This window comes from Tachypleus tridentatus, chromosome 2 (genome assembly GCF_004210375.1).
Source record: "Tachypleus tridentatus isolate NWPU-2018 chromosome 2, ASM421037v1, whole genome shotgun sequence".
NCBI classification, from domain to species: domain Eukaryota; kingdom Metazoa; phylum Arthropoda; class Merostomata; order Xiphosura; family Limulidae; genus Tachypleus; species Tachypleus tridentatus.
The window spans coordinates 116,633,759-116,694,706 of NC_134826.1; the positions used below are offsets into that span (position 1 = coordinate 116,633,759).

Here is a 60,948-nt window from a genome sequence, read left to right on the forward strand (position 1 = left end):
TGCCGTACGCTTCATAGTAACATCACCGTAAGCCGTGTTAAGCATAGCAAAAGTTTCAGTCGCAGATTTTCCAAGTTTAACACAAAATTTCATAGCAAGTCGTTGCTTCTTCAGGTCATTCATTCTGAAATCCGCCAAACGAAAAAAACGCACTTCACTTAAAACCGCGTAGCTAATACACAAATGAAGATATCTGCAATCGGGAAATGGCGTCGTAATCAGCTGATTTGTGCAAACCTAGCGACACCAAGCGGATTCCCCTGGAACCAACTGGAGCCGCGCAATTCAAATAGTCCGCGTATTTTTTGAACAGACCTCGTATATTTTACAATAATGCATATTTGGACAATAACTAGGGGTATTAATATTAGAGAGCTATTATAAAAAATCGTTTTCATATGTTCCAGCAATTATAGAAAGTTAGATTCTGAAAATATATTTTGTAAATGTCAAGGGAGTTCTAAGTTGGCTATTTATATTTTGTTTTGTTTGTTTGTTTTTGAATTTCGCACAAAGCTACTTGAGGGCTATCTGTGCTAGCCGTCCCTAATTTAGCAGTGTAAGACTAGAGGGAAGGCAGCTAGTCATCACCACTCACCGCCAACTCTTGGGCTACTCTTTTATTAACGAATAATGAGATTGACCGTCAACTTTATAACGCCCCCACGGCTGAAAGGGCGAGCATGTTTGGTGCGACGGAGATGCGAACCCGCGATCCTCAGAGTACGAGTCGCACGCCTTAACACGCTTGGCCATGCCGGGCCCTATTTATGTTAAATTATTAACAAAAAATTTTCCGGGATTAATCAGGTATTTCAACATTTTGCAAAACACACAATACAAAGATTTATTTAACTATACTAGAAAGACGAAAGAAATCTGTACAGTATGTTAAGTGAACTTATAGAGACGCATAGTAAATGTAAATTTACAAACTCAAAATGATTCTGTAAAAAACACATAAATTACATCATACTTTTAAATATCAAATTTTGTTTGCGTACATAAAATAAACTTCATGCTTAAATTCTTAAAATTACCTCTGCTTTAATGCACTTCAAATGCCAAACTCTCCAATAAAAAGACATCTTTGAAAGGATTAAATATTTCTTTACATAAGATCAAAGAACTTTTTTTTTACTTTTCTTTGTTGTTTATCTGTATTACATTCACTTACTTTGCACCAGAAAAACGCAATTTGATGACGTAATAGTCTAGCTTATTGAATGATGATCCTTCTTTTTGTTCGAGAACAGTAAGACTCTCGCTACGATAATCTTACTTCCATTATTCACTATCAAAAAGTAACTTAGAACTCTTGATAATTTAGCAGTACCTACAGACTATTCATCATCCAATGACCTATGAAGTGAAGGTCATCTTCATCTTGTTCATCTGTCCATTATTGTTGAATACAATATTGTCTTAAATCGTGATATACATGAAGATAATATATATTTCTTGTTCTATTCATGGTTTTCAAGTGTACGTTATACGCTGAAATTTTCAAAACTGAAAAGTTCGTTGATTATCCTCTCCGTTCCAATCACATTGACAAATGTACGCTAAATTTTCTATAATAACTGGTTATATTTCCGAAAACGTGTGATTAAATGTATTAATATTTCGCAGTAGATATTAATACTCTAAATTAAACCCTAATCAATAAATAATATAACACGGAAATATGACATTTTGATCTTTTTTTAATAAATGAATATAAAAGGAAATGAAAATTTTTCTTTATTTGCCACCCAAACATCTTAACCGTTCAATTTTTCACTTTTTTGTACTTAATTTAATTATGATCGCATTAAAAAATTAAGAGACTTGTCATAACCTATTGGTTAAAATATTAAAATTATTAATCTGAGCGCTTGTTTATTGCAAGACGTAGGTGTGATATAAGTGTTACAGTCAAATCCTCTATGTGGTAAGATAAAATTTCAATAGTTGAAGGTATACGATTTGTCTTGATGCTTTCCCTATAGCCTATCAGCTGAAAATTCAGGACGTTTGTGGGTAAGTAACTCTTTGTGTGCTTTTGCATGAACATTCTGAAAGAAAGAACATACATTTGAAAAATTATATTTATTTATAACATTTTATTCTTAATACGAAGAGTAAACTAAGGTAAACAAAAACATGTCTTAAATGTTTCCCTAATCCTGTGAGTTTCCATTCCATTGATATTATAATTAAAGAAAAGTATTGTTTAAAAAAAATCAAACAAACATACTTTCATTAGTGTGTGTGTGGGTGTTTTCTTATAGCAAAGCCATCTTGGGCTATCTGCTGAGTCACCGATACTTTCGTTAGAGAAATATACCAAATATAAATAACAAATACACTAATAAAAACATCTCTGTGAGCACTATAGTTAAACCATTAACCTTATAACTGTTACGTATTGTAATTTATTACAGACAAGTCTTATATGTATTACGTTACCTAGGTTACGTATTACGATTTCAAATAGCCGGAAATTTGTATCAGTATGTATCAAATTTTAATATCCCCAACAAGACTTATAGGCACAATTATCTTTCTTAACAAAAATATATTTTAAGATACAAACTACAATACAATTTATAATAATGATTATTACAAACAATTGCTGCAAATAATATATACAGAAGTTTTATAAACTTACAAACATTATTTAATCTTCTATCTGATCGGAATTGAATCTAATGACGGTTCACCGAGAGCGAATTAATTCTATCTTGATACACCGGTACACTTCTCTTGAGGGTTAGCTAGCTAGCTGCTTCACTGAACACATGTAAATCTTAACCAACGACAATATATAATGTTGTCATAGAAATACTAACGTCCGAAGTTAATTTACTGAAGTTAAACAGCTTATAATGTTCAAAATGCATGAACGTTCTCAGTGAAATATGAGTAGTTTTCCAATTAATTAATAAGCATTAATCAAAGTTGTAGCTTCCGAGTGTTGGTTTCCTTTTAAAATGTTTACTAGATATTTCAGCTAAGGCAACAGTACTGGTATTTTACATACACAGATCATACACTGTTGGTCCTGACCCAAAGAATCTTCTACAAATTTAGAGAATATATGGGACTTTCACAATACACGTTTAACAATATAAGTTGTATACATTTCCAAATACATATTTAACTAAACAAACAATAGTAAATCCGTTACAGAATATATTAATCATAAAATCTATTGCAAAGCAAATGAATAATAACATACTATGACACAACAACCAGGAGCGTAAAGAACACAGTATTAAACTTCTCAGTGAACCCAACAACCTCTTACGCCCGAGAGGATACAGCAATAGAAAGTGCTTGACTGAGAAAATCAGTATCTCACAATAAAAAGAACATAATAATACACAAAACGAAGATACAAAATCAAATATTCCATGTTCTACATGTGCTATGTGCTAGAATTCTAAACGTCATTTAATGCGAAATAATTTCAAAAACTCAGCGATTTTTACATCTTAAATATCAAGACAAAGCTGAAAACTCTAGACCGTATGAAAGTACACAAACCAACAATGTTTTAGAATATGTAAAGTACGGGATATTCACAAACCTTCTAGCTATAGAACTACAATCTCAGAATTGTATTTGGCTCGCACTATCTCATTCAAGTTTTAGAGAACACTTATATGCAGCAACCTAGAAATCACACATTAATTAATATCAAACATGTTATCCAACACGGAAATATTAAATATTCCAAAGAGCACAACATTACACAACGTTATGAATAATGATAAGATATTTAAATATCCAAGTAATGACACAATACTCAGTGTTTTTCTGAATGGTTCAAACTAAACATATTAACACACACCACATAAAAATCGGGAAAATCAGCAATAACCAAACTTTCAGACATAATGAATATCCTTTCTACCCTTAAAGAAAAATAGTTTGAAGCAATATCTAACCATTATGTGATTGAATATTAACGTTGCAACATCTCCGTGATAAAAGCAATATATATATATATATATATTCTAGAAAAACATTAACATTATAAAAGTATTAACCATGCAATATAATATAGTTAGTATGAATACGTAACGTTTCAGTCTACATATCCTATATTATAATTATACTCAGTATACTAGTGAATATATAAATGCTTGCTGTGTTGGTTCAAATCGATAACTAACACTTTTAACAACATGGAAAAGACAATTTTCTAGGAGAAAACATCAAACACTATAGACTTAATGCGCTAATAAATCAGAAAACTCCACAATACGATATTCCTTCATATATCTGTAAACACTACAATTTTAACATCCACGAGAATGTCAAATAAAAATTTTATATATATTTAAAAACAACTCTGAGAGCGAAAGATCCAAAACTTTGGAAAGAATTGAAATTTTAACTCTTAATTTTAAATTCTGGAATCTAAGTCTTGCAATTTACGATTAACATTAGCAACAGCATATCTAACTTAGAACTAGAAATAAATTATCAATCTAATTTCATAATTATACTGATATTAGGCATAGTTTTAAAGTAAACAGTTATTTATTAATACACCTGTTTTTACATCATAAAAATTTAAAGCTAGTAAGACTCAGTTGCGCAACTTTACTCTTACCTGAAATTTTGCAGCGGAAGATTTAGGCCTATTGTCTGTATCAGAAAAATTTGTTCTGGTATTCATTATTCATATTAATAACTACTTCGTGTTGTTGTCAAAAGCTGTACTTTTCTGTATAATTTATCTGACAAACCACTCGAAACTTTCTCATAGCGAAAGTAAAAGTATCCATGTATTAAATTTACAATTCACTCACACACATATAACAAAAATTCCACAATAACGATTGGTGTTCTGCAATTTAAATGTTAAAATTATTTTAAGCCTACGATATACTTATTTATGCTTTTAACATTTCGAAAGCTTCTTCCTTAATCACAAAACGCAGCGCTAGGTGATCCAGTGGTATATTTTAAAGAAAGTATATATAAAATATCGATAAAATAGAAAGACAGCGATGATCTCAAATTTATATAAAAATGGTATATATATATATATACATTTCCTTATAAATGTTCTATTTCAGTATGTTTATGATAACAGATAATAACTTGCAATACTGTTATTTTAAATATGTAAAATACATGTGATAAAACAATACTTGACTTTATTTGTTTTAATATAACATAATGTGTAAAGAAAACAGGGGATCTGTTGGTCCATCTCGGCTGTCCCATCCTCTAAACGAAATTACTATATATGAAAAAAAATATATTAAAGTCAGCCCTTATCATTCGTGTAGTTATCAAGTTTTCTCTTAAAACTCACTTACATTTACTGTATGCCTCCACAACTTCTAAAGGCAACCCATTTCTGAGGCCAACCATTCTCTTAGAAAAATAATACTGTATTAGCTGAAGACGACGCCTACTTTTCCAAAATTTATATTTCTGTTCTTTAGTCCTAATATTATCGCCTGGAGAAAAGATACACAAATATTATCAACCCCCTTACAATCTTAAACATCTCAGTCAGATCCCCTACAACTACTTTTTTCACGATAAAACAGTTTCAGAAATCTTAAACTGTCTCCATATAACACACCCTCCATCAAAGGAACCATTCCAATAACCCTCCTCCGAATCCTTTTCAACAGTTCAGTGTCCTTCCTAAGATAAGGAGTCCAAGACTGAACACAGTACTAAAAAGTAACCAGTGGCCATATAATAAAATTATAACCTCTTTAGACTTATATTCAATATTTCTGTAGATACAACCTAAAATACTATTTGTCTTACCATTAGCAACAACACATTGCTTTGATAGTTTAAGAGACTGACCAATCGCTACACCAAGATCCCTTTAATTTTTAACACTGGTGAGGTTATTGCCATCCCAGTTATACTTTTAGTTCAAATTATGATAACTCACATGAATTATCTTGCATTTATTATTATTAAAGCCCATCTACTATTTATTTGCTCAACTCACTAAATGATCTAAATCTTTTTGTAAAACAACAGCATCCAGTTCACAGTTACCAATACTTAAGACCTCAATATCATCAGCAAATGTGAGTAATTTATTGACCATTTCTTCATCTACGTCATTGATATAAATCAAAAACAGCAGGTCGAAACGTTGTTCGCTCTTCTATGTAAAATATTTTCTCAACCCAAACGAGCCGTTTTTGCATATAAAAAACAGCAAAGGCCCTAAGACTGAGCCCTGAGTTACGCCACTTATGACATTAATTCAGTTTGACTGAACTCCATATGTAACAATCTTCTGACTTCTTCCATCCGGCCACTTTTTATCCTATTAGTTAACTTATCTCCCACACTTTTAAAGATACGTTTTAACGAGCTTTTCATGCGGCATATTGTCAAAGGCTTTTGAAAATCTAAATACGCAAAACTTATACCCTTACTCTCATCTACATAAGCAGTAACCTTTTCAAAGAATGTCAATGTATTTCTAAAGCAAGATTTTCCCTTAGTGAATCTATGTTAACTATCCAATGAAGTTGTAGCTTTGGTAAATGACTTTGTAAAGCAGCTTTTATCAGACTTTTCAATTTTTTTTCTCACAACTGATGTAGGACTGATAGGCCTGTAATTATTGAGACAATTTTTATTACCTTCTGTGAAAAGAGAAGTGACATTAGTTAACTTCCAGTCCTTTGGTGCCTGCACATTATTCAAGGGCTTACAAAAATAGAAAGTGGCTCACATATCTAATCATTAACCTCTTTCAAAACCCTTAGGGAAATGCTATCTGGCCCAAAGACCTTATCATTTTTTAATTTTTTTTTTCTTAACAAGCTCAGAATTGATGGAGTCATATTGTCGGATCTTATTTCCATCTATCAACTGTTCAGGATGAGGAATGTTGCTCAAATCTTCATTAGTAAACACGGAAGAAAAAGCAGAATGTAATAATCCAACTATCTCATAATCATCAAATACAATCTTTTCTTTATCCTTCAATGGTCATACCCCATATCTCATATATTGTTTACCCTTAATGTACTTAAAGAAATCTTTACTGTTAATCCTTACATATTCAGTCCAAAATGGTGATATCCTAATTTTCTGTTTGATCAACTTTTTTATGTTTTATAACTTTTTAAATTTCTCCTCACACCAGTTAATCTAACATTTTGAATTTGTGATGCTTTTCTTTGATTTTATCTCTTGCACATTTTGTGAGTCAACCTGGTTTTTTACTTGCATACACCCTTTTCGTTTCCATAAGGAATATGTTTATCTGGAATATTTAAAATTTAACTGTAAAAAGTTTCCATATTTAGTCAAAGCCATATTGAACTAACTGTTGTGTCCACTGCGGGGTATAGAGCCCGGGATTTTTGAGTTGTAAGTAGGAGATCATACTTGAATAATTAGTTGCAATATGACGCAACAATATTCAAATGTATAAACATTATATGTTGGTATTGGGCAAGATACGTTTTTGGTGTTTGGTCAAGATAACATTTATAGTTGTAATAAAAAGGTATGTTTAATTTCAATCCAAAAACATGACTGGTTTTAAAATAGATAATGATTGACTAGACCTTTAACTTATAAAATATTGTTTGTATTCATCATTAATTTAAAATTTTAACATTTTTCTAATTCTTCAAATATACTTGTATTTGTATTGTTGCAGTTCGAAACTTTTGTGATACTTTACACATAAAAAGATATTCTCTAGTTAAAAAAACATTCTCACATACGTTCTGTGTTTAATTAATGTTTTCTGATAAGTCGGACATATGAATATTGTGAACATGCCCTAATTTGTTTCTTAAAGCAAAGCTTACATACTTCAACGGCAGCAGGCTATGTGTGTGTGTTTCCCAACTTCTTGCAGTAGGGAAACCAAGTTACCTGATATGAAATGATTTCCTTTGAATACATTATTTGAAATGGTCATTGATTGAGGTAATCTAAGGCTTTTGGAGTACCATACTCAAGCCTCAGACATGTAAATTGGAAATTTCCATGATACGCTCTTTCACATAAGCTTTTTGTTTTGAATCCATCTTGGTATGGTGTCAAAACTTTCCACTCCAACACTCAGTTGCAGTTTTACTGTAAATATAAAGTTTACCTGCAAATGAAGAGGTTTCACTCTTTGTGTAAATAAATATTTTACTTTATTTATTCAGTTGTGTATTGGTGTTTTCTATATTTTTCATTTGGAGAAATGTTTGAATAAATTTAAATTAGCAAAACCAAGCTTTTCCATAAGGTAAAATTTCTTCCTTCAAAAGTGAATTGGAAATCAACTGTAAAGTTATTATTATGTGCTATTCAGGAATTTTAGGCATTTTTACCCCTTTATGTACCATAAAACTTACTATTAGTCTAAATAATTTGTCTGTGGTGCTTATAAAGTATATAACAATATTTTGCACAGGTGGGTCGAGTGATATCCTGAGAATACAACTTCCTTTCATTTTCAATTAGAATGGCAAACAGTTACATAGATAAAGTATATACTGACATAATTTCTCACTCTGAAACTAATTTTCCTTTGGAAATAAATAGACACTTATTTACATAATATAGTTTTTCTTTGTAGGAAAAATAATATATTCAGTCAATAAGCTCACTTTGATTGTTTGTGAACTAAAGAATACTTTTCATTATGTTTTACATTGTATCTAGTCTCCTTTTTCATTTTTGCATTGGTAACATTCGTCAAAGAACTATTCTAATTCCTAGTAAGATTGCTTATCTCCAAATGAGAGGTCAGTACTTGGTAACATAAGTTCTCGGATACTCATCTAGCACTCAGCTCAATTTTCGTTTACATATATATATCAGATTTTTAAAAAATAACTTAAATTCACTTCTGCAAAACATTTTCTTTCGAGCCTGTTGTTATTATGCAGAGTTTAATGAAATAAACTTATCTCAAAAGTCCACAGAGTAAGTGGGAAGGAAAACATTTTGGTTCCATGACCATAGGATTCTTTTTTATATAGATCTTTCTATTTTAGTAATATTAGTAAACAATTAAGCACTTATATATATATGAAATTATAATTTCTGTTTTTAATTAATGTCTATATTTTTCTTACATATTTTTGCCTAATTACCACCAGAAATTGAAATATAAAAAGCTGCCAAGGGATGAATAGACAGGAATGTTTATGATGGAAGGAATCCAGGCATGTGATATAACAACGAAGATTATGCAAGAAACACAGAAATCTATCCAGATCAGACCACGAATAAAGGCAGAAAATGTAAGGAAAGGAAATCAGTGAAAAGGAGAAATTATTCTCTCTAGCTGCCAAAGTGTTTGAAAATAAAGATTGAGTGGGGTAAAGGAGAAAACAGAAGGAATGATACACAGTACGTTAAATGTTAATGGCATAAAAATCTGACCAATGATGTCCACAGGCTAAAAGGAGGAAGAAAGACACTTTAAGAGATAAATGAAACAAGGTATAAAATGACAAAGATTGAAATGAAGGTAACTTAGAGCAATGAGGTACTACATAGACATCTCATTCTTGAAGAGCTGCACACTGTATACAGCAACTAACCCAAAAAGAACGTAACAGGAGAGACAAGGTATGGGAAGGAAAAACTTTACAGCACAGAAAAAATGAGAGAATTTGGATAAGACCACTCTATAATTCATGATCAGGGAGACAGAATACTCTGGATCAAATAACTAAGCGAGGAAATCCATAATAATAGGAAACAGAATGATCAGGGGAGAACCTCTGGCCCAAAGACCAATGACAAAAGACATTCCACTTACATTGATAAACCTTTATGAAACAAGGTCAAATACAACGTGTCAGCAATAAAACTACTCACCACGATAAACCAGATTTCCTCGCCAAGGATCAGATAAACATTAGGCACGAAGACGATGAGCAAGAATGGAGAGATAAACTTCCCAGGACTGAGGCTGCCAAAGGAGGGACGGAGTGATGGGAAAATACATTGTTGGAGCAAATTGGATCTGGAAACCATGGTTAGGCAGCCAACATGGGGCAATCAGAAGGACCTGACATGCAGTGGATACTAGAAATCACCTGGAAAGGAGTTGGATAGGAGGATGAACATAAAAGAATTTGTCTTTCCAATCCTGACTGAGTGCACTTACAGGCAGAGCAAGCGAATGGTGTGCCAGAGACCGCAACTGGGTTAACTTGTTATTTAGGATAACGTGAAAAGCATGAAGGTGCATGCTGCCCACCTAAGTGCACAACCATTGGAAAACCTGAAGATCGAAAGTTAGATAATTTTGTTTAAGTTGAAATAATATCTGCTACCAGATTGAAAGCACACAGAACATGACACACAAGGAGATTAATACATTACTTTTCGGCTCAAAACAAGAGATACAACATTCGTGGCCAAAAACAAAAAAGAAGAACAAATGTCCCATGGTACTTGGTATATAATTCAATTGTAGAATTGTCTATATATATCATAACCAGACGATTGTCGGCAAGAAGAAGAAATATAACCCAAAACCTGCTGGATAGCAAGCAGCTCCAGGATGTTGTAGATCACAGACCCAAATGGACAAGTTATTAGATAAGAACCATCACTGGACCATAACCCATCGTAGAGTCTCTGATACTGTTGACAATGTGACACTTGTCGTTGAAGAAAATTCTCCTGTGGAAGGAACAGGAAAGGAATGAAAAGAAGAAAGACAGGAAACAGACATAAAGGATTATCATGGCTCCTTGTGAGGTAACCGATCAATCAATGATGAAAGTGTCGATTATTGTCTCACAGATTCCAGAGACGACAGAAGACCCCCAGAGATCAACTGATGATGAAAAGATGCAAGGCGTAAGTCCCGAAGAAAAGAAAGTGGAAAACAAAGGTGGCACAAAAACAACGTCTCTCCCCAAAATATCACAACAGAGGAATTACGTCTGTAAAGAAACAGCTGAAGTCGACAGAAGTGTCAACAAGAAGGTAATTAAGGCTAAATATCCCCGAGAAATCCTAAGAATCACAATGGATCACCTCAGAGTGAAGATCAACGGACGGTGGACAAATACCGTAGGATAGACTTAGGGGCAAAATAAAGGCGAGAAAACTGTACATGGAATATGCCCTCCCAAAACATATAAAAATGATTCCAAGTGTTGGAAATCCAGGAGAGAAAATCGATTTAATGGTAGACCAAAACAAACTAGTTCACAGCCCACAGTGAGAAAAGCATGTTCACGCCATCACGTAACTAATGAATCTCAATATCAGGAGAGGGTGGAAGTATAAATGACTGGGAGAAAGGACCATATGCAACAAGGAAAGTAGAATGTTCTAAGATATAGGGTAAAACAGAATATACCTGTAAAATCATTTCCAAAAAAGTTGTATTAGACCTATTGGAAACCACAGGAGTAAATAGAGAAGACAAACAATTTCAAGTGGAGAAAAAAAAAGACTGTTAAAACAGTCGTCGTCCCGAATAAGTTCGGCTTGTTCAGAAGACTGTGCAACATCAGGAGAAAAAGCTTAGTTCAAATAACGACCAATCTCTCGAGAATAATTGCCGATAATCCTAATATCGAGTTACTTTCACCTGAAGCCTGAGTAACTGTTCTAGTAAAAAATACAACCTCTGACGTTGTAACATTTATTTCGGAATTCATAATATAAACCAAACACAACTGTGTTGGTACAGAAATACAAATACGGACAATTAATTATTTTTTAACTTGGTTTCGAAAGTGAAATAATACCACTATGAAATATTAAAATGGAAATCATAGATTGCAAATCAGGAATAAATGCTATAAAAATTAAAATTCGAGTAGAGAGTTTGTTTTTGAATTTCGCACGAAGCTACTCGAGGGCTATCTGTGCTAGCCGTCCCTAATTTAACAGTGTAATGTAAGACTAGAGGGAAGGCAGCTAGTCATCACCACCCACCGCCAACTCTTGGGCTACTCTTTTACCAACGAATAGTGGGATTGACCGTACATTACAACGCTCCCACGGCTGAAAGGGCGAGCATGTTTGGCGCGACGGGGATGCGAACCTGGAACCCTCAGATTACGAGTCGCACGCCTTAACACGCTTGGCCATGCCGGACCCAACTAGAGAGAGCATTAAAGAAAAATTCTTAACACAAGCACTATCAAAAGAAGTGATAATTAGGTAGAATAGCATAGAGGAAGTCACATGTATGTGTGTGAGGTATGGATATTAAGTTTGTCACATGATAATTCGCATACATAAATTAGTTAAACAGTGTGAATTGAGAAAGTATACAGGAATCAAAGGAATTTGGCATGCATAAAATATTTTGCAAATTGTTTATTATTTGCATAAAACCACACAAAGTGATATTTATGCACTGCCAACCACGGGTATGAAAACCCTGTTTATAGCAGTATAAGTCTCCAGATATACCAATGTACTACCGGGGGGCTTTGCAAATAGAGGAAGGTTTGTTTTTTTTAATTTCGCGCAAAGCTACACGAGGGCTATCTGCACCACCCGTCCATAATTTAGCAGTGTAAGACTAGAGTCATCACAACCCATCGCCAACTCTTGGGCTACTCATTTACCAACGAGTAAATGTGATTGACTATCACATTATAACACCCCCACTGTTGAAAGGGTGTGCATGTTTGGTCCGATGGGGATTTGAACCCACGACCCTCAGATTACAAGTCTAACGCTTTAACCCTCCTGGCCATGCCAAGCTATAGAATAAAGTATTGAACAAGAATAATTATGTACGTAAGTGGAAGAAAGGTATCTTGTTATTAATATAATTTTTTCTCTTATGTCATTCTTTAACTTTTGGTTAGATAATCCAAGGGCTAACCACCCTCTGCAGATCCCCATATTCAGCACTATTGTGCTTTTCTGTTATATTATCATTATGATGATAATTTTGTTAAAGGGTGTAGTTTTCTTTTTGTTCTGTAAAACAGTAATTTGGCTTGTATTAACTCTTGAACCCAAACACATGCAAACTGCACCTGGCTAAATATCTAGATTTCCCCATTCAATGGTGATGACTGATAACATTTATGTTTCTTTGACTGAATGTGTTTTCGATAGGTACTTACCTCATCTAACCTAAAGCTATATTGATCATGGTCTCCCATATAAGCTCTGGCAAAGATATTTTGTTACAGTGCATAAGTCTTTATATTCCTTCAGTTTTGTGCCATTTCAGAACATGTGGTGATCATGTGACTACCCTTCATCATACTGTACTGCCCCATCCATGTTAGTGAATCTATTTCCATTTAGTATTCTGGCACAATCCTCATTTTCGAGAATTGCGGGTACAAACCAGAAGCTCCAGTATATCAGTGGGGAGGAAGTGACTAAGAAGAGGTAAGAACCTATCAGAAATACATTTTCAGTGTAAGAAAATGTTAAATACTGAAACATTCTAACCTCCTTTAACCTGAAGCTAGAATCCCACATTGCAAAGATAGAAGGGTTGGTGAAGGCACATCAATATTCAATCAAGCAGAAAGTGACAGCACTGAAAAAACAGGTGTGCAAGTATATAAAAGGAAAGCACACCTGTGGGGTATGGCACTGTGTCTGCAACTGATATCATCTTTTTCTAGTAATCAACACAGTAACACAAACAGGACAGAACTGAATTAGCAGGCACCAGTGCATTCACTAAAGAGACATATAACACAGAATCAGTGGAGAGATGCTCCATAAGCATGACCAGAAACAGCAATGTTGACAAATACTGGAATTCTAGTGTGTAAGTGACATTAAACCCATATAAGTATATGCCAATGGTTGCGACTTGGATTACATTGGGGTATGTCAAGTGCAGTCCATCTGGACAAAATACCCAGTGAAAATGCCTTGTATAAGATATTATGAAAAAATTAAAGGTGTGGGTGTGATCATAAGTTTTCACATCCACTCTATCATCAACATATATATGTTGTCCAAGTCTGAAGCAAGACATAGTACCAAATATAGTTATAGTGAATCATAGAATGGTGCCTGAGAAAAATGAAACAATTACATGTGGCTAGGGCTGAAAATCATGAATTGAATATGAATAGGCCAAGTGTGGTCCTCTGGGCAAGAAACATCCAGGAAAAGTGCCTTAGAATATATCAGGTTATGTCAAGTGTAGTCCATCTGGGTAAAAACTCCAGTGGAAGTGCCTTGGTTAAGAAATATTTGACCAACCAGTGCAGTCTGCCCAGCCAAAAACACCTGGCATAAGTGCTTTGGATACTGAATATGATTATACAGGTCATTGTTTTGGAATTTGATTATTATAACAACTATAGCCTTATTCTTGTTGAGTGAGTATAATGGGCTAGAAAGTTTTATTAGGTTTTTCAAAATCAACTCTAAGGGAAACCACCATGGTCCACTACTCTGGTGACTGGGAATCTGAAGTGGTGAGGACTCCTGTGCTCTATCAGAATGGGGGGATACATGTTAGGAATTTGAGGAAATTGTACAACAGAGAGAGTGCAATAGGCATCTGCAATTCCATATTCTGAAAAGCAGATAAATGTCTATAGTATAAATCAGAGGTCTGCAGAGATTGTCAAAAATCCCCATCTGCATTACTCATGAAGTCCATCAATCACAGTTATTTATAAACGTTCATTTGCATTGAGTTTTGTGCAAAACTACACTGATGCTATCTGCACTATTCATCCCTATTTAGCATTGTAACATTAGAAGAAAGGCAACTATTCATTACTACTCACTGTCAGCTCTTTTATCAAGGAATAGTAGGATTGACTATAACATTAGAACACCCCCGTGACTGATATTGTGAGCATGTTTAGTGAGACGAAGATTCGAACTCGCAACCCTCATATGACAGGCATATTCTGATTTGTCTATGGAAGATTGCTATCTACACAATGTTTCTTTGCATCTTAACCACCTCACCATGCCAGGACCCTTTATAAATGAAACTAGTAACTTTTTGTAAAAAAAATAGACATACCACCAGAGTAGCTGCAGTGATTTTACAGAAACACCCCATCTCATCAGTGAGCATTATAAAATTATTCATAGCTAGTGCAAATGTCATATGAAGCATACCTGACCAGGCAACATGTACCACCTGGTTGGATCAAATATGATATTTATCAACTAAAAATATGTATGAAAAGTAATGTGTCAACTTACCACAGTCAAAGGTGAATAGATACATGTAGAATTGTCACATGAGGAAGATAGCCATATCAACAAGAGCATGTGAGACAAATGTATCAAGAGTTGTCCATATCCTAGCCTGAACAACCTCCTTCAAAGGCTTGCAAAAGTGAGCAGATAGACATATTTCGATGACGAAGTGGATGGATGCAAAGAAACATTGTGTAGATAGCAATCTTCCATAGACAAATCAAAATATGCGTGTCATATGAGTTGATGAACCCAACCAATGGAGCAATAGCAACCAAACTGGAGAGAATGCTTGGAAGAAATCAATAGGAATGACAACATGAAAAGAGGCAGTACCAGCCACATATCTCAAAGAAATGGAAGGTTAAAATAGGAGAGAAGGCCAAACATCTGCCCAGGATGCAGAAGTTTAGGTATGGAAGGATAACATATGAAGAATGGTAAAGGATGTGGGAAACATCAGTGACATAAATACTGGAAGGACAATTATTGCAATCAAAGAGCAGGAGAAAGAGGAATCTGTAGCAATGGGTTAAAATGAATAACTTGACAGGACATAAAGGACAAAGTGAGATACAGTATCTCAAAGGGATGCAGAGAATGGACAAAATGAAAGTAACAGAAAATAAGGGAAATAATAGATAAGGAGAAAACTTTTGAGAAAAGGAGAAATTTGAATGTGTTTGACAAGACAACCCTATAACTAGAAACACTTGATCTGAACAAACCTTTAACTAACAACCAGGCAAAGAACAGGAAAAGATGAAGCATAGAAATGTGGGAATGGTTGAAGCCATGACAAACAGATCAAGGTCTGATGGTAAACCACCACCTCTAATAGACAAACAAGAAGGAAGGTTGAATGAAAAGGGCAGATGCCACCTGAGCTGAGGCAAGGGACCAGACAAAAGTCCTGCATGAAGATTGAATTTAGTGACATCAGAGTGAATGAATGAACACTGTTCAAATGCAGTTGTTAGAGGAGAAACTAGGGCAGAGGTAAAGGCAGACCAGAGGAAATGACATTTGAGCAGACCAATATGGAGTAATGAGCAGGACATGACAAGGTGTGGTTTTGATAAGGGAAGAGACTCTGGAGAAAAGTCTGGAGAGCAAGCACATAGATGAAGATCACTTTAAACCTGATTTAATCCATCTACTCCAACAGCTGAAGAGTGCAGAGTGAAAAACCAAAAGGAAGAAATTTCGAAATTACAGTTTTCAAAGTTAAGAATACATTCACTGAAATACCCATGGAGAAGTGAAGCATTGTGTGGAGAAAACCAGGTTGGGTTGAGATAAGTGATCAGCCACCAGATTCATAATGCCAGAAACATGTTATGCCAATATCTTCATGTAGTGGTTGTGGGCCTAAGTTAAGGAAATCCAGAGTCTGCAAACACAGAGATGTGGATCTGTTTTCCCCTTGCTTGTTGATATAGTCGATGCCAGAGGAATAGTTGGAATGAACCATAATAACTCATTCCCTCAAGAGTGGAAGGATATGATACATAGATAGCTCAATGTACTGCCAAAAGTTCCAGAATGTTTAAAATGGAAAGTAACCTCCTCAATGAATCATTGACTAGAAATCTCCTGGTAATCAAGAAAAGCTCTCAACCCACAAGGAAGCATCAGCAAACAGATTTGATTCCAAAAGGTGAAGGAACAGGAATGCCTACTGTTATCAAACCACAAAAGCAAGGCCAGCCTTAATTCCAGAGGGATGGTCCAATGTATCATGGGAGATGTTCCATAGGTCAAAAAGTATCCACTGAAGGGAAAACATGTGAGCTGAACCAAAAGGAATGACGTCTTCAAAGTAAGCCTACATCCTCAAAATAGAAAACCCCTTGCTCAGTGAGATAAGAAGAAAGTAGGGTCACTCAAATTGCCTACCTCATATCCCTGAGTTAAACTGAAGAAGACTGGGCCAGACAAAGATGGAAACTGAAGAAAACCTTCCAATGAAATAAGATACTGAGTGGGGTTAAAATAGACCTGTCCAAATGGATCAGAAAACCCCACCTAGTTAGTTTCCCAAAGAAAGAAGTAGACATGATTGACTTACTTGGCATATGAAGATGTTAGCAGGAATCAGTTGTCCATGAATAAATACCCAACAAGAGGAAATGATTGACAAAAGACCATTACCTTTGACAAAACATAAGGACCTGAAGAAGCAAATGAAACTGGAAGACATGGTGGATGAATAGAATGAACTGATGTGATAATGGAGCATCTGACATATGAAAATAGGCATCTATCATGACAATTTGCTCATCCAGAAAATTGGGGAAAAAAACTCAAGGTGAGAGGTAGGATTCCATGGTGAAGCAAGGTGGCTCCAGTTAAGAGTTCACCTAGGACAGACCTATGACAAGTCTCAAATTTACTGTATTTCGAGAACAACAATTAAATAATAATAACTCTGATGTAAAAACTATTGAGAATTTCGTTATAAAAGGTTTTTAAGAGTTTGTGCTTTCATCTATGTTAAATGGTTTTTCTTTGCTAAAGGGTTGCAATTTCTGTGTTCCATGCAAGAGTCTAAGGGAGTGACAGAAGGTTACTATATTACTTAACTCTTGTGTATGTATATAGTTTTGGTTTTAGAATTAAAATTAACTGCCAGCTTGAAGACAATCTTGAAGTGAGAGAGAGAAAAAAAGTGTGGTATATAAACATTCCATACATTTTGTAATTTCCTGTGTTAATACAGTATTATTCTAGCTATCAGATTCTATGTATGTACTGTTTTTTGTTTCACACATAGTCAAGAAAAGTAAGTAGTTTTCATTCTGGCAATTTTTGTTCCTTTATCCATCTGTTGAGACCACACCTGTTCTGCTACAGATGGAGAGATGTAATGCTACATGTTATGCATGAATACAAACAGCAGTCTTCTAATGGCAAGTCAGATGATATTTCAAGGTTAGGCCTACCCTCTGCTTGAAATACAATGATCAGTTATGTCGATAAACATAAGACAGTTTGAATCCTGTATAAGTAATAATAGTCCATTATACAAATTAAAAGCACACATTTTTGTCATTGCTTAGGCTATACTTAATAATAAAGATTTACATAGAAGGAAATTAAAAAAAGTTCTCAAACTTAAAATATATCTTTGATTTTCCTTTTCATTCATTATGTATTTTCTCCTAAAATAAACTGTCAGTTTTAACATAAATTTTTATACAATTAGTGAGTTTTACTACTGTTGGAGATAAATTACCATTTCAAAGTTGTTAGATTGTACATGATGTTTTACTTCAACTTTTGTTTTTGTCTTAAAAGTTGATTGATAAGTCACAACAAGGCTTTATATTGTTATTTAGTAAAGGTTGTATGTTCAGAAACTATGTTATGACAACCTGGATTTCATCTTTTTAAACATGTTTCAAGAAGACTTTCTGAATGTTGTGGTGGTCATAAAAACAATGAGACCTATCAAAATGTACAAATACTATATTTTACACATCACACTAATAAATGTATGTTGATAGAAGTGAAAAAAATTAAGTGTTTATCAAAGGTATAATAATCTTTTAGTAGTTAGATGAATCAAAGACACTGAAGATGTAGTAAATATCAAATTTTAATAAAAAATAAAAAGAAAACAAAATAAGTTTATAAATAAATATCACTACAAAATTGAGAATAAAGTTAAAAACAATCTTCTAAGACTTATAAGGATAAAACTACATATATCTAGTTTAGTCCCATATAAAACAAAAACGATTAAAATACTAAATGATACAAAGACAGAGGTTTCTAAAATTTCTCAGCCAGGTTGGCATGTGTAAAAAAATTGATCTACAGAACCTCAGAAATATAGAAATCATTGCAGTTAATAAATAATACGGAACTGTCTTGTAAGCAGACAAAAGCACAACACAGGATTTACTTTAACCTAAGCAGATTTGGAATGTAGAAAAGATCTGAACAGAATGTAAAAAATTAGAAATTATGTATTATTAGATATAATGAAATCCTAGAGATATGATATGTTCTTTGTAGAGAATGTAGAAATTTGGAATATCTGTAGATGACTGTGCAGAGGAATTTAGAAAGATGGTGGTTTGAAGTAACTTGGGCAGCTTTATGATGGTTGATGGAAGCTCTCCACATGCAAGTACCATCAAATACTATTAAAATACATAAATGAGAAAATTCAAACTGGAAATTAAATTTCTCTGATATTAAGGTAAGAAACCCATTTGAGATATATTCAGATCTTGTTACACTTATAACAATCACATGAAAATTGTAAGAGTTCGATAAAACAAAGTAAAATCTACAGACATCTTACCATATGTTATTTGAAGGTTTATCTGCATGGTGCAAACTTTCAGCTCCAGTGCAGAATTCCTCATTATGCACAAGTTGGTTAGTGAAGAACTAACTAGGCCTTATGCTAACCAAAAAGTGCCTGATAAAGTCTCCAACTCTGGAGTTAAAATCTTATACCAAATACAACTTCACATATGTGTGAAAATATTCTGTACATTTTATTTTTTATAATCTCATGTTCATTGAAAGTTTACAAAAAGTATTTGTCAGAGATTAAATTTGATAAATATTTACATTAAAAACATAAAATTACAACACAAAGCAACTGCAAGAATGTGAGTTGTCTAACATTTTTTTTTCTAGTAGGCATGTCCAAAGAAACAAAGTTCATATGACAAATAATTTAATAACAGTTATTCTTAGTCATTCTAAGATCTTCTACCTTAACATTATATACTTTATCACTGACATACTGTGTTGAAAAATATCATTTTTAATACATGATTATTAATACCAGAAATAACTTATGCATCCATAACACTTTCTGCTCAAGGTTATTTTTTATTATTCATAAACTATTGCTGTATAAATATTTTATACATGTTTCTTAAAAATAAATAGTAAATAGCACTGAAATTAAACTACTTGTTTTCTGTTTCACAATGACAAAGTAGGTTCCATAATACACATCTTGGAAGGAAAATAAAAATGTTAATTTTTGTCCAATATCAATGTTTTAGGTTGGTGTTTACATTTCTTTTTCATACCACGTATTAAAAACTTAAAATTTTATTATAAAATAATTATTTATGATACAATTGATTAAAGCTGGGACCCAAACATTTTCATAAAGTATTATGAAAATGTTTAAGTATTACTTCTTAATAATTAAACAGATCTCTGTTTTTTTAAAATGATGGTTCATCTAAATTTGTTAATGATATTGATTTAACTACATCTGTTATTATACACATTTGATTAATAAATGAACTTAAAAAAGTGGATTCAAGCAGCTGATTGTTTTTCAATGACAAAATTCAAAACAAATGTAATAATATGCTGTAAAAAGTTCTTTATATCCAATACAAACATGTAATTAAAGAGTAAAGTTTATTTTAAATTTATCAACTAGAAAACTTTAATATTAAATACAGAAATTAACAATAAATTTCAATAACTCTTTCTATACACAAAGGTTTATTTTAATAATCTGATTGGTGCATTCCTTCTTCAATATTGGGAAAAACACCATTACAAAATAACAAAATGAGCTGCAGGTCATGTATTTAACAATGTTTGTGATACAATGGGTAGAAAAGGCACTTCTTACTTGCATGTACCCCTACTTTTTAATTAAAAAAGCATTTGTGCTTAGAGATCCAAATAATTTGAAAAACTATATCTTTGGAAGTTTGGGTGCTCTTACTGGAGGATTACTTTGTTGTATTAAACGACGTCCTTCCGTTTTATAGTCGAATGTACAATGGTGAAGTTCTGCATAGCGATGAGTTGCACAAAAGTTTTTACCACACCTGTTAGAATATTTTGCAAAATACATTATTGAAGTTATGAAATAAATGTAAAACAGTGTTCAAATAGTTTAACTTAAACAAGACAGAAATTGTCAACTAAATGCTTTTACATGTATATATTTACTCTAAACACGGAAAGAAATCTACAATTAATGTTTGGTCTGTAAAAAGTTATGTTTTCAGTTTTAAGCTAAAATGGATAATAATTTTCTTATTAGTGCAGTATTAAGGAAAAAAGGTAGGAGAAACTTTTCCTGTAATTTAAACTCCAAGTCTTATTATTCAGTCAGAAGTTACAAAATAATATTATTATCTGGCTCTATGACAATTTCAATTGGAAACAATCCACAATAAGCTTCTCTCCTTAATTTCCTTCTTCCTGATAATAAAATGCAATGTAACCTATCAGCTGGTTCAAATAAGCTTCTCAAGGAACAATAAAAACAACTTTTAGGTATTACAGCACATCATATATATATTCTGGAAAAAATATCACAATTTCTTATTCCTTAGAGTAAGTAATCCTATTATCTTTATTAGCTGCTATTTAAGAATGATTACAGAAATCTATAAATCATTTCTTTGTTAATACTTCAAGATTAATTTTAATGTTTGTACTCTTCATAAAGAACCATACACATTTTGTAAAAATGTTTCTTTACATGTATACTTAACATATTTGATGCAAAAATAATGTTTTGATCTTAAAAATTTATTTGAAGAAGATAAAATTATCTCAACTATATTCTATAAAAAATTGCTAAATTATTCCTACAAATCAATAATTTTCCTAATTACTAAAACTAATCACTAATGTTCCATACAAACTGCTCTCCTCGAAAACTAAAATTTTGTGGCTATTTTTTTTAAATTAACATGTTACTTAGACCAATATAAACATTTTAATGGATTATATAATTGATCAAAGCCAATATTTATAAACTTACCTTTTAATTATCTAAATCTACAATCCATAAAACAAAGCCTTAACTACTGTTACAAATCATTAATCATGCATCTGATGAGCCATAATGTGATTTGAAATGCACACAGATAGTCCATCAGTCTATGTTATAGCAGTTGTTTCACATTCTTGTCTCAACTGGCACTATAAAGTAGATCACAAGATTTAAAAATTAAATATTTATGAACAATGGGATCCAAATAAGATATACGACTTTTTACTTTAGCAAAAAGCTACTGGATTAGTGGAAGCTAGTTAACCATAGAACTGGCTACAAGTGTTTCAAAGTGACACTATCATCGAATCAATGGCACTGATGCACAAATATATGGGACCAAATAGACTATCTTCTACAACACAAGATGATGGCTGTTATTTAACAATTTTGACTCTTCAAAAGTATCTGGTAACTATTCCAAAACTGAATCATATGTTCACAGATTTTACAATGTTTGTCTGTATGGCAAATCACAGAGTTTCATTCTACTCACAGTAAGTCACAAAACAGCCTGCCTTCCACTTGCCAAGAACACATCCAGTAGATCAATGTAATGTGGAGCAATATTTATTATACAGATAAGTTGCATTTCACTATGCAGCCAGAGTACACTCGCTTTAAGAAAAATCTGAAATTAGATCTCAACCAACTCTCATCCAAGAATATAATACTTTGTGACAGTGATGGAAGTGTGGGTGAGCAGTAAAATATATTAGTAAACATACCAACCTCTAATCTGAGGATTAATATCAATTATATTATAGATTACAGAAAGAACATTGTGTGATTGTTTATGCTTGTGCTTAACCGATTAACATAAGAAATAAGAACTGATAGAATGAAGTGGACTGCATGCTCACTAAGCTTTAAGTTCATCAAGCATGTATAGAATGCTGGATGAGACATGTCACATCTTGTCAATGACTTTAGAGACTAAAAATGACCCAGCTGTAAACAGCTCTTTCTGAGGAGCAATTGAACATACATTAGGACTTTTAAAACCTTAAAACCACTAATTTTAAGTATGCCAGTACAGTATTATAGTGTCTTTGCTATTAATGGTAACCATGTCACGAACTGACAAATACGAAACCACAGCTATAAAATGTTGATTTAGAAGGTAGAATAAGCTGAATGACTAATGTTTGTTTATTTCAGACCACATGAGTGATCATTAGAAGTGTGAAGTGCAAAACAAACTGAGAGCAGTGACAAGCTTTACTTTACAAAAGTACTTTTGTTTGTCATGGCTTAAACATTATGAATTCCATTTATTCTTTAACTGACTTCTGAAGTGTAGGTTAATAAAATTATTTTACGTAGCAAGTCATTTTTTATAATATTACTTAAAAATGAGTATAAACCTAGTAATTATACATTTATGGAACTAGAGTTTTAACATAATTATTTTTTATTTTGAACATGAAGTTATAATTTTCCTATACTAAAAATTTATTTCTGAAAGGTACTTACTTCCAATCAAATAAATAAATATCCTTAATCAGTGCTGCCCTCTATATGAAAATAGTTTTTGCATGCCACAAGGCTTGAGCTCCCATGATCAATATGGTTCAATTGCATCTCACATGTAAATCATCATGTGACAAAAACCCTTCATCAATAAGAGTGTGTGCGATTCCCTCTATTCAATTTTGCCAAGCTATCACTTCGAGTTTTAGCAGAAAATGGAAGCACTGGTTTTCAGTAGGGAGGAAGGATGGGAAACATGAGAGGAGGTAAGAACCTATTGAAAATACATTTTCAGTACAATACATTACCTCTTCTCACATAAATACCTAGAATCCTGCACTGAATAAGTGGAAAGACCAGTGAAAGGGAAATAAAGAAGCATCCTTCAAAAACATTTGAAGTACACCCTAAAAAGGTGGATTCTTGCAGTAGAGGATCATACATGGAAGATCACACTACCTCTGTACTAGGTATACACTAAGCCCAGTGAAACAATTGGTATTTTTAAATAGTTTTATATAATTGCTTGGGTGTTAAGAAAAACTAAAGAAAATCTAGGTTTCTAGGTGCAGTATGCATACATGAAGAAATGGCATAAAAAATTATGCCTGTTGCAAAACTAGGTCAAACAATAGGCAAAGCATAGTCAGCTAGTTAATTAGCATTGGGAATCACACTTTAATGAGATACATAAAATAGAACCAATGCCTAGCACCTCCATAAACACACTGAGAGAAAAATATTAGTCATGAGTTCAACAGTTATAAGTTACTTACACTGATCTAGTAGTACAGAAAAGGCTACTAAAAAGTTTATGACAGCACCAAAAATTGGCACATTGATATAAAATTAATTACTACAGACTGCAGTAAAAGGCAATTGACTCACTTGCCATCACAGTAACCAATTACTTTGGAGTTTTTGTTTTGGGAAAGCCTAAAGAGTTGCATAAATTAACCAATGAAGTGTGAGAACTACTTGCAGGTTGTTATGCACAATACTTTGAAACTCATAATAATGTAAGGAATCCATCATATAAACAATCCTGTCTGGAGCTAGAAAGTTAGTTAATAATTAATTAATCAGCAGTTCTCCAAAGTCTTTACATTCTTTTTTTAAAGTTGCAACAGGTGCACTGATTCTTCTTCAGAGCAAGCCAACAGTTCTAAAATGATGAAGATATCTAACCTACGATGGAACACCCCCTCAACTTTGATGTTAAGTAAGACTGCTATTTCTCTTGTTCAGTCAATGTTGTTCAGAATAGAACAGCAAAGTAACTATACAAAATAAGTTGGTATCCATAATATGGTTGAGTATCTTATATGTGAAAAATATTGTAAGTAACAGTTAACTTGAAGTTTTGATTATGAAAGAAGTTAATGTTAATGAAAGAGTGTATGTCATTGTAAGAACTTAAATAAAATTGAGGTACTTTGTGGAATCTCAGTCTCAGAATCCTTTCCCTTGGTCCAACCATAAATAACCTTAAGTTAATAACTAATGAGCTCTACTCATCACTGCATTCATCAATTAAATAAAGTTGTTGTAATTGGAAGTACAGTTGAACCTCCAATGATTAACCTAAGAGTCTGCCCATTACCCCAATGTGAAAGAGAACGTGAAAACCTAATTTTGAAAAGACAGTGGCTCATAATTAATTCAATTTAAGGAATGGGAAGCTATCACCATTCTGCTTTGCCCATGAATTCCTTATGTTGGTACAGTACAGAACAGTTATACAGATGAAGCAAATATATCGTGAGAAAAACTACAAACAATCTTGTGGAACATTCAATCTCAACAGTGCATTTAGTGATCCATTTAAATTATAACTGTTAATTCATCATGGCCTAACAGTGTAGATTTGACAAGTTTAAGTATACTTGGACAGGCACCACTCTCCACAAAGTGGGATCCATAAAGTAAAAAAAGGGGACATGCCTCTGAAAAGTAAGAGGTACATATACAAAAAGGTAACTTAACAAGTCACAGTCTCACTCAAGAGTGAATGTCGGTGAAAGGTGGAAGAAAGCACCCCAGTAAGGAAAAAAAAGAAAGAAAAAAGAGATAACAGATACACATAATAAGATATAAATCTCCGAGTTATTGTTCCAGTGCTCAACAGTAGAAGTATCTCCAACATACAATAAGTGTGAGATGCAGATAAAAAGGAAGGTGTCTGAAGAAAGTGAAAACATCAGGAAATGATTACAGGAAAAAAAGAGACAAGGAAGAAAAAACTTATCCAATCAAAAACTAAAGAACAATAAAGTATTGGAAAAATTATAAATGAAAGGGAACAAAGAAAAAGAAGCCTTGAAGGCAAAGAATTAACCCACAGCAGGTACTGGACATAGAAGGCAATCTAATGTGACTGGAAATAAAGGTGTTAGATGGAAGGAAAACAAAAATGAAGAAAAGGAAGAACATGCCACATAAGCCACCAAAATGGAGGGTAGGAAAGATCTATCTAGAACAAAAAATATATTGAGCTGCAGCAGCTGAGAAAATCAGATCCATGTCAGCCAGGAAGGAGCAATCAATAATGTCTAACACAGAATGGCAAGGATGAATGAAATGAATGGGATCAATGGGAGGAGAAAGTAAAAGTATAAACAGGTTCCAGTCCAGTCTGAGTGCATTGACAACCAATGTAAGTGGATGAGGAACCATAGACAAAAACAAACAGATTCAAAATAAGCTTAAAAGGCAAGGCAGAAACTGGTACCCAATTCAGTGGTGAATAAACCTAAGAAAGCAACATGAGAGATAAAAAATAAGAACATGGGCATAATAATATAAATTATCCTAGAGAAATGACCTGCCAAAGTGTATAAAGGACAATATAATAAAAAGAGAAGGAACTAATAACTGATTGAGGTGGAACAGATTGATCATAGAACTCTAATCTGTATTGAGAACATAGCAATGGTCACAGGGACAAACAAGTTATCAAACAAGAAAATAATCAAATGTAGCAACACAAATGCAACCCCACATGATATTAAAGTAACAGGAGTACCCCCTTCCCCCATCTAAAGAAAAATGAATAGGTTGATGAAAAGAGCCACCCTTGAGTCCCATTTAGAAGTGGAAGAAAAACTAATTTGACACAGACAACGTCCCACCCTAAAATATCTCAAAAGCAAAAAAGCCATTTGTGAAGGGAAAGAGCTGTAGATTGTAATATAGAGGTAATGAGGTGGAAGATATACCAGAAAAATACTCAAGTAGGTGAAATACTTTGGAAAGGTGTATAGATCAGTAGAATCAAATAAAGGAAGTGACATGCATCAGGAGGGTGTGTCACATTCTATTGGTGGAGGGTTGTCACATGATTATTCACATGTAAGACACTGTTGAACCACATTGACCACAGGGTATGTGTGAGTTCATGTCTTCCCTCTTGTCTTGGCACGCAAAAACAAATAACTTTGCACACTGAGTGCAGCACTAAACAAGAACAGTTATTTGTGTGAGTAGAGGTAATGTACTGTATTGAAAGCAAATCTTAAACAAAAATAACTTATATTTTACTTGCATTAGACTTTTGGTACTTACATATATATTTAAATTATACACAACTATATGAAAATTACCTGCAAGTATAACTTGTTGCAATTCCAGTTTTTTTATTGCACCATGCACACTTTTTGCCTGTTTTCTTCTTGGTTTTTAATGTTGGTAATTTCTGTTCTGAATTGCCTTTTGTTTTTGCTCTTCCAGAATTTGTTTTATTGCTGGATTTTGAAGATGTCTGTGAAAAAATAAAATACACAGTATGTATGAACAAACAGTTGTTTTTAAAGCACTGATCAAATATTCACAAATGAACACTACTCAGATTTTAATTTTTCATTTTTTTAAAATAAAAATATATAGGCACATGTACATGGGTTAAGTTGATACTATTGAAAACTTAAAATTAAGACTCAAAACATACCCACTCTACAGATAATGTAAATAATGAAAAATGCACACTTTGTGGGTAATTCCAAGCACTGAAATATACTAAGAATAAAGCAGTATGTTGATATATAAATGGAGGTTTTTGTATCTTGCATTGTTGACTATTCATATATATACTTTAAATATAAATTGTTCCCTCATGGTCTTAAAAGCTGATGTGCATATTAAATGGCAAGGGAAAGTCACTTAACAAATATTTTACCTTAGTAATTTGTTAATTATTTTTTAGAGGATATTATTTAGATGATAGGAATAGTGTGTGGATTTTGTGTTTTTATATTTTCAAAAAGCTTTCATAAGATGCCAATAACGATTACCTAAGAAAATCACATTTTTAGGGTCTGGGGGGAGAATCTAATTAACTTAACTGTAAGATGCCTGGGACTTTGTTCATTCTTAATTAAATGAACAATACTGAAAGGGCATTTGGGTAAACTTTGTTAATGAAATTGCCTCATTCATAGCTCTATATACATTGAGGATATTGGAAAACTATAGTATGACTTGGGATCAACTATTAAGTTGGACAAACATTATCATTTTCCTATACTGGAAATGTAGTTCTGAAAGGTACTTCCTTCCTCTCATAGCATTAGCTTTTCCTCTATTGGGTTGCCCTCTACATGCAAACGTTTTTTAAATTACATGCTAAAATCTCTTCACACATCCTTAGAAACTGATGTTGGTGGGAACTACGTGTGAGAGTACTTCCAATAGGGAAGTACCTATCAGAAATACATTTTCAGTAGAGAATATTATAACTTCCAATGCAGTACTTTCTTCCCCTTAAAAGATTAGGTAGAATCTCACATTGGAAAGGTGGAGAGGACCAGTGTGAGGGAAGAACAGACATACCCATAATAAGAAAAATAGATCAGATGATCAGAGGAGGGGTGCCACATCACTTCTAAATCAGGTTTCTTCTCATGGTGAACAGCTTGGAATAAACGTGGCAGAAGAAAAACTAGCCCACTCAAGTGTGAGAGGATAAGTCAGGAAAATAATCCCAAATGGTTGAAATATAGAAACTCAATCTCACAGAAGTAAAGTTGGTAATGGAGGATGTGTCCTATGTTGTAGAGTGGCTAGGATGCAACTGACTGTAGTTAGTAAGTAAACTACATCTAAAGCCTCCTCACTGAGTACTAACATCCATGCAAGGGAAGGATGAGAATCATACCAGCTTCAACCAAAGTGTGGATGTGAAGAAAACACTGACTCCAGGGCACAACACAGGATGAGCATTGAACTAGTGATCCAGGAATGTGTCATCCAGTATCCAATGGAAGTCCATTACATGCAATCATCTTATGCAAACATGACACTGGTTCGAAACATCGAAAAGTGAATAACCCCTGTTGCAAGAGAGAATGAGAGAGCACCCAGGACAGAAATGGAAACATTCCACATATACCCTCTATGACCCACTACACAGAAGGAAAAATAGAGAGAGAAACATATACAACCCAAAACCTATATGAGAACTTGAGTTGATTGGTTCATTTAATATCCAAGAGTGCTAACCTCCTCACAAGGGTAGGATGAGGGTAACCAATCAAAGGAGTGAACTGCATTGAGACATATTACTCCTTGGCATGTGCCATTCAATCCAGATGATGGTATGCCTTTTACACTGGCAGAAAACCACTGCCTCATTTTGAATTGAATGTGGAACCCATCCAGCAGGATACCTCCATGGTCAACTATCCCAAAAACTTGGATTTCAAAAGTGGTAAGGGCTCTCATACTTCACTATAAAAAAGGGCAAGATGAAGAGTGTTGGAGAGTCTGGAGAAACAGCTACACCTGAGACAGTGTGGTGGGTGATCAGAAAATCATATTTTGAAAAGCAGACCATACTGATTTGTTCAATAAAGGCATCACAGGGATGAGCAGCTATTCTCTTTGCTTTATCCTTAACATTCATGAATGGTACTGTCCTGAATGGACCTATTTATGAAGAAAATATCACAACTTTATTGACATCCAATGATATTGTGAAACATCCCGTCTCAAAGGTGAGCATGCAGAGTCATTGAAGGGGCACGAGAATCAATATGATGTATAGTACGGATTTGTTTGTGTATGTAAAGAAAGGCTAGTCAGACACCACTCACTAGAAAGCAGGACCCAGGGTTTGAAATTTGAAAGAAGAGCCCCTGAGAGAAAAGAAAGTACAGTAAAACCTGTCTAAGCTGGAAACTGCAAGGGGCAGAAACCTGTACAAGCCAGAAATATCAAAATTTTGCAGTATTATATTAAGATTTATCTTATAAAAGGCCCTCTTTACGACGGAACCTGTGTAACTCGGACGGAAAACTATCTTTCACCTACCTCATCTATCAACAAGTAGAATTAGAAACTTAGTAAGGCAGGAAAAATGTTTTTGATTAAATATTAATTTCTTATTTAACTTATAATTTATTTAAATATTAATAAATTCTTGTTTAATTAATAATTTATTTAAATATTAATAATTCTCAGACATTTTGTTACAGTAAGTATTGGTTAAATATATTCTGTTCTTTTTTTTTCATCATTATTTTTGCAGTTAAATAAGATTCATCATGATTTGTAGAAATATATTTGTCTTTTAAGTGCAAAATTCTACTCTTTAAATAATTCTCATGAGAAAAATAAATTCCTATCTTCCCTAATTTTAAAATTTAGGGAACATTTACCATGGGTAGTAGGTAAAAGTGAAAATTCATGCTATTTCAAAAATTTAAGGAAGAATCAACTTTCTGTGGGATGGAAAGCAAATAATAAAGTGTGGATGACAAGTGCTATATTAGAGGAATTTTTGAACAAATTAAACAAAAGAATGGAACAAGAAAATAGGAATATTCTAATTTTCCTAGATAATACAACTTGTCACACAAAAGTTCAACTTTCAAATGCTTGTTTAGTCTTTCTATCTCCATGTACAACATTAGTTCTACAGCCACTAGATAATGGAATTATACAGTGTATAAAACTGAAATACAGAATATTGATGCTTCAGCATATTATTGCAAACAGGGACGACTGTAAGAGAGCATTTGAAATGACTATGAAAACTGACACGTTAGATGCAATTGATTTTTAAGTCATTCAATAAAATGCGTAAAAGATGAATGCATAATAAAGTGCTTTTGAAACTGTGGATTTATTCTTGATGAGAGCAGAGATTGTGGAAAGGTTGTTTGTTATGACTATTCTATTGAAATCCAAACTCTGATTGTGAAGATTGATCCAGATGATTCTGTAAACATGGAAAGTTTTGTGAACGTCAACAAGAATGTTTTAAAAGAAACTGATGAAATTGATTTAAAATCTATAATAGAATTGCAAGATGGTAACAGTATGAGTGATTCGGAAAATAAACTTCATGAAAAGGCCATAGAATTGACGTTCTCTTTTAACGGTATGAGAAAGCCCATTAAAAAGACGAAACAGTTGAAACTGGACACTTTCTTCAAATAAATTTGATTAAGATTTTATGTACTTTTGTATATTTTGAATTCTGTTTTTGTTCTTATTATAATAAATGTAGCATAAACATTATAATAACTTTCTTCACAAATGTTTTACTTCCCTTGAGTCAAGCAAGTATAGCATTCCGCTCAAAAATTATATATAATTAAGGAAATTCATGTTCACTATGTCTGAGCCAAAAAAACCTGCTTAAGCTGGAAATTTTATTCTGTCATGTGCGATTCCACCTTAGACAAGTTTTACTGTATTAATAGATACTTATCCTTAGACAGGTTCTTACTGTATTAATAAATACTTACTTAGTCCCATAGCCACATCAAAGTTTCAAGTATAGCCACAGGTGGTAGGCAATACCCCAAGGAAGCAGAAATGACAATGTGAAGTAAGTATTGAAAGATAAATGTTTGAGGAGTGGTCCACATGCCCAATTGCAAAATCTCCTCCAAAGACTAACAAAGACGAGAAACAAGGGAAAAGGTCAGGCGTTAGATTTGATGGGAGGTATCATGGAACAAAGCAGGTTGGTAAGAGGACAAGAGGAAAAGAAAATACTCCTCAAGGAATAGATGAAACAAAGAGCATGAGGCAATGAGTCAAACAGTGTTAAAGTAAGGGAATGGAGTACCATATTAATGTCCTGATCTGGTAGTACTGAACACCTAGGCAGTCAATGTATCTGGAAAGAAGGAATAAAAAAAACAAGAACAAGGAAAAATATCCTGTGGTAACTAGGAAAACGGAAAGTATGAGATAGGGCTGTCTGATAAGTTAATACAGAAGAGATGGGCAGGTCAATGACCAGGCTCCAGTACCCTGTACTTTTTGCAACAACAAACAGGCAGGAGTAAAATATCCAAAACCACGTGAAGCAGCTTCAATAGCCCATTGTGTAATGGAGTGCTACTTTGAACAGACATTGGCATGACAAGGGATCTCAAAGAGTAGGAACAAAAATAGGCATGTGGGACAAGTAAGGATAGGAAAGCTATGAAGAATCTCTCTGACAAAAATCTATGAACCAAAATCAGATATGAAAGGACTCCACTGATGAATGAAGATTGCCAGAAGAGTTTCCACTAGATCCAAACTGACCAGATAGTTACCAGAACAATTGGTGGCATGCCATGCATCATCATGAAAAACAATGAATTCTGGCACCAAGGGAAGGGTAGGAAAGGAGAGGGTCAGAGGGAGAAACTGGTACTATGCTCAGTTCTGACTGAGACAAATGGGTCATCAGATAAGAAACAAAGCTAACCTTGACTCCAAAGACTCTGGAATCATGTCAAACATGAAACATCTCCAAAATAGAGCCATCCAAAGGTCCCATAGATAAGAAGTTGGAAGACAAGTCTGTGACAATAGGGAATCATGACCCAAAAGGTCCCAACCAAAAATAAACTACATTTGCAAGGGCAACAGCAGGAGGCAAAGGTTGTCCACATAACACTCAGTCTCCATGCAAATAAAGGCTTATAAATTCCCCAATGGGTCACCCACACCTCTGGACTGAATTATGGTGTCAGTCAAATAAGGTGTACCCAAAGTGGTAACATTTACTGTGTGTCCTACAGCTGAAATTATAAACGTCTGTTGATAAGATTTTATGTCCAGTAGTTTGACCATATATGTGCGTGTGGGTGTGTGTAGAAAATTCTTTTTTTCACACTTTATGTTCAAGAAAATTTTAGATTTATATATATATTTCTGCCTGAAATATTGCACTGTATAATTAATAATGACTTTTTCACCTTCATTCATATTTTGTATTTTAATCTTTTCATTGTGAAGACAAAAATGTCTTTAATAATTACAGAATAAAATGCTTCAGGTGAAACTGTAAATAAATCTAATATTTTAATTAAGAGAAAGCACAGTCAAAAACAATTTTTACTTATAATAGAATAAAAACATACCTTACGACAAGATACACCTTCATTTTTAGCCACTGGAGATATTGGCTTTTCATTTTTTCTAGCTGTTATTTACAGAAAAGATAAATATTATTCTAGTGAATGGCTTATTAACATAAGTTGTGAATAAAGATAAAATTACAGTTATTAGAAAGTATTTCATGATTAAAAACAAATTTGGAGAACCAGAAAAATAAAAACAAAAGTTTTATTTTTATTCAGATAACTCGAAAACAAAATATTCTTAGATAGTATAAAATGAGCAATTTATCAGTAAAACAAAATTTCCAATTGCTCCTATTCTTCTTCATGAACTGATACATCTAATTATAAAGATCTATTAATGCTTGTACAATTATCACTCATTTATACAGATTTTATCAAAAAAGAAATAAAAAAGTGATGTCAGTCTAAGAAAACTAGTCATCCCAATTCAATGTAAAATAAGTTTGCTTGTAAAAATTACACATGCAAATTTCAATGATGCCTAATATTATTTCAAATTGAATGGTCTCATGTATTTAACTTTATCAAGATTTTTACACTAAACAAAGTAAACGTATTATTTCAAATTGAATGATTTCATGTATTTAACTTTATCAAGATTTTTACACTACATAAAGTAAACATATTATTTCAAATTGAATGATTTCATGTATTTAATTTTATCAAGATTTTTACACTACACAAAGTAAACATATTATTTCAAATTGAATGATTTCATGTATTTAACTTTATCAAGATTTTTGCACTACATAAAATAAATATTGTTTATCAGGAAAAAAAAAGACTTTTCACTAACTTAACCTGTAAATGACTCTCTTATAAGAGTTTTGTTAAAAATAGATAATAACAGTTTTTAATTTCTTTGGAATTTATTACAAACATTTATACATTTTACTTTCATGTAAACACTATTCATAAATGAAAGTCTACATATCTTGTATAAGATTATGTGACTGACATAACACTGGGTCATAAAATATTTAACTTTAATTAAAAACTTTAAGTTTGCCTTTGACTTATGTAGTTCAACCCATTACAGTATCATAATTGAACATTTCCTAAGAAAAACAACATGTGTCGATACACAAAGAATAATTTATATAAAGAGCAAATCATCAATTTCATTAGTAAGCTTTGGAATTATAACACTGGATATTACTGACAAATGCAGGTGTTTCAACCACATGCTACTTTTCTTAAAATTTCAAAAGAATAAATTATAGCACTATTAAGACAAGAAACCTGAAATAAAATTCACGTTTTCATGTAGATAAAGTTAGATATTTTTGGAGTTATCTGTATGCAGACCTACTGTGTCCTTCACTTTAGAAGTCACTTAGTATTAGTCCATTGTGCTATATTAAATAGTATACCATTTACTTTTAATTTTTTAAACCATTTAAAAAAATTTTGTATTAATGTCTTGTCAGTAGACACAAATCTTGGCTATTTTTCAAACAGTTTTAATTTCTTGTCTGTTCAATGGCTTTTCATTTTATTATATATGTTGTATGTTAAGCTTCAATAAAGTATTACAAAACATAACTCCATATTAAAATGTATAAATATATTATTGTGTTATCAATGAAACAAGAACATTTTCATTTAAATTTTAAATATTTCTTTATTTCTTTTCTAGCTACTGACATTTATAACATAGCTTGGATATAAAATTAATCTGTATTATAACTAATTAAGTGTATTATAACTGACTTATTACCCTTCTTATACCATTAGTTCAAAGTTAGTAAACAATATTATAAAATTACTTGTTAAATCTATGTAACTACTTTCCAGTATTTGTTCTTATTTTGCAAAATTATGTAGGGCATTAGAATATTTAAATTTAAAGAAACTTTCTCAAAGACTTTCTATCATACTCACATTTGTCTTGTGGACTATTCAACATTGCTTGATCAGGCATTTTAGGAGATGAATTTAAATTTTCATGAGATGAAATAAATAAAGGCACTAGCTGATTTTGTGACCATCTTCTGTCACGATAATCTGAAAGGGAGTGTGAAAGAGGACTGAGTACTGTACTATTAAAGGAGCTACTCAAAGAAAGATGACTATTGGACTGTGAAGAATCAGTTTTCTGAAGATCATTGTTGAAAGAATTTCTTGATGCCCAAAATCGTCCATTTTTCAACAGTCCATCAAATGGTCTATACACATCTCCTTTTACGGGAGTAGTTCGTGGACGACTTTGAAGCCACTGATCAAGGTCAAGTAACCGTCTAGAAGTAGTGGGAAGAGTTCCTCCTTCAGACATAAGTCTAGTTGAGTTCTTTGACCTATTAGTAGATGTCTTATGTGAGGGAATAGTTTCTTTATCCTTAGTTTTGTCTTTTTGAGGTAAATTGGATGAAGAAAGTTCATTATCAGCTGAAATGTTACTATACTGAGACACACCAAGACCTGAAGATTTTCTATACTGAGGTAGAGATTCATAGCTTGTATATTTTGAAGAACGAGATTCAGGAGTATCTCTTGACCTGGAAAGATTTTGCCTCCATGGCTTTTGGCGACTTTGAGAAAGGTGTATAGACAATAGGCTAGCAGCCAAATCAACCAATTCATCACCATCTTTCCTATGAGAGGAACTACCATTACCTCTAGTCCACAGTGATAAAAAATTTTCATTATTCTGCATTGTATCTTGCTGAAAACGAGTTGACAGGTAAGTGCTGTTGCTTTCAACTGTCAAAGGTGTAGCTGCATTGAATTCAGATTCTTTTTGCATAATTGGACTAGAAACTGATATTCCAGTCTGAGAATGCGAGTTAAGAGCAATAGTACGTTTTTCTGCAGAATGATTTTCAGAGCTGTTTCTTGAGGTTGTTTTTATTGGTGGTAAACGAAGTGGGTGACTTGAGTGGGTGCCACCAACAATTGTTAATGGAGATTTCTTTCGTCCCAATTTAGTTGCAGGAAGGGATACAGATCCTGATCGAGATTTTTTCCTTGTCTAAAAAAAAAAATATTATTATTGTTACTTTTTTTACAGAAGGTCACATACAACTGAATTAAGTATAAAAATACACATTAATAATAAATTTTCAACAAATATTTAATTTTAAAAAATCTTGGGAAATTTTCTCATACTAGCTCATATAATAAAAATGCTTTTCAGAATTTCTACATATGACTTGCTCACCTGAATGTGTTGTTCAAATCTTCATGAAGTATTAACTTTTATGCATTTAATTTATACTAAATACACATCTTAATACTTGACCATAATTACCACAACAATGTAGTGTTTAAAGCTGAGTTGCATATGTTATTAGAAAAAATATTCTGAAATACTATATCTTTGAGAAATCTATATTGTAGTTGTTCCTGAAATTCTGCCATACAAACTAAAAGCTTTAACATGTAACATATATAATTTAACAGACATCCACAAACTGAATATTTTGCCAATGTGATAAAAAACAAGATCTAGTTGTGCTTTAAAAATACTATAATTTTGTGCCACTAACACAGTGTGATGACCTAAGGTTCATAACACTAAATAAATAGTTGATAATACTATACTTTCAATGTCACTGAAATATGTATACTATATCTTCTTATTCAATAAAATATTTTCACCCTATTGGTATTGCTTGTTTGTTTGTTTGTTTTGGAATTTCGCACAAAGCTACTCGAGGGCTATCTGTGCTAGCCATCCCTAATTTAGCAGTGTAAGACTAGAGGGAAGGCAGCTAGTCATCACCACCCACCGCCAACTCTTGGGCTACTCTTTTACCAACGAATAGTGGGATTGACCGTCACATTATAACGCCCCCACGGCTGGGAGGGCGAGCATGTTTGGCATGACTCGGGCGCGAACCCGCGACCTTCAGATTACGAAGCGCACGCCTTAACACGCTAGGCCATGCCAGGCCCATTGGTATTGCTATATGTCACATTATGCTTATAATATGATCTAAATAAAATGTACATTATAAATGGTCGATTTTAATAGTTTATTTAATAGTGTTTATTTTAGTTAAACAAAAAGCTGCACAATGGATTACCTGTGTTCTGTTCACCATTGGTATCAAAACTCAGTTTCCAGCAGTGTAAATCCACAGAAATAATGCTGTGCCAATGAAGGACAAAGTTTACTGTATAACTTTATAAAGTGTATAAGCAGATAAATGAGATAGGTGTACAAATGTTTAAATTAAATTATGGTGTTATTCATTGGTTATATTTAATATGTAAAATTACTCTTATTATGATTATTGTTTTTGTAGTTCAGTTAGTGAGTGTAAATAGGTGCTTGAGTTATACTCCTTTCAGCTAACCCATAATCTTGTGTATTACACTAAGAACTACAATGTTGTTTGAAAATAATTATAAACATAACAGCAAGCAGTACAGGTAATTAGTTCAATTGCATATAAGAACAGATTAAATTTAGATAGCTAACTAACTAGTGACTTTACATGTTATCTTTATTAGTTAATAGTGTATGATGAAGGGTTTTATTGTGTATAGATAATACTGTTGCAGTGCAGTAGTCAACACAATTAATTATAGAATAGAAAAAAAATAATCAACTACTTTAGATCTAAGAGGACTTAAACTATCTCGTTTGAAATTGTTCTTATCTAAAAATAACACAAATCAGTCAGTTAGTGTTCTGGACATCCAGTTACACAATCCATACACAGTTTTGTGCAAAGTAAGTTCTGTTAGTGTGACTATCAAATGCAGCTTGATTTGGAATATCTCTTTCTAATGCAGCCACAAAGGAGAGCTTAAAATTAAGAAACAGAATTTTCTTTTTTCTTCTGAAACTTCTCTTTAGGTTTTATTAGTAAGCACGTTAATGACAAATAGAAATTCACAGCATTTCCATCATATAAGCAGCTTGAAAAATTTAAATACTTTAAATCTAACTTTTGGAAAGAACATTTTATTTTTCCCAGCCACAGAGTATAATCTTTAAGACAGATAATACCAATTCTTTTATGTGTGATATGCTTCTTTAAAAGTTTTTTTTTCAATTCATCTGCATTTTTGTAACAAATTGTTGTTCTGATTTTCTTCACCGTGAAATTGTACTTATGTGCCTCACAGAGTTAAGGGGTAGTCAAATATAGATCTATTTACACTGATATTTAGGATGTATAAGATTAATGTACAAAAACAGAACACCTCATTATTATTTTATCATCGTCTGGTGATTTCAATTTTCTTATCTTTAATACCATCACATCATTTATCATGAAGGTATTTAATTATGTATATGTTTGTGACTCACTAATAAGTAGATATTTTGAAAATCCAAATACTATAGATATTAGAATAGGCAGATCAGTAATGAATTATATTGTGTTCTCTCTCTCTCTCTCTTGTGATAAAAACTAGGTAAAACGTTTGCACCTTGATATATATTTTCCTTATCAATAATTTGCTGTTTAGTTATTCTTGGAGTTGACTTGTAAAGGAATGGAAGATATTTCTGTGTGTTTAATATGGCCTTTGAGTCAAAAACATATGCTGTATGACATTTACTGCATGCATGAGAAAATGTAAAAAAGGAAAGACTCAATCATCCTTTTCAAGGCATTCTGAAAACAGTTTATACATGATATTTAACTATCAAGATAAGTTTTCCTCAATTCTACACAGCTCTCAATGCACATTTTCCAACACTATTCCTGTTTTGTTCTGTTAGTCAACTTAAATGATGAAATAGTAATTTAGTTATTTTAAGTGTAGTTTTGCTTTATTTCCTTTCATGTTTTATAGCATGTTTTATTCAGCACTGAGTATATTATATTAAAAAAAAACCTTTTAACATGCAAATCATCAGGTCATTTAACAACCACAGCCAATATAATGTTGCAATGTAGTAGTATGTATCAGAACTATATTTTTGCATTGTTTGGCATCACCAAAAAACTGACCACTTTTTTAAAAAGCTATCTAACAGCTATTTCCTATCCAAAATATTCAAAAACTCAAATTATAAAGATGTGTTCTGACTGGAGATTTAGAATTTTTAAGACAGGGATATTCCTGTGCTTAATGCCAATGAACAACAAAAGAATATGAATCAACTAGAAGAAGACCTGTGCGAAGTTATACCTCAGGAGCAATAAATAAAGTATGTTGTCTTGTAACAGGAGAGGATCTACAAAAGAAAGGTAATTAGCAGAAGCCTTGTACATGTTCCAGACAACAACACACATTATCAAAAAAAACCTCCATTTGAAAAGCAACATGTTTTACATATATACAAGTTACTTCCAAACAGCTGGAGAATGAAATGGGCATTCTTGGTATTCCATACAAAAATACACTTGTCAAGTTGCTGAATGCAGCACCTATGAATTTATGTATGATTGGGCTGTTAACCCAGGCACAGAGTACACACAATCCTCATGCACTACAATGATTATGAAAAACATATAGCAGTAAGAGGTGTACTATAAATATCACATCCTTACAGAAAAGCTTCTTATAATGGAATCTACACTGTAGAGCTGTTGTCACAGCTGTCCCAGACATGATAATATGGACGGTAACAATGTAGCAAGACCCCATATAATTTTAATTTAATGTACTCAAACTTTGTAGTAGTAGTACTTAGTTTTAAAATAATTCTGTTATTTTCTTGAAAATGGTTTGAGGTGTGTTTTGAATATTTACAATGAATAGGTATTAGGTAATTTTTTTTCTCTGTTATTTCATTAAGATTTATAACATTAGAGTTTTAAAGAAAGTCACAGCATACTGTTTAAGTGTACGTATTTTATCAAGATTTTATGCATTTAACCTCTGTTTATTCTTTGTCAACACTCATTAACGTTTCGTACACAAGTTTTAATTCACCATATACCTTAGGCCTAGTTTAATATTCTGGGCTTAATTATAAGGATATCATATATCCTGCTAAATACTTGAATAACGAAACAAAGAAGTTGGGACTACTACAGTTAAATCTGTTTTATGCATCTAAGTTCATCTCAAAAACATAGTTCATATACAAACAAAAGCATGTCACTAACAAAATATCAGTAGACAGGATTAAAAATTTAAGAATTAAAATTCATGTTACTTAACAATAATTTGGAAAGAAAAAAGGTGTGATCTCAAAATATAGAAAACAAAATCAAATAAGATATCTTACACAATGACACTTTTATTTTGGACCATAGAGTTTTGCAGTTAACTGAATTCTTGAATTCAAAGTGAACTATTTAATGATAACACAAACTGAAACAGCTTATGTTGTTGTTTGTTCTGTTTTTTCAAATTTGCACAAAGCTACATGAAAGCTATCTGCTCTAGCTGTCGCTAATTTAGCAGTGTAATACTAGAGGGGAGGCAGCTAGTCATCACCACCCACTGCCAACTGTTGGGCTATTCGTTTACCAATGAATAATGGGATTGACTGCCACATTATAACATACTCATGGCTGAAAGGGCGAGCATGTTTGGTGTAAACCTGCGACCCTCAGATTAAGAGTTGAGTGTCTTAACCATATGGCCATGCTGGGCCCTTTATGTTGTTGATTTTAAAGGTCAAAAATTTAAAAAATACCCTTTTTTTAATGCCATGTGTCTTCATCTTTTCTTTAAGAAGGCTCATTTTTTTCCTAGTGTTTAGGTTTTCTTGGATTCTGGCAAGTTCAGCTTCATCATCTGTAAGATTCTGACTAGATGAGTTGCTACTGTTGGAATGAATACAAAAATGTATTACTTCTTGTGAACAACTTTATGTAAAGTGTGAAATACTTAAAATTGAAAATGATTTATGATTTAATGCAAATTACTAAAATCAAACATTTATCTAAAAAAATATGTGAAACCAAACTTTAGTCAAGATATACCGATAGAGAGAAAGATTTAGTTAAAACTATTATTTTCTTGAGAACTTAAAGAATTTGTAAAATCCAAGGCTTTAAGTTACAGATATTTGATAACAGATATGTGTATTGACAAAGTGTGATGTATAAACTTTATATGCTAATCATACTTTTATTATAAGAATAATTAAATGGCATTTTGCATAACTGTGGCACCAAAGTAACATACATTTATTTACTTCCTTTAGAAAAAGTTTAAAAAAATTAAATTAAAGATCAGATACTTTCTGCTTTCAAAAAATGTGATTGTAATAGCAAAGAAAAACAACAAAAAAACATAATTGATAGGATGCTTCAGAAATAATTGTACTGAAACTGAAGGATAAAAATTTAAAAAAAATAAAATATTCTAAGTTTTGCTTATTCTTGCTTTATAGTTTTTGTTATTTTTACTCTTTTCAACATGGTAAAATAATGCGCCAAAACATTTTATTAACTCCACTGAAAGTATTTAAGTTCAATAATAATTTTTTTAATTATTTAATTTTCAAGTTAAAATATGGCCTAATTTTGCTCACAATAATCATTTAATTCATAAGAACAACCAAAGTTAACAACCTGAAAAAGTATTTCCAATAAATTTCCAAACAGAAATGCTATTTCCCTCACAGTTCTGCCAAAGAAATTTACATGCCACTAACCTTGAGCTAATTTCCACCTAAATTTATTGCTTAAAGTGAGCTGTTCTGGTTCACGATGACTTTATTGTGCAACTATAGCCCTCAAACAATTGGAGAGGGACACAACCTTTTTGTACAATAACTCCCTCTTACACACTTGCATTTGTGATAATTCCCTTCCTGGATAAGGCAAAAAAGTGCATTGGAACTGGAAAGGACAAGTAAGTATCTATTCATAATACATTTTCAGGTTAGGAAAAAGATAATTTCTGAGATAATACCTCATATCCATATACAAAAATGCTTGACACCCATGCTGAAGGTAAAAACCTGCACCAAGAAGGGGTTAACATAAACTTCTACTTTGATGAGTTCTCTTCAAAATGTGCCAGAAGAGAAATCCCATGGAGTGTGACACTGAATGGCAAAAGCCTTGGAAGGACACACACACACACGGGTGACTGCATCTTGTCATGACCAGAATGGGAAAACCAAAAGAGTCTCAAGGGTTACATAGATGGGGGAAATGTAATCCTGGCCAACTAAGCACCTGCACACAAGTAGTCATTGAGCTAATATGTGTAGTGTGATTAAGGCACAATCAAACCTTGTGATTTATACTCACCTTGACTCTATTGGACAGACTATGGTTGCAGAAGGAAGGCACAGTAGCTGTATGAGAAGTGAACTGTATTATACTGACAGTGTTACCACAACCCTTCTTCTCACACTATTACACTAAAACCAACCAGTGAGGATTCTCTATAGTCCACCACCCTAGCAGTTAAGAACTTGTAAGTGACTAAGATCATCCATGTTCCATTTTAAAAAGAAAGGAGAGATTTTTGTTGGAAAGACTCAAAGAAGTGCCTGGATCCCTTTACATCACCAGCTAGAAAGGTCATTTACTGGAAACTGTACAACACGTGACCATAAAAACCCTATTTTTAAAAGCAGACAAGCATAAACCAAAAAGTAGGCAGTCATTTCCCTGAAGCTGGCTTTTTCCATGATAATCTACAGAATTGGCAAGGTATGTATAGAACAACTGAGTCATTTTGTTTGTACACCATGATGATACCTTTAGTGGTTTTACAGAATGCACCATTTCACAATAGACACTGGTAGAGCCAGAATGATTGATCTGAGTACTTTCCATTATATTTGGCCTGAAGAAATTTTGGGAAGTAAGCATACCCTAGGAGGAAGCACCAAGCACCTGGTAGGAGGGACCTTCAGTGATGGAAGGGAAATAAAAGGAATAAGAAAACATGTTCAGACATCTCAATGATGGACAGTTGATTGAAGGATAGCAAGTAAAAGGCATCAAAATCCTGAAGGAAGCAAAACAACCAGGTGATAAAAATAATAAGCAACAAACTGTGGGAAACATCCTCATGACCCCTGGCAAAAGCAAAAAGCAAGAGATTGAGACAAGTGACAAATCAGAAAACAGTCTGAAAGCATCTATATCCAGAGAATAATATACCAACCAGAGGTGTTGATGGACACATCCAGTAACATGAGAAGGAGAGGGTTCCAGGATAAAAACAGAAGATGGCCAGACCTATTTTTAATGCTATCATCACATGGTATTCCAAGATAGTCACCTTTCCAAGTACTAAGCAGGCCTGACATTGGGTGTCTACAAGACCCGGATTTTTCAATATTGTATGAGCAACTGCTATCACCCTCATAATGAAGAGAACCATGATAAATGACACTGAACAACAGGAAAAGGATATAAAAACCAATTTACATCTGAATGATCACGTATATATGAGTGAGGTAGAAGGAAAGAAGACAGGAAAGAAAGTATAATCCTTCCCAAGTGGCAGAAGTCTTAGGAAGAAAAATTTGTGCATGTAGAGGAGTACACAAGTGTAGTGGAAGATGATGCAAAAAGCATCAACAGCATAAGCATTCCAAAGATAATGACCACAGGTAGGAAGAGGGAAGGAATAATAAGTCTTAAGTGAAAAGAGTTAAAATGAGCAAGAAGTCAATGGCTTGAACAGAGAACATGCAAGAGTGTGCAAATCTACATTAAAGTCCCAGTCAGACATGGGAAGCAGGTGAAGAGAGAAAGTGCAAAAAGAGTGGATAGGAAATGGAAAGAAAACACCTTGTGATACCAGGAAAGGGAAAATAAAGAGGGAACAATGCTACCCAGAAATAAGCATTGGTGAATATTGACTAACAATGGTCAAACAGTCAAGTAAAAAATGAAGAAAGATGATTACCAGTAGGATAGTCAGGAGGAAATGATCAGCAGATAAAGTAATGATGAAAAACCCATACTGTCTTTTTGACAGAAAGTGGAAAAACAACAGGAATAGGACAAGAGAAAAATACTTAACTGGAGAGTGGCCTAATGGGTAATGGACCAAACAAATGTGACATGTGAAGACAGACAATACCCCTTAATAAAAAAGGAATATATTAGGCTGACACAATAAAGAGGGGACAGTGAGTACTGGAAGGAAGATCTGGATGCTAAGCAAAAAAGCAGAAGAAACCAAGGCTGAGCTCGTCAAAGAAATACCACCAGGGGAACACAACAAAAAGAGCAGCATACCAAGGTAAGGACCTGAAGAGGGATTTAAAGAGGAGGATAGGATATAGAAAGAAGAAAGACAAAGCCTCACTTGGAGCATAAATAGCCACAGTCAAAGAATGAGAGCATGTAACTAAAAGAAATGAAGCTTGCAATTGAGAGGAGTGACAAAGGTGTTCATAAGAGATGTGCCCAATCAAGAGAGTATCTAATGAAAGACTCATGGATAGAATACAATTTAGCTGAGAGAGGTGGTCTGCAACAAGATTCATAGCTCCTGGCATATCACAAGCTACAAGATGGATTCAATGGAAATGAGTCCATTAGAAGAAGTCCGATGCCCAAAAGCAAAGAGCCTGGAACAGGTGCTCTCTAAACATCTGACATGAGAAATGACTGTGTAATTACTGAAGTGTTTTATGAGCAAGTAATCCAACAGAAAAAGTATGAAATGGGAACATGTACAAGGAAAAGAGAGAAATTCAAGTATATTGTTGTGAATGAACTCTTGTTCCAAGTACAACTGCTAGAAGACATGTTGTCGTTCACAGGTACAGCCCAACTAAAGAAGAAAGCACCAGTAAAGGGACAGGGATATGGTTTGAGAAGTGGTAAAATAATGCTGGATGTTATCTGGATAGCATAGACAATGCTAACACAACTCCAAAGTAAAGGAGAAGGGGTGTTCACAATGTAGGACAATGAATTCTGTGAAGAAATAAACTGATATTGCAAAGTCCAATGAAGGAGGCACATGTGTGCACGTTCCAAAAGAGTGTGAGGCTCCAGTGAAGCTGAAATCCATAAAACCAATAGAACCTTTTTCACAAGATGAGAATGAGAAGCATAAATCTTGGTGACTGAAGAAGATGCATGCACCCCTCTTGATAGAGTTTGTCCAAAATATCTGATGCTATATCTTTGAGATGTTTAAAATAGACAGTGACAGAGGGAAGAGAAAAGGAAGTGGAACAAGGAGAAAGAAATACAGAGAAATGGAAAGAGAAGCCACAGGAAAGAACATGAAAAAATCCATCTGTCAGTAGGAAAACTGGGCCAAATTCAACAAGTTAGTCACCGACAAGAATAATAATGAACCAGCTGTCAAGTAAAAGAAGACAAAGAAAGGAGGATATACCTGCAGTCAGAATGGGAAAGGTAGCATTAAATTCAGTCAGCCAAGGACAGGAGACAAAGGGTAAGAATGAAAAAGATGAAAAATATATGAAGGAAATGAGGACTAAAGTTGTGGAACTTCAGCCTGGGTCTAATGTAATGTTTATACCACCAAGATATGTACACGAGGAGGAGAAAAGTGTACCTCAATGAAGAACATATCTAGACTCAAAGTGTCTCAATGGAAGAGGAACCAAGTAAGGTAGGACAGAGTAGAATAACAGAAACAGAGAACCATACTGGAGCACAATGAAGTGTCCCCAACAAAATGTGGAGGGAGAAGAGGTAATATAGGAGAGTTGTGAGAATGAGACAAAGATACAAAAATGGGTAACAAGAAAGTGAAACAGAAAGCTAGAGATCTGTTCTTCAAGCAGGCTAAAGATATTTCAAAAACAGGTAATCTAAAAAGGGAAAGAAGAATAGGTATAAGTCAGGATAAAAGAACCATGAAAACAATAAGAACTAGGTGCATAGATGCAAGTGTGCAGCAATTCAAGAAAGAATACAGTATAAACCCTAATATTATGCAAAGAATGATTGATAAAGCAAACCTGAGAATTGGGTTCAAAGAGTAAAAAATAAAATATTAAAGCACACAGATGAAGGATAATGAAAAGAACTTGGGTGAGATAGCTCATCCAGAAAATGTTTGGAAGGTTGAAGACATTCCTAGATTGGTAAGGTGTTACAAAAAACAAAGCATGTTAAAGTCATCATCTAACTAGCCTCTCAAAACTGAGTATAAAGAACATCAACCAAGAGACAGGATGATATCTATTAAGTGTGAGGTAATCCAGAACACTGTGAAAAAGTCTGCATTGTCTCTATCACTTATCTTACTTTCAGAAGCAATAATAGAAATAGGGTTTGCATGTTTAACTTTTTTACTTTCACAGGACAAATAGAATTCAATGTCACTTGAGAATTCATGAAAAGAATTAAGGCTTTTGAAACACAAACCAAATGAAATGATAACCATGGCTTGGTTAACAAAAGCAAATCTGATCAAACTGAACTCAGATGAGAAATTTTGACCACGTGTTCAATGCAATGACACAGAAATGAAAGAAATTATCATAACTGTCAGAGCATGAAGATTGTTTCATCCTCTTGTTAAAAATGTACATACAGGGAGGAGTTAGTTCAAGGTTACTTTCATGTAAATCTCACAGGCTGACACAAGAAGGAATTAGCATTTTTGTGTGAATAGATCCATTACTGTCTCACAAAAGTCTGCTTTACATTATAATCTCTTTTAATTACATTATCATTTGGAATTATGAAATTGTATACATAAAATTAAATAAAGTATGTTGTGAAATGTTTACAATTAAAATAAGAAAATAACATTTTGTGCAGAAATATATATCTGTATCTACTGTATTGTTAATAACAAGTGTCTGAATTTAGAGATCAGTACAAAATGTTTCATAGGAATTTAGCACAGATTAGTATTTGATTTATCATTGTATTGTAAATAAACTAATAAAATCAACACTTGCTTGTATGATGAACTGCTATTTGAGTAATGTAATGTTGATAACTACCTAGTAAATAACACATTCATAGTAAATAAACTTAAATCTTTAATTTTGAGATGATTCTTAAGAATACTATTTGAATGCAATTAACAAAATTAGTCTTCATGGCTAATATCAATATCTTTGCATACAGTCTTTATTAACACTCCTACGAAAAAAACGTTTCTAGTCCTGATTTCTCCAAGCCCGTTCCCCTGGCTGTGGTTTCGCTAGATAGTAGATAGGGACAGTGGAAAACTCGTTAATCCATTCATTAATGGATTTAAATGGCAATTTCATTTAAATACAAAATTATTAGCCTAATATTAATAACCTTTCAAGTTGCTCTGGGGCCTATTAGGCTCCACTTTTCGTAGGAGTGTTAAAGTCACATCCATCTAACAAATTTAATTTTATATTTTCACCTTGCAGATCCAGATACACGAGAAGACAATCCATCATTGACATCAACAACAGTGTACATATGGACTTTTTCTCCATCTTGGAACATTACAACAGTCATGGGTTTTCCACTAGGAAGGCCCTCATTCAATTCCTCCCTAAAAATATAAAAATTTCAAAGTTTTGCATTTACCAATATACTTATTCATTACTAATTCATTTTATATTTTTACAATTACCCCTTTAATATATAATCTAATTAGCCAAGTTTAATATATTATAATTCAAAAATCCTATTTAAGTAGTACATTTTTCAGTTCAAAACTTACAGCCATTTGGTGCATTTTTTACTTGAAAAGGAATCATATTCTTAAAAATATTGCATGCTATTTTGAATTTAGCAAAAGCACTTATTTGTTTGTTTGAATAGCCAAAGGAATTTGCACACCCAAAAGTCAAGTCCTACAGGGTGAAGAATTAAACCACAACCTGGGTTAAGTTTCAAACAACCAAATGGATTTTTTTAGCTTGCTAGTTGTCTGATAATTATTACTTACAAAGGTGGAACTCATAAGCTAAATGTGTGAAAAAAATATGTATGCCTTTAATATTTTTATGACATTTGTACGTTTTTACTTAATTTCATAAATTATTTTATTTAAAGTTGTTTCACTATGCAAACAGTCATGAAGTGAAAAAAACTCACTCAAAATTTAAAACAGAGACAATTTTCTAGCTTAAGCATATTTTAATAATCAACATTCCCCCAAATGAATTAACTTTTTGAACAATTCTTTTAATCAAAAATATCAACAAATCACTGGCATATATGGAATAGAAATCAAGAATTATATATTGGTTATTTTATTTTGAAAGTTTATTTTGTCATGATCAGATGATTTTATCTGTTCACACACAATATACCAGTCAGTAAATAAATATATTCTAATTATTTCTATTACTAAGAACAAAATTTTTGACACTTTTATTTTATATTGCCTCAATTTACTTGCTTAAATTGAATTGATCACTGGGATTTCAAGCACAATTTCCCTATAAAATACTTTTATTTTCACAACTGTACAACACAATTAACATTCTTCCACAAAAAGAAAAACAAGATAAACAGTTGAGGTACAGATTCTTAAGCACAGCCTATAAATACTGATTATTCCATGAAGATAATTTTTGAATGATCCTTTACTAAATTTTTTATTTAATTTTTTATATAGTTTTAATAGTTTTTATAATAGTCTCAATATACAACAAATTTTACCTTAAAGAAAATGCTATAATACTCAGTTATTAATCCATTATAAGTTTACTTATCTTTTTAAAATATAAGAGAGTCAGTGGTATAAAAGTACAAGAATTACTTTCCAGTTTTTGTGATATTTCTTTTAAATGTAGAATAGATGATTTTCCATGTCTTTCAATCCTACTGACTTACTTATATGAATTATGAAACTCAAAATTACAATTAAGATTTTATGTTTGTAGTTTAATAATGTATACCAATGGTGGTATTTAAGAATGACTTATTATAAAAATCATACAGCAGTGCACCTAATTTGGAAATAATTACCACGTAATAGAACATTAAAAGTTTTCTTAATTAAAACAATTGCAGTTAGAATTAAGTAATTGAATTTTATCTTACATTTTGGAAATATCACAACATATAATAAAATACATGTTTTAAAAAAGATTAGTTAAATATTTCATTGACTAAGTCATAGATAAATGTACTACTTTATACTGAAAGTTTACCTTCTTGTTTTCAAGTACTCAGCTACATGTTGAAGATGTTGTCTTTCCTCTAATGGAACTAAATACAACAACCCAGTGGATTATTAACATTTTTCTTTAAAAATACTTTTGTATAATACTTTGACTTTCCTTACTCTTACTTCATCTATCTGATTCTTTTTCATAATTGCTGAACTTAAGCATAAAAACTAATTCAGCATAATAAAATTTAAATAATTCAACTTAGATGATTAACCTTTTACTGAATGGAATATTAAATGTATTGCTACATGATCAGTTTCACTGATATACTAGATATTAGCCAGTTCAACAAATAGTGTATATATATATTTTATCATAGATGTTTGAAATATTGTGCAAAACTTATTTACTTCTCTTCAAATTATTGGCCATACTTCTGATACATTAAATTAAACATATATGTAAAAATTTTGCTTAGCTAGATTGTTTTTAAATGTTTGTATTAAGTATTTCTCAGAAGACACAAGTCTACGTTGGTTAGGTGAGAAACAGATTTATGTTCCAACTCATATAATATTGGTACCTAAAGGCATTGACAATATTTATCTAGACTTATGGTATTCATAACTGTATCATCTTAAGACTAAACTTTCTTAAAGCTTCACTGCAGTTTCAATAGCTATGTATAAAGCAATCCTTTATATCTAGAGAACATAAACTGTAAATTTCATATAATACTTTAATCATATCAAGTAGTTTATTAATTCCTCAAATTTTCTCCTGTATGAATTAAAATAAAAATACCATGCAAAGTGGTCAGAGAAAATAAATGACTTTACCAAATCCTTAGACCAATAATCAAATTTTGAGATCAAGTATAAGAATTGCATGTTTACACACACAAACGACCTATTTTTATTGAAAATTTTAATAATGCTATATTTTTCATATGGTAATTAAAATCCATACCAAAACATGGTTTCAAATAACTTACAGGCATGCGTTTGTTTTTGTTTTTTTTTTGCTTTTGTGTAACACAACATGCAAACAATAAGGAACCATTCAGTCCTTCAATGCTATCACTGTACATACATTCTCAAGTAAAGTAAAAATTTAGACCCACCCTTTATTTTTCATTGAATCATTGATTTCTTTCTAAATCTCTTGTAAAGTGCTGGCCTCGATCCATTACTATTGATGACTACTCATTCCATAAGCTAAACACTCTGTTAGAAAAATTAGTTTTTTGTCAACATTGCACTTGTTTCTTTAAGTTTTGTTAAAACACCATATCTATTACTTGTTAAGTCTCAACTGCCCCAAACAAAACGTTTGTGCAGCATTCCCATTTGATTTTGAATCAGGTAGATTTTGGTGCACCCTCCAACTAACAGCATAGATATTTAAGAAATAATACAATATCCTCAAGATGAACTCACATGACAAAGTGAGTATATAAGGTAAATCATATTTCAGTACTTGAAGATGTCAATGAACAAGTAACTTTTTGACACGACACATCTAAATATTTGTCTTTTGTTAGTCGTGCTTTTACTCATAGGGCTGTAATATCAAGGAGTGAGGACAATCAGGGCATGGTCTGACCACTGTTTCAGGTATTTATAGCTAAAACTTATTTACAAAATCTTACTTCTTTTAATTAAATATATTACATTGTGTGTATGCAGTATCTGTAGTTAAAATGGCTCACAATTCAATCTTGTTGCATTAAATTTGGGTGTCACCTTCTTCCTAAGGCAATGAATTTATTTATAAATGTGTTTGAAATAAAAATAATAAATAAATTAATGATGTTATAACCTTTAATCACAGAGAAACTTTGCTGTTAATCCTACCTCTTCGTGTATTAATGGGACCTCCTCTCATTCCTAGGACAAGTTTTAATGTGCATCCATCCTTTATTTGATAATCCTGGAGACTCTGTTGATTGTCTAATTCATTAGATTGCCAAATAAGATGTTGCTGTGTGATGGGTATACCTGCAAACATTTAGTTTTCTGTTATATTATTCTTATATATAATATGTTATTCATAACATAAAATTAATAGTTTCAGCAGTAATTAATTTCAAATATTCACAAGGTAGTTACAAACTCATAGCTTTAAACTGTTTATAACACTGAAATAATGATATACAATAAGCAACATACTAACAATGTAAGTTAAAAAAAACATAAAAAGAATATATGGATTCATACCTATAGCTTTCAAAGGGAAGTTAGAGATTTAGTAGTCAAAACTGTTGTTATAAGATGAACTGTTAAATTCAAAACAGTTTGGAGTAAGAAAAGCGAATTTTCTTGCAGAATTCTGATAAAAGTACAATACAAGCTTTCAACTGTCAATATATAAAATAATTGGTTATTATAATAACCTATGATATTCAAGTCAACATTCAATACAAGTTGGAATAAATGTGAAAAAATATCAACACACACTCACCTACAAATAATGATTAGAAATATCTGTAAATAACAATTAAACTAGAATTTTGAAACTTATGTATCTAGAAGAATATTATGTCAATTCAGCAGTATGGTCAAAGAATATAAATATGTTATTTAAAACTGAATTTAGACAGTGTGTTCAAAATAAAGATTTGTTTATTCTGTGAATGTCTACAATCATATTTCATGGTTTAAAGAATGTTTTGGAATCCATACTATATCCATCAAAGCTGATGAAGAGCTCAAAAAAACCAGTAGAAGTTCACAGGTACATGTCTATGTATTATCTATCAACTATGGAAATAAAAACTTAACAATTAATTTTACAAACTCCTGAACCAAAAAAATTAAATATAAATTGCAGGTGCCAAAGAGGATTATCATAACAATTACTATAACTAAAATGCCTTAAAAATTAAGGAGTCTCTTTTATCAATCGTAAACATGAACATAAAGTTAGAAAATAAACATTTTTCTGTTGCTTTTGTTATAAACATCAAACAATGAACAATGCAAACTTAATTGATTTTTTTGTTAAGAACAAAAAAGAAAGACCTTCTAGTCGTTGAATTTTGGCCTTTATTGACATTATGGTTTCCAGTGGAGAAACTTTTAGTTCAAATGCAGTTCCTGTCAGTGTTTCAATAAACAATTCTATGCGTTCTTCAGCCATCAGACTACTATAATAAGAAATAAGAATATATATATTTATACAGTAATGTGTTATATTAAATTACACATTTCATTAACAAACATGAAATCAACATGTTCTTAATTCTTATTGGAAAAGCTTAAATAGAATAATGTATTTTGAATTAATAAAATTAATAAAAATGCTGGAAGAAAATTGTAAAGTTATAACTAACATAATGTTTTAACTCTCCTTTAGCAAAATAACAACACCGCAGTATTTTTTCTATTACTATCACTTAAAAAAGTTACCTGTAATAACCTCTGTCAGTAATCCATAACTTTCTTAGATACCCTATTTTAACCCTCATTTCAGCCTAACAACACTGATATTATCCATAGCATTGTTATGTATATGTTCACTCACACACCACTCTCTGTTGTGTGTTATGTTCTTGTTATGAACTAACATGTTACTGTACAACAAATATCTTGGTCAAAATATGTTGCAACAAAAAACACAAAATGATGGGAGATATGAAGTGAACAATTCACAAAAGGTTGCTGTGTTTCTTATTTAACTATTGTCTTTTATCAATACAATATATTATTTGTATTAATTTGTTTTACTTGTATTGTTCTTTTTCCACATATCTTCAAATAATTCAGCTAATTTCATAAGCAAGGATTAATTTTCATGTTGTTACTACAGTAAATGTCAATATACACTCAGAGGAAATACAACTCCTTTAATATATGTGTAAAAAAATAACACAGAGGAGAACTTAGCAAGGACCATTTAATGTGTTTTGTAAAACTTTCGGTCATGGGTGAGTAATTCTTGCCAAAAGGCAGATGATATTTTGTTTTGGAGATTAACTTGGTAGCACAGAAAAAAGGGTTGCAAAGCCCTTTCAGCTAAGTTTTCAAACACCTAGCTACTACTTTTAGTTGTATAACCTGTTAATACTCTACCTATTACATCTACTAATACAAGCCATTCCAATTGGGCTAATTAAGATTAATCAATTTAGCTAACAAATTATTTACAGTCTGCATACCAACTACATTAAATAATCAAACTGAGGATGATAAGGTGAAGTGCATGTCTTTACCACATTCAACACTTTACACAACCTAGTGAGCAACTGGCTATTAATGTGGATTTCTACAGGTGCTCTTAATAGGAATTACAATGTTTGACCAGTGCATCATTCACTACACTCACAAACTGCATTGGTGTATTGATCCACAGATAAGTTTCAGCCCACTTGATGAAGTAGTCAATAGCCACGAACATATCCAAGTAACCTTGTTCTATCTGTGGAAGTGGACAAGCAATGTTCAGGATTATTATATTCTGGGAAGAAAAAAATGATTCTTTGTTGAAATTAAGGCCAACTCTTTGTTCTTTAGTTACTCTTCCTAGATATCTTTAAGTACTGGATCACCTTTTAAAGTGAGATAATTATTGACATTTCAGTGTTGCAGGCACTGGCAATACTTTATGACCAAATCATACTCCTGTAGTGCTGTTATCTAGCATGCTGTCATTTCTTCACCATTTTTAAAATTTATTATCTACTTTTCTGATGCTGGGTCCATTAAATAGTGAAATTTTATCACATAAGTAGTGAGTGAGTTTTTTCATTTAGCAAAGCCACCTTGAGCTATCTGCTGAGTCCACCAAGGGGAATCAAACCCCTGATTTTAGCATTGTAAACCCAAAGACTTACTGCTGTACTAGTGGAGAACCAAATGTAGTGTCAATAGCTTTATGAAAAATACAACTGCAGAATATTCTTTAACCAGAGTACTTAGAGAGATTTGTCTTTCGTGCTATGGAAATGGATTTTGCTTACTTTTCACATATAATACACAAAATTAATCACATTTAAAAATGTTTATTATTCTGCATAAGTTTCCTATTTCAAACTAAATATTAGCCATTATTGAGCAATAATAGTTTATTTATTTATTTTTCTGCAAAGCTACACATGGGCTATCTGCACTAACCATCTCCAATTTAGCATTAAAGACTAAAGAGAAGGCAGTCATTAACACCTATTGATAACTCCTGAGATACTCTCTGATCAATGAAATAGTGGGATTGACAGTCACATTACAATGCCCCCACAGCTAAAATGATGAGCAAGTTTTGTGATATGGAGAATTAAACCTGCAACCCTCAAATTATGAGTTAAAGCCCATAAGTGCCATAACCACCTGGTCATGATTGGCCAGACTGGGAAGGAGGGAAACTGAAATGAGGAACAAGCCCTTTGGAATGAACCCACAGAAACCAAAGGTCTATGGTGATGGGCTCTGAAACAATGGCAAAGCTCAAAAGCCAGGTCCTACCAGACATGTATATACCAAATAGTCACATAGACCACCAGGGACACTGAACCCATAAAAAAAAATAAACAAGGTTAACCTTGGAGATCCATGTAGTTGGCACTGATAAAGGAAAGGAAAGAGGAAGAAGAGACACAGGAACAGGTCAAGGAGGAGGTTGAAACAAATAAAACGCCAATGAGGAAAGTGAAGTATGCAAACATGCAGAGTCAACTTTGGTCTCCAACAAGTCAGAAAGACCCCCAAAGACATTCTGTCTTAAAAAGTGAGCCATGTGCAAATTCTATAAAGAGGTGGTGGTAAGCACACTTGGAATAAAAGGGCATTCCAACCCAAGAGATTGTAGCAACAGTGGGGCCATGTTTGTGAGAAAAGGCAAAAGAAGACAAGAATTCAAACATGAAAAAAAGAAGAATATGATTATCCCATGAAAACACTTCAAGAGAATGATGAAAAGCCTCAAACAGAAAGTGAATCAAGGAAAAGGAAAAAAGATGTAAGATAACATGATGCAGAAATAGGCTGATTGGTTCATTGGCACTTATTGACACAAAGCAACTAGGCTATTTGCCAAATAATTGTTAAAAATGACACAAGTAAAATACATTAAAATGTAATAGAAAACAGTTTAAAATCTAAACAGTGCCAAAAAAATAGGGAAAAACTAAACAGAAGTAAAAATCCAAATACCCTCAAAAAGCTAAAAACACAATCAAGTTGGGCAGTACCAACATCACCAATAACACCTTCCAGCATCAGGGTTATATCCTTAGAGAAAAACATGTCTAATATGGCACCACCAACTGTCTTATGATGTCACAAAATTGTACTATGGGTAACCATGACTTAAATGTCACAAAAGCTGGATACTGATGGATCAATTCTACATAAATGAAAGCAGTGAGTAAAAAAAATAGTGATCAATACATAGCCTACAGAAGACAACTTTCTTCTATCAATCCTTACAGAAACAAGATGGCCAAGAACAAACATAAGTTTGATATGAAAAAGCTTGTTATGTTATTAATGTGCTCATTCCAAATTGACTGCCAACTGATCATGGGACCATAGTTCATATAAAGGACAAGCATTTCTGTGATGATACCAGAGCAGATGGATTTAGCAGTGATGTCAGCAAGATCAGTCCCATGAGTACCAACATGGTCAGATATCCAGAAATATTAGACAGAAACAAATAAAAGAGAGCAAAAATAAGACCAGTTATTTCTGAATATTGACAAGAACAGGGTGAGAATTTACATTAAGTGGTACCAGGACCAACAGAGAGTTGGTGTGAATAGTACACTTAGTGTAGTGCTTATCATCTAAGGAAAGAGAAATGGCACACAACTCAGCAGTAAACACAGAAACTGCAGAGAGGATCCTATGAGCAGCCATCTAGCCACAACAAACCATGGCAGAACTGATTCTGAACCAACCATAAAAACAGGAACTGAAAAATGTTTGGCAAAAAGAGGGCAGTGGTTCCAATAAAGAGTATCCACCCTCCCCAGATGAGTTAAAGAAAGTTACAGGTGGGGATGATAATGAGCTATGGTGTGATGGACTGATCATCAAATTGAGCAACATCATCCAACAACAGACCAAATTCAGCCAACTGTGCCTGGATACAAAGACCAAAAGGAGGAATGGCAGATAATTTATATTGAATGAATAGACAGCACTAGGTGGGGATGGTTGCATATTGCAAAAAAAAGTTGCAAACAGTGAAAGTGAAAAAGGAGTGCATAAGACTCAATGTACAGACTCTGGACTGGCAAAATGCATAAAACCCCCATGCAGAGTCAAAGCCCTAGGTGCTGTACAGGGTCCAATATCTTCAAGGAAGTGGAGCAGGTAGAACCATAAACCAGAGCACAAAGTCAAGCTTGGAATGTATGAGGACATGATATACTTTCAACACAGTACATTGATCTGTTGCTCAAAATGTAGAAGAGAAGACAGAGGATAATCAGAATCCTTGTACATGATGCTGCTTAACATGAGAAATGAATGCCAGCTTACACCCAAAGATAAACCCCAAAATTTTTGCTTCAGAAACCACAGTAAAAATGGCAATATTAAGATACAGTTCAGGATAAGGTTGTAAACCTTAATGGCAGCAAAAACAGACACAAACTGTTTCCAAAAAAGAGAAAGGGAAACCGTTTGCTGTGGTCCACTCCAATAATCAAATGAGAGAAGTCTGAAGCTGCTGCCCAATCAACCTCATGCTCAATGACCAACAAGACATGAAGGAGGAAGTTGTTTAGTGATAGCATTAATTTTGACACTGAAAAGTTTGACAATTAAGACATAGCACTGACAGACTCCAAGTTCTTATGTGAAAGAGATATGGAAAGGGTTGAGTCTACATGGACATGAAGTTGCTTGTCAAATAAAAGGTTATGAAAAAAAGTGGGCAAATGGCCATATAACCCACATGAATGGAGGTCCTACAAAATACCAAACTCCATGTAGTGTCATAGGCCTTCTTAAGATCAAAGAAGACAGAAACAAGATGGGGATTGTGTCCATTAAAGTATCTCAAGATAAAAACAGGAGACAGAAGCTGTTTTGCCATCAAGATCAGATTGATAGTAAGTCTCTCCTAGAGGCAGATAAAGAAACCAAACAATAATTGTACAATCTATGGAGATACAGATGGCAGCATTATCAAAGAGTGTATTGAGTGTCACAGACAAGGTGGGTACATACTAGTAAACCAGCAGTGCCACATCTCAATGAACTCATTTATCACAGAGCCTGTCATTTAGCTATAAAGTAAACTGCCAAAAGGTGACATTATCAGCTGGTCCCAAGAATGTTTCCTGTAAGGAGAGACACATGGGGTGATATGAATAAATCAAGGCCATAATATCATCCAAATTGGAATGAAAACCTCAATAGTTTCACTACAGCAAAGTTGTCATTTTATTTAGGTAGAGAAAAACGTAGTGAAGAACTCTTCTGTTTGCAACCACAGTATTTTTCTTTTGAAGAAGGAGGTCTTTCAACCTCCATGGAACCAACTCAAAATCAATTAGGCAGATCTCTGTTAGAAGGAGACTCCAGTGACTGAAGAGGTGATGGAATAATAGTCCTGTACCTTGACATCAAAGAAAAGGGCCCCAAGCAGTCACTAGAAGCAAGAGACAAGAGTAAACATGGACTTGCCAACTCTTGCATCCACAGGGGGCAAAAGACTCTTCACATAATTAGAGAAGACTTTGTCGGAGGCATGGAAAGATATGTCTGCACTACCACTATAGCAATGTAACAGAGTGCAACACCATATGTCTGAGATGGAACAGGGGATCACTTCAAGTCTCTGGATAAGAAATGTTGTTTTAAGTATGTAAGTGCTGTACCTCTTTCCCCTCCACCAACTTGGAGCAGGATCAAAAGCAAGAGGGAAGGGAATAACCACAATTGACACAGTGAGGGTACAGTTGATACTTGTTGGCATCATGGTCTTTACCATCACAATGACCACATGTCAAAGAACTAAGACAAGATGACCTATAATGTCTAAACCACTGACACTGGAAACACCTGAGAGGGTTAGGAATATAAAGCTATACCTTACAGTTCTGATAATCTGCTTTATCAGTAGCAGGTGGATGTGACAACATAAATATCAATACAAGAACATTGGCAAGTACCATAATTCCTTCTTGAGAAACCAGTAAGGATCTCCAACTTGGGGATGTTTCTTAAATTCTTCTCAAGGTAGAATGGAGAGTAACCTCAATAGTTACATCTCAAGTGGCCTTTGATTTCAATAGGAGTTTGCTGTGTTTTAACGTAGATATTTCCATCAAGATTTCCCCAGAACATAGCTCTTAACTGACTTCAGAAAACCAGTAAACTCCTCTAATCCCTTCTGGAAAAAAAAAAAAGAAAAGACATTTGCCCTAAGGGTTTGTCATGTAAGGAATGCAGAATGAAAAAATGAGTTACAGGTATAGATTGGGGTGTTTACTGCTGTTTAGAATCTTCCAAACATAGTCACTTTCCAATCAATGATTTTTTTTTCCACTGGGTGCAAAATCCTTAAAAATGGAGAGACTTCAGAGCCCACTTAACCCCACCCATCTTGAGGTTTTACAAGAGGACATACTACAATACTAAAATAGAGCACTGTAGAGATGTCAGAGAAACAATGTCTATAACACCAAATGTGAATGGTAAACACTAGTAATTAGTTGACCCTAGCCCAAATGGTCCAGATGATTGACCCTAAGGGGGTAACACCAAGACCACCTGCCTACAGGAATTCAAAACCAAATTGATGTGTTAAAGTGTCAACAATATAAACTGACCTATCAATGACATTCCTCAACCACCAGAATCCTCTCCTCCTTCATTATCATCCTGTTGATTGTTGCCACATGACTACGTCAAAATTACCAAACTGCTCTAAAAATCTGAAATGCATCAAACTTAACAAGTTGTATGTAGTAGATATAACAAGTGTATATTATTCTTTGTAAAGATAATATTTTTTATATTTATGTATATTGTGCACTTATTACATTAAATATAGGGGTTATGAAGTCCTCAATCATATCTAATTCCACAGGATGCAATACATGGCAAACATGTGGATAGATGTTTGGATCATGAATGAAGTAAACTGAAGATACAGAACCCTCTCTGCAAAATAACAGAAAATAAACATACTTTATGTTTACCTATATGGTTTAGATCTAATGTTATGCCTCATGTTTATGTTTATCAAAATCAGTTAAAATTTTTGTTTTCACTACATACGACAACAAAGGACCAAATGACCCTTCAAATCTGTCCTTATACATCTTTACTTTAAAAAAAATAAACATTAAAAATTATTTTTAAACTATTATAAAACTCTGGCATCCACTACTGCCAATAGTAATTTTTTTCTGTAAGCCAACCACCCTGTTATAAAAAAAAAGTACAAGTGTCTTAACTGGAGCATCAATTGCCTTTCTGAAATCTTAAAACTGTGTACCCTCACTCTCTTATCTTAATCATATAACACAATTCCTATCAGTCACCCAAATAATCTTGTAAACTTCAATAAGATCACCTCTTATCATTCTTATATCAAGCACAAATAAGTTAAGAGATCTTTTACCTTAGTGACCTTCCTCTATGCCTTTTTCAGTAAATCAATACCAGTAAACATTTACAGCAGATGTTAATACCATGAAACATTTGACACCTGCAAGTTGTTAAAGTGTGAAAAAGCATGAGATTTATTTCCACATAGTCTATAAACCTGTACAACATTTACTTTCCATGGAGTTGTTAAAATTATGTTACAGGTTAATGTCCACATTTTTGTTCTGTTGTCTTCTTATTAAGCTTTTTAAGGGTAGCCTATTGACATATACTTTTCATGTATTGACTATGATACTACCCAAATATCACCAATTTAAATCTTGATCTATTTCATAATTTTACCACATCTGATTTTCATATAAAACAATATTAAGATGTGAAGAACCATTACTGGCATCTTAATTAAGATTGAAGTAGTATTTACATAAATTCTAAGTTTTTAAATGAGTAGAATATATGAATCATACACTAATACAAACTGTACATACAAAAGATACTATATTTACAGGAATAACTCTAATGTTACCTAGGACACTAAATAATGGCACAGAGTTCATTAAATGGTCTTACCTTTTTTCTAAGACTTCATTACCTATAACAATATGTAATATTAAACAAATGTCAATTTATAATACCAGTAATCACATGACAGATGACTTAAACATCATCTATTTGAATTGCTTTTAAATTAAACTATTACTTGTTATTACAGCTTGTACCCCAAATACTTTGAGCTGTAGGATTTATTATGTGAACTAATATCTTAATAAGTGTAATTTTGCCATGATGAATTTTACAGGGTGTTCGAAATGTCACTGTGCAGTTTTGAAAGCAGCGATAACAGCATTCATTCAGTCTATTTCAAGCCAGCAACTGACAGAGGTGTTTATAAACAAAATAAGGATCCAAGCCTGTATTGATGCCAACGGGGGTCACTTTCAACATTGATTATAATTGTCATTCATACTTATCTTCTGTATTCTATATTGAAATATGTCTGTTAATAAATATATAAGTGCACAGTGGCTTTCCGATCACCCTGTACAATTAAAATATTTCAACGAACAATAAAAATAAATCATGAACCTCTAATTTTAACCTATGTTATGATTATGTGTTTTATTTTCAAAAATATTATGATTTACAATAAATGTTATATGATACTTACGTAAATTTTAATCAATTAAAAGAGGTAAAACTGATGAACATGCTATATCTACCATCTCTATCCGCGTCCTTACAGTTCCAACTCGAAATATGCGGAAATGAAACTCATACTAAATAAACCGTATCCGAATTGCGTTGCCCATAGTAACCGCAAATGCGACCTCTCACTATTTGGTAAAACAAGTTAAATTATTTAAAGATTAAACTTTTGTAATTTTGTTAAAATAAATTGCAGGTTATTTGTGCGTGTGTGTTTTCATATAGCAAAGCCACATTTGGCCATCTGCTGAGTCCACCGAGTGGAATCCCTGATTTCAGCGTTGTAAATCCGTAGACTTATCGCTTTACCAGCGGGGGACTTATAGGTTTGTTTGTTTGAAGTTAAGCACCAAGCTAAACATTAGATTATCAGTACTTTGCTCACCATACGTATCGAAACCCGGTTTGTTGCATTTTAAACCCGTAGACACACTGCTGTGCCACTGGGAGGCAAATGAATTATTGTATAATAAGTTTTACTAAACAATAAGTTTAATTGAAATAATATATTGCCAGTATGGTCTC

General features: G+C 33.0%; 1 protein-coding gene across 1 annotated transcript; it reads right to left on the minus strand.

The window, feature by feature from the left end:
- Positions 1 to 18,817: 18,817 nt before the first annotated feature.
- Positions 18,818 to 60,521, minus strand: LOC143244904 (AN1-type zinc finger protein 4-like). Its single transcript, XM_076490411.1, has 10 exons — positions 60,386 to 60,521; positions 51,676 to 51,800; positions 50,509 to 50,652; positions 48,692 to 48,749; positions 46,945 to 47,079; positions 40,319 to 40,448; positions 34,651 to 35,737; positions 32,764 to 32,825; positions 27,001 to 27,158; positions 18,818 to 20,966 (listed from the first exon to the last, which is right to left on the minus strand). Exons 2-10 carry the CDS (start codon positions 51,791 to 51,793, stop codon positions 20,831 to 20,833), a joined length of 2,028 nt encoding a protein of 675 aa, XP_076346526.1. The 5' UTR covers positions 51,794 to 51,800; positions 60,386 to 60,521; the 3' UTR covers positions 18,818 to 20,830.
- Between the last annotated feature and the right edge of the window lie 427 nt (positions 60,522 to 60,948).

Bases quoted from the DNA above. Each gene is read 5' to 3' on its own strand.
- LOC143244904 (XM_076490411.1), bottom strand. From the start codon at position 51,793: ATGGCTGAAGAACGCATAGAATTGTTTATTGAAACACTGACAGGAACT. The intron at 35,738-40,318 runs GTATTTTTTAAA...TTTTTTTTTTAG, and splicing joins CACATGGCATTAAAAAAAGG to ACAAGGAAAAAATCTCGATC. The intron at 20,967-27,000 runs GTAATTTTCATA...ATATTCTAACAG, and splicing joins GCAACAAGTTATACTTGCAG to GTGTGGTAAAAACTTTTGTG.